Source organism: Oryctolagus cuniculus, chromosome 15 (assembly GCF_051225735.1).
Source record: "Oryctolagus cuniculus isolate XC-2025 breed Fujian yellow rabbit chromosome 15, ASM5122573v1, whole genome shotgun sequence".
NCBI lineage: Eukaryota > Metazoa > Chordata > Mammalia > Lagomorpha > Leporidae > Oryctolagus > Oryctolagus cuniculus.
Genome location: NC_142881.1, coordinates 80,942,310 through 81,014,398, shown reverse-complemented (window position 1 = coordinate 81,014,398; position 72,089 = coordinate 80,942,310). Strand labels below are relative to the sequence as shown.

General features: G+C 45.0%; 1 protein-coding gene across 1 annotated transcript; it reads right to left on the bottom strand.

Annotated features, from left to right (window-relative positions):
- Positions 1-35,739: 35,739 nt before the first annotated feature.
- Positions 35,740-71,597, bottom strand: LOC149122105 (uncharacterized). Its single transcript, XM_089313636.1, has 6 exons — positions 71,528-71,597; positions 65,714-65,996; positions 64,960-65,511; positions 42,839-42,882; positions 41,925-42,158; positions 35,740-40,915 (listed from the first exon to the last, which is right to left on the bottom strand). The coding sequence occupies exons 1-6, from the start codon at positions 71,595-71,597 to the stop codon at positions 40,878-40,880; spliced, it is 1,221 nt and encodes a 406-aa protein (XP_089169762.1). The 3' UTR covers positions 35,740-40,877.
- Positions 71,598-72,089: the final 492 nt, after the last annotated feature.

Here is a 72,089-nt window from a genome sequence, read left to right as displayed (position 1 = left end):
GGATCCTCCTGCGGGGTGGTCCAGCCGGCACTGGATCCCCTTCAGCCATCTGAGGACCCCTGGAAGGCCCAGGTGCCCTGAACCCAGTAGTGGGGGCCGAGTGCACTCCTGTGAGCAGGGTGGGCGCAGAGGCAGGCGCTGGGGCCCCCGCGGCAGAACCCAAGTGCAGCTGAGTGTTGGCTTTGCAGTCCTAGCCTTGGGCCAACAGAAGTCAGCAGGACCCAGAGCAGCGCTGGCCTCTGGGCTCTGTGGGCAGGGGTTCTTGTCCCCTGCTGACAAGGACCTGAGCACCTGGGTCCCCATGCAGAGCAGAGATGGCTTTGTCCCAGCTCTAGAGGCTGGCAGTGGGGGCCCAGGGGCAGGCTGTTCAGACACTGGGAAGTCCCCACTGTGCTTCCAGGTGCTGCCTCCCCTGGGTGCTCTTGAGACAGAAGCAATGACAGCCCAGTTTCACCGGGAAAGGGACAGTGGCCCAGGGGCAGAGGACACAGGGAACCCCTGCCACCTCTTTGGAAACCACATTCCCTGTCCCCGAGGGCCTGGCCAGACCCCATGTCTGCCCCACACCCCCAGCTCTCACCCCCATCATCTTAGGCTCAGTTCCCTTCCTACAATTCAGGAGGGACTCAGATGTGGGTAACTCAGCCAATGCACTGTTAGGGCCCAGGATTTCAGGTGGGGTAGGTGATGGGGTCCTGAGTTGGTGCCAGCAGTCTCCAGAGATGAGAGAGTGAGGTGGGGAGGTCAAGGCCTGTCCAGTCTGTGGGCTTTGGGGGAAGAACCAGAGGTGTCCCTGTCATTCCCATGGTCCAGGCTGCATGCACCATTCCTTCTGCGGCCAGCAGCCTGGAGGTGTCCTGAGCATCACACCGAGTGATGGGGACCCCAAGGGTCAGGTCAGGGCAGGCACCCTGTAGGCCAGATAGTGCCCGTGGAGAAACAAAACCCATCTGTTCTTTTTCCAGAAAAGCCAACCGAAGATGGCAGCCAGACCCTGCAGGTGCCGCCTGGCTCTCAGGAGCGTGCTCCCCCACCAGTGTCCCTCAAGACCATCGTTGAGCGCAAAGTCTGTCACCCTGCTGCTGCAGCTCCCCAGGAGCCAGCGGAGGCTTCAGCTTCTGTCCCCGGGGAGACCGGTCCTCTCGGATCTGCTGTCCAGGCGGAAACCAAGCAACACACCAAGGAGGAGAAGGGCAGTCGTGGCGAGAGCACCACCCAGCGCCACGGCCAGGGCTCCTCCATGGGGGCCTCAGGGTCAGGGGGCGCCGCCCACCTCTCGGGCCCACAGTGCTCCTGGCTGGACGAGCCAGGCCCCCTCCGGCGCTGGACTTCCCTGACCAAACTCAACGTGACCTTCCAAGATGACAACTCCGACTCTGAGGACGAGGAGTACTACAGCGGCCTGGAGAAGCAGGAAGAGGACGAAGAGGAGGAGGAAGAGGAGGAAGACCGGGCTGCTGAGTGTCCTGCGTCTCCCTGGCCAAAGCTGCTGCAGGACCTGAGATTCGTCCTGCCCGAGACAATTTTTGAAGAGGACGAGGAGGGAGGCTGTGAAGAGGGTGCCTCCCCAGAGCCCTCGTCCCCAGCCCTGTCTGTGAAGTCCTCAGAGTCTCTGCGTGGCCTGGGCCTCTCGGCCCCACAGAGCTTGCAGAGCAGGGGAGACCTGTCCCGATGGGCGGGCCTCCCAAATCTCAGCCCGCCTGTCAAAGGCGCTGATTTCTGGCCCCTGGAGCTGGGTGGCCAGCAGGGTCTCAGGGCCCCTCCCCCACCTGCCTCAGAGCCCCTGGATCCCGGGCCCATGCAGGCTGTACCAGCCCTGGGAGCAGGGCTGAAGACACCCTGCCTGCATGGGAGCCCCATGCACTCTGGGGACAGGCTGGAGCCTGCAGGAGCCAGCTCTGCGCTGGGAGACCAGGCGCATGTGCCCAGCCTGGCTCGAGGCCTCCTTGCTGCCCATTCCATGGAGGAGCTGGATGTGTGTGGGCACCTGGATGGGAAGAAGAGCCCACCAGGTGTCCAGCTCAGACGGGCCAGAAGCTTAGCCTGTCTAAGCACAGCGGCCTCCCCGATGGACAAGGCTCCTCTCTGGAGCTCCTCTCCCCCATCCTGAGGCCTCACCCATGCTCATCTCGGCCAAGGAGGCTAGCTTGTCTATGCCCGCCGGCCTCCCTGATGGTCAAGGCTCCTCTCTGGAGCTCCTCTCTCCCTCCCTGAGCTGCCTCACCCTAGCTCAACTCGGCCAAAAGCCTAGCTTCTCTATGCCCGGCACCTCCCGACTGACAAGGCTCCTCTCTCTGGAGCTCCTCTCTCCCTCCCTGAGCTGCCTCACCCTAGCTCAACTCGGCCAGCATCTAGCTTCTCTTTGCCCGGCATCCTCCCTGATTGACAAGGCTCCTCTCTGGAGCTCCTCTCCCCCTACCTGAGCCGACCCTAGCTCAACTCGGCCAGCATCTAGCTTCTCTATGCCTGGTGGCCTCCCGAATTGACAAGGCTCCTCCTCTCTGGAGTTCCTCTCCCCCTTCCCTGAGCAGCCTCACCCTAGCTCATCTCGGCCAGAATCTAGCTTCTCTATGCCCAGCGGCCTCCCCGATTGACAAGCTCCTCTCTGGAGCTCCTCTCCCCCTCCCTGAGCGGCCTCACCCCAAGCCAGCCCACTGCCACAGTTGCTATGGGCACCCTCAGAGCAGGAGATGATGTAGGACATGAACCCAGGCACCTGTGGGCTGCCACATACCCCTCCCGCCTTCGTGAGGGAACCCGGGAACTTCTGCCCCTTGTTGATTGTGCATTAAATTGTTTCAGAATGCATCTGATTTTGTGACCCCTGGAGCCGAGCTGCCACACAGGGTCCCTGAGTCCCTTGCAAGAGGCTGGAGGTGCCACAGCCTCCAGATGCAGTCAGACCCTGCTCAGGGTGCTCCATCACTTCCTGAGATTGACCTGTGCCCAGCGTGGACCAGGGGAGGACCAGAGGAGCAGCAATGGCTGGGTACATGTGGCCTTTGGGACAGTTCAGGAGTGTGGGCCCAGCCAAGGGACCAGGCCCATGATCACCTCTGTGCACTGTCCTGGGTGTGGGGGCACCAGGTTCCCACTCTTCTTCCCTCTTTGCCTTCTATCCTCCCTGCCCCATCTCACAATCGAGCATCTCATGGCCTGAGCCTGCGAGAGGACCCCAGGGCACTTCTGACCACAGACCAGGATGCCAGTGGGTGGAGGCAGCCCCAGAATGTCCAGGTGGTCCTGGTGGCACACCTAGCTGGACAGATGCCCACATGCCCTCTAGCAGCTCAGGCCTCCTGGGCTGCTGTCACAGTGGGTTCAGCTTCTCCAGGTCATGCTGTCACTAGGGGTCATTAGCATGGAGAATGTGTCCCCTGATGTTGGGAGAAGAGACTCCTGGCTCAGAGGCTCCTGGCCTGGAGCCTCCACAGGGAAGGAGTCTGGAACCCTACCTTGGGCAGAGAGAGCATCCCAGTTCTCCAAGGGTCCCTGACACTTGTAGCCTCTTCCTCAATCCACACAACCTCCAAAAGGAGACTGGGCCCTGTTCATCAGAAGCCACCTGGGTCATCCCAATGGGGCAGGTTAGGCCATAGCCATTTTCCCCTGGGTCTGGAAGGCCCAGGATTCTCTAGCTGTTGAGTCTGTACTCCATTCTTGAATGAGCCATGGCTGTGTCAGTGGCAGGACCCCAAGGGCTCAGAATCGCTGGTCCCCACAGGGTGCTTTTTGCAGAATCACGCTGAGGCCAGAAGCTGACAAGATAGAGGGTGACAAGTGGCTACTGTGCTGATGACTCATCTCTCCAGGCTGGGGAGCCACAGCCATGGGCCAGTCCTGAGCCTGCTCCTGTTCTCCAGTGCTCAGGGCTGGTCTTCTTGTTCCTGGGAACCATAAGGCCATATTTTGGACTTTTCACCTGCTGCTTCTGCTCCTTATCTGGGGGAAGATGTGAGCCTGATGATGAGCTTGCAGGCAAGGTTGCTACAGGGCAGGTGAAGTGGATGGGAAGGCCCCTGTCCAGGTCAAGCCTGTGCTGTGCTCCCTGCTCTGCCCTGGCTTCCTGGGTGGACCGCAGTGTACTCAGAGATGTGCAGGCAGTCCACCTGTCCAGGCGCAAGCCCTAAACAGTGTTACTAATGGGAACACACACCTAGAGACTTTCCTGGTGCCTATGGCCTCGAACCATCCTCCCCTGGTCAGCCATGTGCAGGGTGACCTGCAGGCATCCGTCTCCATTGAAAGCCACCTGCCTTTGGTGACAGTCCTTTGCCCTCTCCTGGAATGGAGATTTCACAAACCTGGTGCTCTTTCTTAAGATTTTCTCCTTTGTATCACTTTGCTTTCTTGTCAAAAGTCTGATAACTGTATTCCTGAAGGTCTCTTCCGGGGTTACCATTCTGACTCTCACCAGTCCCACACTGCCATGATTGGCTGTCTCATAAGTTAGTGAAGCAGTGACACGTCAGTCCTCCAGTGTGTTCATCTTCAATTATGGGAGGTGGGATCTTCGGGGTATCTTCATCCCCACATACATTTTAAAATCAGTTTGGTAATTGTAAAACACGTTGATAGGATTTTTTTTAAAGATTTATTTCAAAGAGTTACGCAGAGAGAGAGAGAAAGAGGTCTTCCATCTGCTGGTTCACTCCCCAATTTGCCACAACAGCTGGAACTGTGCTGAAGCCAGGAGCCCCAACCTTCATCTGATTCTCCCATACAGATGGTAGGGGCCCAAGCACTTGGGCCACCATCTACTGCTTTCCCACGCCAGAGTAGAGAGCTAGATTGGAAGAAGAGCAGCCAGGACTTGAAGCAGTGCCTATATGGAATGCCAGCACCCGCTACGCCACAGCACTGGCCCTGTTGATAGGATTTTGATTAAGACTGCGTTGGTCTATCAAGTGAAGAAACACAGCTATCTGGGCTAGATTGAGTCTTCCAATCCATGACCATAGAATGTGTCTCCAAAGGTTTAATTCTTCCTTGAGACTTTTTTAGGAGCTTTGTGGTGATCCTCATAGAGATTTTGCATATTTTGTTGCAAGTATACCTAGATGTTTCTTTTGTTTTGCTACAGAACCTTTTTTTTTTATTTCCATGCATAGTTTTCTCATTAGATTCATTTTACAAGAGCCCTCATATGTAGTGCAGTTCTTTTCTCATGTGCTGCTCTACACATCTCAGTTCTGACTTGGTCCTGCTCATGCACTTGCTCATCTTTTTCTCGACACACACACACACACACACACACACACACACCCTCTTTCCTTCCTCTAGATTCACCATGGTGCCTCCCTGCATCGTAAGTAAAACAAAACAACCACAAAAGTCAAAAACACACCCTCCTGTCTCCTGAGCAGACTAAAACATCTGTTTCAATACACACGATGCCAAGCAAGATTACAGAAGCTGAAGAATGAATCTTCTGTCTCCAACAGATGCTCAAGAAGCAAGAAGTGGGGTAATGTTTTTAAGAGAAGGAGAGAGACTGAGAGAGACCTTTCATCCACTGGTTCACTCCCCCAGTGGCTACAACGGCCAGAGCTGGCCCAATCCGAAGCCAAGAGCCTGGAGCTTCTTCTAGTCTCCCATGTGGGCGCAGGGGCTCAGGGACTTGGGCCATCTGCTGCTGGCTTCCCTGGTGCATTAACAGGGAGCTGGATCAGAAGTGGAGCAGCTGGTATACAAACCGGCTCCCACATGGGATGCTGGCGCTACAGGTTGCAGCTTAACCCTGTGGACCACAGTTTCAGCCTGGGTAATTAGTTGTTTTAAGCTATGACCACCAAAGGAGACTGCTGGCCAATCCCACTTAGATGAATAGGAAATAGGAAATACGAAATGTTCACCAAGTGTCCCTATTGGCTACCACACCAGGTGTGTGACCCTGGGAAACTGAATGTTACCTGTCTGGGCTTATAAAATGGGATGATAAACAGATTAATTGTAGGACCTTTATGAGAGTGAAATGGAAAAAGGCACCCATCCCCCCCTATTTTTTTTAAGATGTATCTATATTTGAGAGGCAGAGTTACAAAGAGGCAGAGGCAGATAGAGACAGAGAGAGGTCTTCCATCTGCTGGTTCACTCCCCAGATGGCTTCAATAGCCGGAGCTGTGCCAATCCAAAGCCAGGATCCAGGAGCAGCTTCCTGGTCTCCCACACGGGTACAGGGGCCCAAGGACTTGGGCCATCTTTCTACTGCTTTCCCAGGCCATCGCAGAGAGCTAGATCAGAAATGAAGCATCCAGGATATGAAATGGTACCAATATGGGATGCCCGCACTGCAGGCATCACTGGCCCCAGCCCCCATCTCGTGTACAGGTAGTGCTAGATGTCACAATTTTTGTTTCTGAGCTTAAAAGAATGCTGAGTTTACTGTTACGGGAAAAACGGAATCAACATATGTTTCACAATTTACATTGCAGATCTGCTGCTCTTTTGACAATGTGGTTAATATTTTCAAGTGCAGGAATGTTGGCCCCTCTGGGTTTGTATGGGCATTCGCTTGAGGTGGTGAGGAGGGTTTTCCATTTCCCTAAGACAGCACAAGGGAGCCATGGGCCGCGTTCAACCTAATGCGTCGAGCAATCTGTCCTGTGCTTTACTCTTCTACAAAATGAAATGTGAATGCTTGAAAGATCATTTACATGTGGCCTACTAGTTATTTAAGAAAACAACCATTAAACATATTGAGTTAATTAACAGTGCGCACACGATTAACAATGCTTTTTCAACACTAGACGTTAATGGAGTAGATGTCAAATAAATGTAATCCTGCACTTGAGTTAGAATTTCTTTGTTAATTATATTCATTTACAAATTTAAAACAATAATCGCATTCGTTTGAATTAAAACAAGGGATTTTAAAAGCGGAAATAACCAAGGGGGTCTTGGCCCTAGGGACAGACTATAATGGATTAACCTTATTTTCCATCCCCAACAGAGGCCAGAGTAATTACGGACAAAAAAATGACCCGCTACACTCAGGGCTGTCCACAATGGACTCATCCAACCCTTCCGTAAGCATAACTTGTTTTCAGGCTAACTCGCTTGCTAGCATCCAACAGAATGGAATCATTCTGCAGCTGTGACTCATGTGCCCTTCCCTGGATCTGAGTCCTGCGTTGATCCCATGATACAACACACACTCTAAATGAGACACACTGGACACGTCACGTGAACCCTCTCCGGGTAGCCCTAGGCTATCTGGTCTCAGGTCACAGAACCCATACCCACGGCAACATTTCACCATCTCAGGACTGTTCCAAGATCATTGGAGTCTTTTTCCACGGGTGGTGACCCAGACACCAGTGCAACAGGGGCATCTGAGGTCATATAGACGTCTCTGCAGTGTCTACTGAGCCACAGGCATAGGAAACATCCTCATTAAAAGCAGCCCAGTCCAGGGTAAACTTGGACAGATCAGTTCCAACACTTGGGAGCTGAGTGGTCTTGGGCAAGATTACATGCCTCAATGTTTCTAAACTTGTAAAATGGGAATCGTATGCTATCATCTACTTCATAGAGCTATGTTGAGGGTTGAAAGGAGATAATCCCTTAAATGTTAACTCCTTGCATTCGTTCTGAATGTGTTTCAGCCCTCAGAATGCAGACAGCTGCAGCGGGTTCATTCAATGTGGAAGGGATCAAGGAAGGAAAGAAAGGAAGAGAGGGGGACATTTCAATGCTTTTGTTGACTGTCCCATGGATCTTCACCCAACAGTAAGAGAAGCTCTCGCTAAAGACAAGAAGTCAAAGGGAAGCAAACAGTGCTAGTTACCACTGAAATCTGGGTTTGGCTCCCAGAGTGTTAGCACGGGAAGGGGGCTGTGGCCGGGAGGGCAATTGGTGTTGATCACCTATATCAAACTTGGCCTTGTGTTTGGTGTTTTACTCAGACTTTTTCTCTTTCTCATGGTTGGTGGGTTTCAAGGCTCTGATATGAACCCATGTCTCTGACTCCATCTCTGATACAGAGCTCCAGAGACTGACATCTAGAGTGAGTCTAGTCCCTGTCAAGTCTCCTTTTGCCTTTTGGGTCTGTTTGCTTCCTGAGACATGGACTCTCCATCCTGTTGGCTATCAGCCTCCTCCATGTGTATCCCTATGTCACAAGGCTCCAGGGGGAGGTTGTTTGACTGCTTGTCCTGGGTGAAAAATCAGAAGTGACCTTGAGTAGACCTCCGTGTGCCAGGTGCCCCCAGACTCAAAACAGTGCATTCATTTGCTTTTTGCTTTGTGCTTTTCTGTTCAGACTGTAGCAGCCTTTAGGATCTCTGTCCACACTGGAAATATTTTGGGCTTCAAGCCCAAAATTAAGCATAAATCACCATCCTGACTATCCACAAAAGAAAACAATTTGAGCTTCTAGATCCAAAATGTTTTTTTTAAGAAACCATGAATATAAAAAAAAAAGAGAGAGAGAAGCAAGATTTCCAGAAATTTCATGTCTCCTGACTTTGATCTCCCTCTTGCCCCATCTGCTTAATGCCCCCTTGCCCTTTCTCATCCTCACGGCCTGGGGAGTTAACAGGAATGATTCGACATGATCCAGACAATCACTTTCTCTGACTGTGAACCTCCTCCAAATGTGGTCATGAGGCTTTCCTTCTGGGGTTTCCACCACTCTCCTCACACTGGGCATTAAGTACCTCTCAGAGCCTCTGACCCCCTAGTCCATCTTCCAAGCAGGCCCTCCTCATCTCTATACCCTAATGCCTTCTTAACCATGCCCGGAATAAGATTGGCTCACACAAATAAATGGCTACACACAGCTGGATTAATGAATCTGGTTTATAAGCTGAGGTGCCATGGACTCCACACAGCTCCAGCCATGCAGGCAAGACACCGCTGGAGAAATCCCAGCGTGGCCTCGTTAGGATGAGCACAGATGAGGCTCATTAGTATGTCCCATCCACACTCCAGGAAGGGAATGAGATCTGTTTTGAGCAGCCAGTTAACCCGGCTCCCATCACTGAGTTCATCTGTAGCCACGGGCACAGGGAGGAAGGTCGGCAATTAGCCCGTGATTTGATCAATGCGGGAGCTCATCTTGACAATGCAGACAAAAGGAACCACCTGTTCATCAGCAGCCTTGTCTTTGGCTCTCGTTACAGTTGCTGTCTAAAACTGAAAATTTCCTTTTGTTCTTGTTTTCTGCTCCTCAGCATTAAACCCTGCTGGAGAGCAGTACTTCTCAAACCCCCATGTGTCTAAGAATCAACCAGGGATGTTGTGAAAGTGCACTTCTCATGCAGGAAGCCCGAGGTAGGGCCTGGGATTTGGAGACTGTAGCAGTTCCTAGGTCATGCGCTGTTGCTGCTGGCCCAAAGAAGACACTTAGACTAACAAGGACTGAGAGATGCAGCTCTCAGCCTCAGCTCTGCCCTTGAATCATCTGGAGAGTTCTAATAAGTGCCCATTCCCAGTCCATACCTTAGCCAATTTACATCAAAATCTGGACGAGACCAAGTGTATTTTTGTAAAGATTTATTTATTTATTCCAAAGAGTTACACAGAGAGAGGAGAGGCAGAGAGAGGTCTTCCATCCGATGGTTCACTCTCCAATTGGTCACAATGGCCGGAGTTGAGCCGATCTGAAGCCAGGAGCCAGGAGCTTCTTCTGAACTCCCACGTGGGTGCAGGGTCCCAAGGACTTGTGCCATCTTCCATTGCTTTCCTAAGCCATGGCAGAGAGCCAGATGGGAAGTACAGCAGCCGGGTCATGAACCAGTGCCCATCTGGGATGCTGGCAGCACAGGCGGAGGCTTAACCTACTATGCCACAGCACGGGCTGGCAATGACCTTTTCAGGTTAATTTTTTCACTAGCCATAGTGCCCTTGAGATCTATGCACAGCCTGCTCCCTTTTTATTTCTGCGTAGTATTGCATGGTGTGAGTGTAGCATGGTTTAGCTATTCACCCTCCAAAGGGCATTTGCGCCCTTTCCAATATCACATATAAACTGCTTTGAACATTCCTTAGCTAGCAAGAGTGACCTTGTAGATGTGATTTCAAGGTTAAAGACCTTGGGGCCTACGTAGTGGCAGCACAGTGGGTTAAGCTGCCACCCGTGATGTCAGCATCCCATATTGGAGTGTTAGTTCCAGTCCAGGTTGTCCTGCTTCTGATCCAGCTCCCTGGCAAACTGCCTGGGAGGCAGCACGTGATAGTCCAAGATCTCAGGCCCCTTTCCCCCATGTGGGAGACCTGGATGAAGTTACAGGATCCTGTCTTCAGCCTAACCCCTCCTAGCCCTAGCTGCTGTGGCCGTGTGGGGAGTAAACCAGTGGATAGAAGATCTCTCTCTCTCTCTCTCCCACTTTGCTTATGAAACAAATAAATAAAATTTGCTTTAAAAAATAATTAAAGACCTTGGTAAGGATATTATCCTGGATAATCATTTCTTATCACTTGAGTCCTCAGAAGCAAAGGGTCTTTTCCGGGTATGGTGAGAAAGAGAGAGACAGACAGACAGACAGACACTAGGGATAAAAGAAGGGTTAGAGAGAGATGACATTATTGGCATTGAAGATGGTTGAATGGAGTCATAATCCAAGAAAGACAGGTACTTCTCCTTGTTAGAAAAGTCAAGGAAAAGAATTCTTTTCCTAGAGTCTCCAGAAAGAGCCCTACTGTCATTTCTTGTCAGTCTGTGTGACCATTCACTGTGTTGGCCCTGTGTGACCACTTGACCCATGAACACTAAGACTTCAAGACAACAAGTCTGCAGCATTTGAGTTTCTTAAGTTTGTTTTGGCAGGAATAGAGAACTACTGGAGCATATTTATAAATTAAATATAAACTTAGTATATGACCCAGTAATCACACCCCCATGTTGTGTTTTCCCATCCCGTCATGTCTATAAAATGTCCATCTGTGTCTGTTACATGAGATACTCAACACTTGATGATAAAACAGGACTTGTGTTTTTGTTCAACTGCCAGCTAACGTAGGTGTTTGGAGCATGTTTAAGATAGGTGAGGCTGAGCTAGGCTGTTCTGTAGGGTAAATAGATTAAATGCATTTTCAATATGGAATTTTCAATTTATTATGGGTTTATCCAGAAGTAACATCATAACCCAAAGAGCATCTGTAGTCTAAGTTTGAGTCCTTTGTGAGATCCCAGCTTTGCAGATTATTTCTCAGAGTATATGTAGTTTGTCTTTCTAATCTTTTAACAGGGTCAATTGCAGACAAATGTTTCATTCTAATGAAGCCCATTTTAACACTATTTCCTTTTACAGTCATGCTTTTGGGGTGTAAAAGATGTTTTCTTCTTGCCATGTGTCCTGAAGAATTTCTCCTATGTTTTCCTATAGAAGACTTTTTATTTTATGTTTTCTATTTAAATTTGTGATGCACTTGATTTAATTTAATTTATATATAGGATGTGAGTTTAGGTTAAGATTGTTTTTCTTTTCTTTTTCTTTCTTTTTTTTTTTTTTTTTTTTTTTTTTTTTTTTTTTTTGGCCTATATCTGTCCAATTGTTCCAGCACCATTTGTTAAAAGGATGTCTTTCTGCCCTGAAGTATTGTTTCTCCTTTGTCAAAAATCAGTTAGCCGTGTTTGTGTGGAGCTATTTCTTGGATCTCTACTCTGTTCCCTTCATCTGTGTGTCTCCCTTTGCCAATATTATTCCATGCTGTCTTGATTTACGTAGCTATATAACAAATTCTAAAACCAAGCAGACTGATGCTTCCCATTTTATTCTTCTTTTGAAGGAACCATGTAGGACAGGCATTTGGCCTAGCTGATAAGTAACTGCATGCCCTCATCCCACATAGGAGTGCCTGGGATGGAGTCACGCACACCATAGAAGACAGCAGGTATTGGCTCAAGAGTTTGGTTCACTGCCACTTACGTGAGAACTTTGAACTGAATTCCTGCCTTCTAGCTTTGGCTGGTCACTCCCTGATATTTGGGACATTTCAGGAGTGAACCAGCAAAATGGGAGATCTCAATCTCTCTCTCTCTCTCCCTCTTCCTCTCTTCCTCTCTTTCTCCTCTCCCTCCCCCTCTCCCGCTCTCTTTCTCCAATTTTGTAAACATGGAAAAAGGAGCGATGAGTATGAATTCCAGCCTAATTAGACAGTAAAACATGTCCTAAAACTTCTATGATTAAAATACTGGCAGGCCAATGAAACAATAGGAAATCTGTAAGTAGAAACAATTGCACATGGAAATCAAGTATATGATACAGGAATAATTTCCAAAATACAGAGAAAAGATTAAAATTTAAATTAGCAGCTTTGGTACAGCTGCAGAATGATAAAATTGGATCATTCTTTGTAATGCATATCAGGTTTTCAAATGTATCTCAAATTTTAAATGAAATCATGCACCTACCAGAAGAATACATGGATAAATCCATCATAATCTGCGAGTTGGGAAATCTTACTATGTTACTCAAAATCCAGAAGCAGCAAATAAGGAATAAAGATATACGTTTTTATATTTTTAAAAGATGTGTGATAAGAAACAAATACTACATGTAAGTTAAAGGGCACATTCCATATGGAAAATAAAGAGTCATACTAATAAGGCAAACAAATCTGAATTTTCTTAAAATAGAGATTCAAAAATAGAAAAGAAAAAAGCCACCAACTTTGCAGAAACAGAGGCTAAAGAAACAAACATAATTCACAGGAAAAGAAACGCAAATGACTTGTAATCATATGAAAAGATGCTCAAGCTTGTTTATACAGTGAGGGAAATGTAAATTAAAATTATAATGAGATATTATTTTCAACCACCAAAATGGAAAAAAAAAAATCCTCCTAGTTGCCCAATATAGCCTGGTACGAATCTGTGTGGTGTAGGCACTCTCCTACAGCACCAGCAGAAAGCAAAGGGCTCATTCTCTTTGGAGGGGGACTTTGGCGATACCTAGAAAATTACATAGGCCCATTTACCCTCGGACCCAGCAATTCTACTTCTAGACTCTCTCCTGAAGGTACACACACTACAGTAATTACAATTTTATAACTTAAAGACTTGATCTTGTTATTGAATGGCCAAATAAAAAAGCAATCTACCATAATCTCACAAATTGGCTTTTTAAAAATATTTTAATACCATCTTTCCTCATTATTCCAAATTCAGAATAAAACAAGTATCACTCCTAAGGGTGTATGTAGCTCGTGTACTTCTTAATATCTCTGTCCCACATCAACCCACACAGACAGACATTTTGAGAATTCTTAGACTGCACGTGGGAATCTATCATTGTAGGGCAAGAGAAGGAATGATCTGGGTTATGCACCAGAGAAAAGTACTGTAACCAGTGAGCTGAGGACCATGGGTAGAACTGAGGTTACAGGGTGGCTGAAGAACATCCACACAGCCTTTCTTAAGTGGAGGGAAAAGGAAGTGTGTCCTTCTGTTAAAAGAAAAATGTATTTTTGGTCTCCATTATCAAGCATGGCTCTTATCCAAAATCAACTGAAGACATTTAAATCTTATTTTGCTTGTGTGTTGTCCTAAGCATTAGTTTGGGTCATAAAAAGTTAATGCTAGGATTATGGAACCTACCTCCTTACTATATAGATGACTACAACCTGAACTTGGGCAAGTGAAGCCCTGGGGTGCAGCACTTAAGGAACCGGTGCTCACAGTATTATGAAGGTGCAGGGCCAGCCCCAAGGTGAGTGCCTTCTGTACTTCTGCGCCTTGAGCACTTTATTCATCTTGCCTTAGGGTGAGCTCTAAAATGGATGCCCACAGAGACAAAAGGCTTGCTCAGCTCATAGCTCATATGGTTAACTGGTGACAGCAGAATTAACACAAGTTCTCTAAAGAAGTCTGGAGTCTGCCACCTCCACCCTTGCCCCTGTTCCAAGGAAAAGCCTAAAGACAGAGCGGTCAGCCCCTCAGTCTGTATCAGACCAAGGGCTCCTACTTGGTATTGGCAGAGTGACCAACAAGAGCACACCGAGACTTCACCTGCAGCAAGACTGTCACTCCATTCATGTAGTAGGAAAATGTCCATCAGGTGAATCAAGTAAGCCAAAAGAATATGTGTCATCTACATTGACAGCCAAGACACTTTTTAAAGTGCTAATGAAATTATTATGAACAGTGACTTTGCTAGTGAACAAACCATTCCTCTCACTGATCGAAACACATGGAAAAATCTCCCGGGAAGAAAGTACTTCCATTTTGAATACGGCCTTTGTTATGAAGTTCAAAGAAACAGTCCTGCATTTTCAAGAATATGCTAAAACTCAAGAGTTTTCAAGCAAATAGATGCAACAATCCTTATTTACCCAAGAGAAATGAAAACTCGTGTTCACACACAAAAAAATCTGTATATGAATATTTATAGGGTCTTTATTCTTAATCACAAAAAAGTCTGGAAGTAATGGAACTGTCCTTCAGGGAATGAACGGACAAGCAGATTCTGGCACATTGATATACTGGAATACTACAGAGAAACAAAAAGGATTGAACTACCGATGTTATATGAGACAACTTGGATGAATCTCAAGTGCAACACACAGAGTAGAAGAAAACTGACCCAAAAAGATGACATTGCAGAACAGAAAAAAATTCATAGGAGAGAAGATAGACCAGTGATCACCGGGATTGGAAGTTGAGGAAAGGATTGACCACAAAGAGACTGAGGAAGTTCTTGCATTGATAGAACCGTTTCTTACATCTTGTCTATAGTGTTAGTCGATGGGCTGAATATATTTCTGAAAGGTCACAGAATAACAAGGATACCTTTCATTGTAGAGCACATTTTGATAACTTCTTTAGTATAACTGCTTTCTTTTGTAATTCTGTATATTAAATTTCAGACATCTAAAACAAAATACTTGGAATGCCTACATTTCATCTTGAAGTGTGTGGGTTTGGGTCCTGGCTCCACGTGCAATTCCAGCTTCCTGCCATTTCAGACCCTGGGAGGCAGTAGTGGTGGCTCAAGGACTTGGGTCCCTGACACCCATGTGGGAGATTTGGGTTGGGTTCCTAACTCCTGGCTTCAGTCTAGACCAGCACTGGTTTTTGTGGATATTTGTACAGTGAAACAATAGGTTCTCTGTCTTTTGAACAAATACATTTTTTAAAAAAAATAAAAATTTACTGTGAGAAGAGCTCCATGAAATTCACCAGACTTTCAAAAGGGTCCATGAGGAAAAAAGACAGTAAGAATCTCTGTAAAATGAGGCATTGTCCTTGGCTGCTACCTTTGGTGGTGCTGAGCTCTACCTTCCACTCCTGACAACTTTGCTCAACCTGAGCCATTTCTTAAGAGATTCACAGAGGAGGAACATGACGTGTATGTGTGTGTGTGCATGCATGTTGAGGTGGATTCGTTCTGAGAGGAGAAGTGTGGTGGGGGCAAGAGGCGCAGAATCACCACATAGAACCTGGGAGTTGGGTGAAAGCAGGCCAGAGGAGAGCAGCTTGCACACTCGTTTATTTCACTTGGTACAGCAGCTTATATAGCCGAGGCAGCCAATCCAGTCAAGGGATGGTTTATGCCCTAACCAATCACTGCCTGTTGCCAGGCAGGCTCCTTTTCCAGGTGGGTTTCAAAGCCCTTCCTGAGTAACTGATGCTCGCTTGCCAGTGGCCATCTTGGCATGGCCTTCTCATTACACCACATTTCCCCCATTTTGTTTAATTTTGAGCAACAGGAGGCATGATTCTTGGCCATACTATTGTTGACCCCGTTTTGATGTGGTCTCCGTATGCAGCTGTGCCTGTCTTAGGTTGTCCCCCAGGGGATCTTACCCGTCATTGACTAACCAGCGCTCAAAACAGGAGACCACAGGAGTGCTTGCTCAGATGGGGGTAGGAATGAGGAACAGTGGTAATCAGGAATAGCATGACAGCACACAGGCTATTCGTTGTTTGAATGACTGACCAGAGCTAAGTGGGGTATAAAGCAGTAGTGGATGTGGCTATGGGCAGTCCCTCAGGGTAGGATGATAGGGCAGCAGCTTGACAATCAGTACAGGTGTGTCCACTAATAAAGCGGACTCTCAGTCTTGTTCAGCTGGTTCTGGTTGACTGTCAGTTGCAGGCTCGATGTTTCTGGCTGCTACCCAAATGGGCTGTCCTGCATTCTCTGGAAACCTCAAATAGCTAAAGCTGGGGCATCACAATACCAAATTTCAAGACATACTGCAGGGCAGTTATAATCAAAACAGCCTGATACTAGTACAAAAACAGATACATTGACCAATGGCACAAAACCGAAATACCAGAAATCAATCCAAACATCTACAACCAACTTATATTTGATCAAGAAGCTAACACCAATCCCTGGAGCAAGGACAGTCTCTTCAACAAATGGTGCTGGGAAAACTGGATTTCCACATGCAGAGGTATGAAGCAAGACCCCTACCTTACACAAAAATCCACTCAACATGGATTAAAGATCTAAATCTATGACCTGACACCATCAAATTATTAGAGAACACTGGAGAAACCCTGCAAGACATTGGCATAAGCAAAGAGTTCTTGGAAAAGACCCCAGAGGTACTGGCAGTCAAAGCCAAAATTGACATTTGGGATTGCATCAAATTGAGAAGTTCCTGTATGGCAAAAGAAACAGTCAGGAAAATGAAGAGGCAATTGACAGAGTGGGAAAAATTATTTGCAAACTATACAATTGATAAAGGATAACCAGAATCTACAAAGAGATCAAGAAACTCCACAACAACTAAACAAACAACCCAGTTAAGAGATGGGCCAAGGACCTCAATAGACATTTTTCAAAAGAGGAAATCCAAATGGCCAACAGACACATGAAAAAATGTTCAGGATCACTAGCCCTCAGGGAAATGCAAATCAAAACCACAATGAGGTTTCACCTCCCAGTTAAAATGGCTTTCATAGAGAAATCAACAAACAACAAATGCTGGAGAGGATGTGGGGGAAAAGGTACCCTAATCCACTGTTGGTGGGAATGCAAACTGAAAAAGCCACTATGGAAGACAGTTTGGAGGTACCTCAGAACCCTGAACATAGTCCTACCATATGACCCAGCCATGCTACTCCTTGGAATTTATCCAAGGGAAATGAAATCAGCAAATAAAAGAGTTATCTGCATCTCCATGTTTTTTGCAGCTCAATTCACAACAGCTAAGACACAGAATCAACCTAAATGCCCATCAACAGAATACTGGTTAAAGAAATCATGGAATATGGACTCTATGGAATACTACACATCAGCAAAAAAAGATAAAATCCGGCTGGCGCCGCAGCTCACTAGGCTAACCCTCCACCTTGCGGTGCCAGCACACCAGGTTCTAGTTCCGGTTGGGGTGCCAGATTCTGTCCTGGTTGCCCCTCTTCCAAGCCAGCTCTCTGCTGTGGCCAGGGAGTGCAGTGGAGGATGGCCCAAGTGCTTGGGCCCTGCACCCCATGGGAGACCAGGAGAAGCACCTGGCTCCTGCCTTCGGATCAGCGTGGTGCACCGGCCGCAGCGCGCCAGCTGCGGCGGCCACTGGAGAGTGAACCAATGGCAAAGGAAGACCTTTCTCTCTGTCTCTCTCTCACTGTCCACTCTGCCTGTCCAAAAAAAAAGTTACCTGATTTTTCTATTTTCTGTCTCCTCTTCCCCACTTTACAAGGAAAATCACTTTGAAAGAAAAAGTGCAGGCTGGTGTGGTGCACAGCAGGTTAAGCCACTGCCTGCAACACTAGCATCCCATATATGCCTGGGAAAGCAGCAGAGGACAGCTCAGTGCTTGGTGCCTGGGCTCCTGCCACCCACGTGGGAGACCCAGAAGAAGCTCCTTGCCCCTGGCTTTGGCCTGCCCAGCCCCAGCTGTTGTGCTCATTTAGGGAGTGAATCAGTGGATGGAAGACCTCCCTCTCTGTCTCTTCCTCTCTCTAACTTTGCCTTACAAATAAATAAAAGTAAATCTTTAAAAAAATAAAAAAGAACAAATTGCTTTTATTCTTTTCCATCATCCTATATTTATTCACTTTTTGCTCTTTAAGCCACGTTTTGATTTTACTTTCGTGTTCTTCAGCCCTTCTTGGTCTACAATACCAATCTCCTCTGATCAGCTCCCAGGAACTCACTCTCTGTGAAGGAAGGAAGGGCTGCCTGATTCTAGAGTCTAACCCCAGTTAAGACCTTTAACCAAATGTGTTGTCACTTCATTTTCTGATAATCCTCTGCAGTAAACTGGCTTCACATTCCATGTGCTCCCGGATCTCCCTTAGCACCCCTGAACTTTCTGAAGGATAATCCGATCCCTAGTGAGAAGGACTGGGAAAGCGAATGAAAGTAAACTGAGCACTGTAGCAGAGTGAGAAATCAGACATAGGGACTTCTCGATGATTTCCTGGAGTTAACATCACTGAAAGATGAAACTTCAGAGGTTGGGCTGAACTCAGGTTCTGAAGTAGCTGGCTGAGACTGAGGAGGAATAAACCCAGAGTCAACATTCCCCAGTGTTGGAATAATCCCTGTGAAGTGTGACGTTATATATACAGTGCTCAAGAAGGAGTCCAGAGACTTTCACTCCTAAATATGGTACCCTGGCTTGCTGCCTATTTTAAACTATAGGGACCTAGAGCAGAGCGGATGTCAGGAGAGACTTCCTCTCATGTCTCCTTTTGTGCTAAATTCTGGACCCCCAAAGAAGAATCTAATTACCTCTGGTCCCTCTGCTGAGTTTTCATCAACTGAAACTCATATGGCAGGAAGAAAGAGTGAAGTCTGTCAACCTATCTGGGGCGACTTTTGTCACACTCTCTTGTCTCTACTTGAGCCCATTCTGTATCACAAAAAGAATCTTGTGTTACCCCTTGTCTATCCTGCAGGTCCGGTGGGTGGACTTTGTCCCAGGCGACTGTGTGTGTCTTCAAGCCCTATGAATTCCCTGAAACTCATCTACTAGTCTCCTCTAAGTTGTCTATCTGCTCCATTCTCCTCCTCCCCTGGGGACAAGGGATATACAGGCTTCTGAAATGCTATGGTTTGATGGGACAGGGCTCCCAGGACTCATGCAGACATGTTAGCCCCACGGTCATAAGTTCGTGGTATTAAGGGAGTAAAAGATTGATACCACTAAGGTGTATGAGAGGTGAGCCTGCTGGGGGGTCCTTGGGTCACTGTGAGCATGCTTCAGGTCGTTTTCATGAGAGTGCTGGCTACAAAAGCCAGGTTGGGCCTACCTGCTCCCTCTCTGCTTCCTGGTTCACCTTGTGATGGATTCTTTCTCGGTGTCAACATCTTGAATCCCTGGCCTTGACACATGGCCAACCTGAGACTGTGAGTTGAAATCAGCTGCCTTTCCTTTTAGTAATAAGATGACCAGTATAGAAAACTGAGAGTGGGAGTGGGGTCATCACTGTAACAAAAACCCAAAAACTTGGGGGAAGCTTTGGAATTGGTTTACTGGAAAAAGTTTGGGGGAAGAAAAGGTTTACTGGAAAAGAATTTGAGGGAGGGGCCGGCACTGTGGTGTGGTAGGTAAGGCCACCACCTGTGGTGCCAGCATCCCCTATGGGTGCCAGTTTGTGTCCCGGATGCTCCACTTCCCCATCCAGCTCTCTGCTATGGCCGGGGAAAGCAGCAGAATATGGCCCAAGTCCTTGGGCCCCTGCACTCGCATGGGAGATGTGGAGGAAGCTCCTGGCTCTTGGCTTTGGATCAGCACAGCTCCGGCCATTGTGGCCATTTGGGGAGTAAACCAGTGGATGGAGGACCTCTCTCTCTCTCTCTCTCTCTCTGTCTTTCAAATAAACAAATAAATCTTTAAAAAAATAAAAAGATCTTGGGGGAGCCAGCTAGAGAAAGCCTCAAGTGCCATAAGCTGAGATCAGGGCAATTTTAACAAGGGCCTGGAAGAACAACAAAAGCCGTGCTGATGAGGTTTCAGAAGGAAATGAGGATGCAGCAGGGAACTGCAGTAAGGCCCCTGGTAGCCTCACTGTGCCCAACCCTGATACTGTGTGGGAGGCTAAACTTCAAGATGTGGATCCATTTGCAGAGGCCATTGGAAGGCAGCAAAGGGCTCCGGCTTTGGCATGGGTGCTGCTGACTGTATTCTAGCTCAACATGTGAATTATCCTGAACACATGCTCCACCCAACAGCCCACCCAGTCTTGGAGTGTGAAATTCCAAAACCAGGAGCCAAATTAACCTACTTCCTTCATGAGGAGCTTCTATCGGGTATCTTGCTGTAGTCAAGAAAAGCTGACAAACAGATAAATCATGTCAGGCTAGTAGGTCATCACCATGATGGCCTCCATGCAGGTGACAACTTCTGTATCTGTCTATCTTCAGTTCCTCTCAGTGAACCTTCACGGGGAGGAGAGAATGCTTCCCTTTCACCCCTACCCCTGAGACTCGTCTTTGGCTGGAGCTGGCATTCATTAGTTGTTTCCTAACTATTCCACCAATAAGAACTTGAGTCAATAGTGAGAAAATTCTTAATTTTTTAAAAAATTTACTCACTTGAAAGGCAGAGTTAAAGAAAGAGAGACAGACAGTGAGAGAGAAAAAGAGAGACAGACAGACAGACAGATCTATCCATTGGTTCATTCCCCAAATGGCTGCAATGGTTGAGACTGGGCCAGACCAAAGCCAGGAGTCTGGAATAATATCTGGGTCTCCTATATGGGTGCAGTGGCAGCAGATGGGAAACTGAGCATCCAGGACTTGAACTGGCATCCATTTATGATGCCAGCATTGCAGGCAATGGCTTAATGTATCATACCACAACACCAGCCCCAGAAGTTTCTTAATTTAAACTGCTTATTTCTTTATATAGTTATTTATAAATTTATCTTATTTATATTTAAATATTTGCTAAAGCGTGTGGTAGTTGTGTAGACAAAATCTCCATTACTCATTGCAATCATTCATTTTCAGGAAATACTGAGGGTTCATCATGTGCTCAACACCGATGTGGCTATGAGAGAGGCAGCAGCAGACTAGCTGTGCCCGTACCTGTATTCACAGAATTTACACTCTCCAGCCCTGGGAAGTGAGTGGCTGCACAGGTACAGATGTCCCAAGTGTGTGACCATCAGGAGTGATGCCCACGGCAGACAGCTGCTGGACACCATGGGGCAGGTCCAGAGTTAGGTCAGGGGAAGGTAAACGCTAGGGCATCACCCCTGCTTTCCCAGGGAAAGTGCTCTGCTGCTTTCCTCAAGCTTCATGGTTCACTGGAGCCAGCTCTGGGAAGACAGATAAATTTAAACAGGAAGACTTAACCAGAGACATCAAGTTTTATCTAGGGTGTATATGAGCTCCATATCATTTAAAATGCATAACAAAATTCTGTCTTGCATAGGACTTTGAGTAGGCTACTGACTTGAGCACAGGGGTCGAATGCCTTTCTCTCCATTAGAAGGATTAATGGGTTGTAAACATGCAGAAAATTTTCATCAGCCCTGGGTTGCAATCAAAAGTGAAAAATCAACTTGAGAGATTTACAAGCTACACCTTATTGTCACTGAGGGGAAAATAAAGAGGCATGCCTGCATCTCCACAGGGGCATCACATGGCTGATAAAGCATTAGTTAGAGTGAGTTGAGAACATCTTGGCTGCCTGGGATTTGCAGACTCCAAGAGCACCAACAGGGAAGCAACTGTGAGATGCTGTCCTGAGCCTCGCACCAGAGGGAGAAGGGTAAAGAAAGCCCCCATGCCCAGAAATGAAGCGTAACTGCCATCATGAGGCTGGAGTATGTGCCCCTTACCACCTCAGAGAGAGGCAAGCCTAGGAGGCAGAAGCAGCCAGAGGCAGCTCTCCTGTTCTGTTTCTTTTCTGTGCTATGCACCCCCAGGGCCATGAACTTGGAGAAAGCAGTCTGTACAGGCAGTGAACAGCAGCACCAGCAAGGAGGACCCCCAGCCAGCACACACTCCATAGGGACTACCAGTGATGCAATTCACAGATGGGCAGATTAAGGCATGGATATAAGTAACTACCCAGTAGTCTCTAGGGTCTTCAAAATTTTCATGGAAAGTAAGTTTTAAGGAAAAACTATGCATAAGCTGCAAAATTTATCTGCACCAAAATAAACTCATACTAACTTATTATACTGTGCCTGAGTACAACCTAGTTTGAGGCCCTAGGAAAGATCAAACATCATTTGAATCAGGCACCGAATCAGAGCAGCATGGATTCTGCTAAAATTGAGGCAAGAACAAATGCCAAGTTTATGAAGGTTGGGGAGAATGGTGAAATTAAGACAACGCTCCAGTGGAATTAGCAATTTACAAATGGTAAATTATTTCAAAAAGGGACAAGAGGATGTTGAAGATAAGCCCACAGCAGAAGACTACACACATCAATCTGCGAGGAAGCAATTAAACTTATTCAAGCCCTACTTGACGAAGACACACAACTGACAGCAGAACCAGCAGCCAACACTGCAGACACCTCAACTCATTCAGCTTAAACAGCTCTGGCCCCAAAAAGAAAGTGCAGCAAACTTTCCACTCAACAGGTGCCAGAATGTGGCATCCAACTCGGCTGCAGACAAAAGCAGAACTTTCAGTGGAAACTTTAAATAAGCGACACCAAGATTCCGAAGCATTTCTTTGAAGAGTTATAACAGGAGATGAAACCTGGCTTTACCTGAAGGACTCTGAAGACAAAGCACAGCTAGAGAAGTGGCTACCAAGAGGTGGACGTGGTCCAGTCAAAGCAAAAGGGACCTGTGTGTTCCATATCTAACAGTCCACCTTGCACATGACCACATTTTCTTTTTCTTTTATTTACTTATTTTTTTTTTCACAGGCAGAGTGGACAGTGAGAGAGACAGAGAGAAAGGTCTTCCTTTTGCCGATGGTTCACCTTCCAATGACTGCCGCGGGTGGCACTCTGTGGCCGGCGCACCGCGCTGATCCAAAGGCAGGAGCCAGGTACTTATCCTGGTCTCCCATGGGGAGACTTGGGCCATCCTCCACTGCACTCCCAGGCCACAGCAGAGAGCTGGCCTGGAAGAGGGACAACCGGGACAGAATCCGGCGCCCCGACCGGGACTAGAATCCAATGTGCCGGCGCCGCAAGGTGGAGGATTAGCCTACTGAGCCACAGCACCGGCCGACCACGTTTTCTATTTCCAGTCATCAGCTGATGGACATCTTGGTTGAGTCCATTTCTTTGCTATTGTGAGTTGATCTACAATAAACATGGGAGTGCTTTCATATGCCGACTTCTGGGTGGAACTGGAGATCACTATGCTAAGGGAAATAATGCAGACCCAGAAAGACAAACATCATGTTTCCTCTCATACGTAAAGGTTAATACACATACACACATATGAGAGAAAGAAAAGTGTATGGATATCATATTGTTTGGTCCATGGTTATAAATATTATCTCCATTAAATTACAACCTCTACAATTTAATAATATACCATATTGGGGCCAGAGCTGCGATGCAGCAGTTAAAGCCACCACCTGCAGTGCCAGCATCTCATATGGGTGCTGGTTTGAGTCCCGGCTGCTCCACTTCTGATCCAGCTCTCTGCTATGGAATGGGAAAGCAGTGAAAGATGGCCTAAGTCCTTGGGCCCCTGAAACCACATGGGAGACCCAGAGGAACCTCCTGGCTCCTGGCTTTGGATCAGCACAGCACCAGCCATTGTGGCCATCTGGAGAGTGAACCTGCAGATAGAAGAACTCTCTCTCTCTCTTTCTCTCTCTCTCTCTCTGCCTCTCTATAATTCTGCCTTTCAAGTAAATAAATATTTTTAAAAAAAGAAAAATACACCATTATTTCCTCACTTGTGACAACTGTTATGAATCCTACATCATATAATATTAATATCCTTGTTTTCAAGAAAAATAGTATGCATGTATATGATATCTACATACGAAGTGAACATGGGAAAATGTTGAAAAGATTAAATCTAAGAACATAAATATGATCTTTAAAATACATAGACTGATGTAATGAAAGTGATCTAGATTTGCCCAATTTTTTAGTTATAGCTGATTCTGTTTCATTTGTGTTTGATTACATACAGTACACACCAAAACATTACATTTTTGCATCTCAAGGTGATTATTACAAGACAAAATCTCCATTTACTCTTCCTTATAACCAAGGTGGTGGGGCTGGAATTGTGGTACAGCAGGTAAAGTCACTGCCTTCGACACCGGCATCCCATATGGGCACAATTTCAAGTCCCAGCTGCTCTATTTCTGATACTTCTCCCTGCTAATGTGCCTAGGAAAAGCAGCAGCAGATGGTCCCAGTGCTTGGGCCCCTGCCACCCATGTGGGAGACCCAGATGAAGCTCCTGGCTCCTAGCTTCAGCTTGACCCAGCCCTGGCCATTGTGGTCATCTGGGGAGTGAACCAGAGATGAAAGATCTCTCTCTTTCTTTCATTCTCTTTCTGTAACTCTGACTTTCAAATACATAAATAAATATTAAAAACAAAAACAAAGTGATATATATGTGTATATGTACATACACATATAGACAAGGGCCAGAGTGTGGACAGATGATATGGTGTCTTCAGGCTCACAGTTGATGAAGGGATCCTTCACAGGATATGACAAGTACAGAACATTTACATGCATCATTTATAGAGACAACTGATTACATGTGTGTAATAACATCTCAGGGGATTCATCTGAATGACAGCATGATAAAAACCAGTAACTCTTTGATGTCCAACACAATTGGTGATACAAGATCATTAGCTTCCTTTATTTACACTCACCAAAATTATATAAACATTTAAAACTGGTACAGAATTGCCTATTAAGGCTATATTAGCCACGAAAGGAGAGGTTGTGTCTGTAAAGGCAGTGACTCTCAACTTTTCTATTTATGTGTTCACCTGTTAACTCTAAAAGAGGACACCAGTGAGTTAGTTTACTGAAAAAAAAATCATAGTTTGTGAGACTTTCCTCCTCCTTTCCAAGGTACTGATACAGAACTTCACACATATGATTTCTTGGGCAAAAATGGAAAAGAATACTTGAATACATTATATAACCCAAAGTAATTCTGCACTAATGGAACATTACTTCCTATAGAAAGAAGGCTAAAAAGTGAATATTAAAACATGAGATTTAGAAAAACAAGTGAACTGATCAAAAGCAAAGATCATGGCAACAGTTTTGGAGGTGCTCAAGGCACTGTGCTGTTGACTTTTTGGGGAATAAAGCAAGGTAACATCTGCTTCTTACGAGGCTGTTTCGAGAAAGTCACCCAAAAGCTTAGCAGAAAAATGCCCAGGAAGCTTTACAAGAGAATCTTCCACGACGACAAAGCTCCTACTCATGCCTCTCATCAAAGAAGGTGATTTTGTGAGAGGTTCAATGGAAAATAGCCCTGACTTGGCTCCTTCTGAATTCCTTTTGTTTCCTAATATAAAAAAAATATGGAGCTGGCGCTATGGTGTAGTGGGTAAAGCCACTGCCTGCAGTGCCAGCATCCCACATGGGCGCCAATTGAAATCCCAGCTGCTCCACTTCCAATCCAGCTCTCTGCTGTGGTCCAAATCCTTGGGCCCCTGCACCCACGTGGGAGACCCAGAAGAAGCTCTTGGTTCCTTGCTACAGACTGGGGCAGCTCTGGCTGTTGCAGCCACCTAGGGAGTGAACCAGTGATTGTAAAACCTCTCTCTCTTTCTCTCTCTATCTCCCTCCTTCTCTGTAACTCTGGCTTTCAAGTAAACAAATAAATCTTTTAAAAAAATTTTAAAAGACACAAATTTTTCTTTGTTTAATAATTAAGTAAACTGAAAATAGACCTTTGTAAAAATTAAGAGTGGGAATGTGAGAGGGAGGAGGAAGAAGGGTTGGAACATGGGCAAAAGGAAGATAGGGGGCGAAGTGTCCTAAATGTTCCTAAATCTGTATCTAGGAAAGACACAAAATTTGTATAACTTGAATAATTTTTTAAAAAGATTTATTTATTTATTTGAAAGAGTTACAGATAGAGGGGGAACGACAGAGAGATCGTCCATCTGCTGGTTCACTCCCTAAACAGCCAAGACAGCCAAGGCTGAGCCAGGCTGAAGCCAGGAGCCAGGGGCTTCTTCAGGGTCTCCCACATGCGTGCAGTGGTGCAAGCATTTGGGCCATCCCCTCTGCCTTTCCAGGCACACTAGCAGGGAGCTGGATGGAGGTGAAGCAGCCGGGACTCAAACTGCCCTTATGGGATACTGGCACTGCAGAAGGTGGTTTAAACCCCGGTGCCACAATGCTAGCCTTCTGTGTTTCTTACACCAGTCCAGTCTGCTAGTCCTCAAGGCCCAGATCAGTGCTGGCACACACAGATAATCAATGAATGTAAAGTTCCTTTGACCTCCTGTTATCAGCCCCCAGCCTCTCTCACGACTACAGCATCTCATTTCAGAAGATGTGAAATTCAGAGTTGAGTTTTCCTAACTGAAGGAGCCATGCCACCCCATGCCACCTTCGCCTACTAACCCTGCATCAGGAGTGCATGGTCTGTCTGTTCTCTTCTCCATTTCCTTACTGCCTGGAGCTTCCTGCGCTCTGCAGCCACTTCCCCTGCTAGGAGGAAGCTGGAAGGGACTAATTGCTCTCCCAAACTGCCATTCTGTCTTTGTGGCTCCAGGTCCGGGCCCCAGTAAGTGCCTCAGTGTGTCTGTGTGTATGGCAGCCAATAGCTGGGATTCTTGAGGGCACCTGATGAGTCTTATGAGCCTTTATGACACTCAATACATAATAAATAATAATACACTCATGCTGCCAGAGGATCACTCTATGACTGCAGCTATGATGAACCACTCAGAAGGAAGTAATAACCGTGAGCAAACAGAAACACAAAGAAACAATCTGTTGTGCTACACCTAAAAATAAATCTAGGAACACAGAGAGATTCATCAGGGTTTGAAATATTTTGTTGACAAAGCCGCAGAGATAATAGGTGTGTTTAAACGGGTCCTTTCTGGCACAGCTTCACTCGGTGGTGCCAGCATATTATTTTCCAATCCTCACACGGAGGCAGACAGGGACCGTGCTGGGGCCAAGGAGGAGGCACCTAGTCCCCTTGCCATCGTTTGTGACCTGGAGCCACAACTCGTCCAGGGGAAGCTGACTTCACTCTTTCTGCCGCAGGCCAGCAGTCTGGCTCTTGGAAGCAGACAACAATGGGGCGGGGGAGGCATTTAGCACTATCAGTTCATACACCCTGGCTATAATGCCTCTTTTTAAAATGTATGTATTTGTGGGCCAGCGCCACAGCTCACTTGGTTAATCCTCCACCTGCAGCGCCGGCATCCCATTTGGGCGCCGGGTTCTAGTCCTGGTTGCTCCTCTTCCAGTCCAGCTCTCTGCTGTGGCCCGGGAAGGCAGTGGAGGATGGACCAAGTGCTTGCGCCCCTGCACCTGTATGGGAGGCCGGGAGGCGGGACCTGGCTCTTGGCTTTGGATCGGCGCAGAGCGCCAGCCATGGCAACCATTTGGGGGGTGAACCAACGGAAGGAAGACCATTTTCTCTGTCTCTCTCTCTCTCTCACTGTCTAACTCTGTCAAATAAAAAAATTAAAATATATGCATTTGTTCGAAGAACTGGAGGGGAGGGACAGCATTTCACAGTTTTTGCTCTAGCAAAGGCATGTTGGCTAGGTGTCTGAATGCCATACAACAACAAAACGCATGGAGCCAAAAATTGGGTTCTCTTCAAACTAATGGATCTACTGCACAATTCCATTTTTAGAACAGACTTGATAAAGTTTTAATGATGGAGAACAGACCAGTGGTTGCCAGAGTTAGGGTCAGGGGGAAGGTGTCATTATACAGAGGTTGATTGAAAGAGTTCCTTTGCAGTGACGGAGAGTTTTGTGTCTTGATTGTGGAGGTCTCAATGCTGATTTACACGTGTGGAGAAACCCCACAGCATCACACACCAGCAGCAGCAACAACAAAAACTGATGAAAACCAAACAAGTGCCACAGTTTAACCAATAGTATTGTACCACTGCCAATTTCCTGACTTCGAAAATACGCTCGGGGATATAAGGTGTTGCTGGGAAAAGCTGTGTGAGGCACACATGTAAAATTCCTATGTGATTTTTGCCACTTTTATGGGTTTTAAATTAGCTCAAAATTTTAAAAAGTTTTAAAAATGCAAAACGGAAGTGCACTATTGCTACAAAGGTGAAGATGCTGCTTGGGATGTCCACACCCCTATTCAGAGTGCCTGGGTCTGAGTGCAAGTTCTACTCCAATGCCAGTTCCTAGCTGATGCACATCCTGAAGGGAGTGGGCGGTGGCTCAAAGCAGCTGGGTCCCTGCCACCCATGTGGCTGACCTGGATGGGGTTCCCGGCCCCCAGCTTCAGGCTGGCACAGCCCTGGCTGCTGTGGACATTTGGGGAGTGAAGCAGCAGACGGGAGCTTTTTCTCTGTATGTCTGCCTGTTTCTCTCCTCCCTCTCTCACAAATAAATAAAATAAATGAATTTAAAAATGTATATACTGTATCTGAGAGACCATGAATTGAGCAGAAAGGAAGAAAAGAAACTCCATAAAATTATTCAACAACTCATGGACTCACCTTCAAGCTGGCCATGAAGGGATCTGATTCTGCTGAGTGTACAAGAGATTTAGAACTAAATCAACCAATGAATCATTGCCCAAGTCTCAGACTGACCACAAGGTGGCACACATGCGGGCCAAATCTGAATCACAGTCCAAAGAAAATGAGTTGAAGCTTGTGGTAGAAATGCAGCCTGGTTATCTGCCTTTAAAAACGACCCAGAGTACAAAATATAGTATTCACACTATTCAGGAAACAATCCTGGATTATGCAGCACCGGAGAATCAGGAAACTCTCAACCTGAGTGGGAAGACTATTATTAACAGGCACAGACGCCAAGATAACACAGATGTTAAAATACTTGGGAGAGACAGTGGCACAGCTATTGTGCAAATGGCCCAACAAGCAATAGTAAACACTCTTGAAAAAAATGACAAATCAGAAGGTTAGCAAATAAGAATGTGTAGGAAGAATCAAATAGGAGTTTTGGAACTGAAAAAAAAAATAACAACCAAAATGTAAAATTCATTGGATGAGGCAGAGAATGATAACAGAGAGAAAAGAAAAAAAAAAAAAAGATGGGAGGAAAAAGATGAACAGAGTTTTGGTGATCTGTGTGACCACAATGAAGAATTCAGGCCACTAGAATCCTAGGAACAGAGACTACTGATAAATATAACAGGTTTTTATTTTAAAAGATTTATTTACTTATTTGAGAGGTAGAGTTACAGACAGTGAGATGAAGAGACAGAGAGAAAGGTCTTCCATCCTCTGGTTAACTCCTCAAATGGCCACAACAGCTGGAGCTGTGCTGATCTGAAGCCAGGAGCCAGGAGCTTCTTCCAGGTCTCCCACACAGGTGCAGGGGCTCAAGCACTTGGGCCACCTTCTACTGCTTTCCCAGGCCATAGCAGAGAGCTGGATTGGAAGTGGGGCAGCCAGGACTCAAACTGGCACCCATGTGGGACGCCAACACATCAGGCAGAGACTTAATCAACTGCACCACAGTGCCGGCCCCAAGAGGTTTATAAAATGGATTCAATGGGGGCTGGAGCTGTGGCATAGCAGGTAAAGCTGCCGCCTGCAGTGCCAGCATCCCATATGGGCACTGGTTTGAGACTCGGGTCTCACAGAGAACCCTGCCCTGGAGCAGGAGTATCACAGGGCATCGTGGTCACTGAAAGGCCAGAGTGGCTGAAGCAGAAACTGCAGTGAAATTGTACAAAATGAGACTGGGAATTCAGAGCCACGTACAGAAGGAACTGCCTCTGTTCTAAGAATATTGGCAAGGCAGAAAGAGAGGGAAAGAGGGGAGAGAGAGAGAGAGAGAGAACTGAATTCTGAAAAAAAAAAATTTGGCTGCAGAGTGGCAGCCAGTTTGGCGAGGAGCAAGGGCAGGTGCAGGGGAGGCTGAGGCAGCTATGCCAATGTCCATGGTAGGAGAGGGGGATGAGCTCTTGAGTCAGTGTGCTGGGATGAGAGACAAAGCAACAGGCTGGTAGGTTATTTAGAAGATAAATTCAGCCGTGTGCTGATGTGTTGAACATGGGAGACAACAGATGGAGAGGAGGGTGGAGGTCTGCTCTCAGGAGATTTTGATCTCAGTTCTGGACAGATTGGTTTGCAGGGACTTGCAGGCTTCTAAGAGGAGATACGTATTGCAAGTCTGAACCTCAGAGGAGAGATGAGGTTGCGTACAAATGTGTATGCTGTCTGCCTATCGATGATAACCAAAAGTCATATTGTGTAAGAGAATGTCCAGGAAGAAAAATGTAAGCAAGCTGAGAAATGAAAGCTGTGACTGAATTCTGAGAACGCCAACATCTGCTTGCTGCATAGAAAGAAGGAGTTCAAAAAATAAACAGAGAAGACGTGTCCAGAGAAGTAGAGGAAACACCAGGAAAATGCTGTCGTGTGGAAGCCAAGGGAAGAGTGCTTCGAGAACCAGGAGTGACCATGATAACAAAGATGTTGCTGAGAATTTGAGAAGCAGAGCGAGTGGGCGTTCGATGGGCGGGTCAAGGCACTTCTTCAGGCTCCTGTGTGCCGTATCCGAGTGCCTGGTGCAAGTCTGACGATTCCACATCCCACCCAGCTTCCTGCTCACACCCTGGATGTGGCACATGATGGGTCAAGTACTTGAGCCCCTGCTACCCCCGACAAGGGAAACCCAGAGGGAGTCCCTGGATCCTGGACTTGGCCTGACCCAGCCTCAGCCCTGGCTGTTGTAGAAATTTAGGGGAGTGAATGTATACTAAGCTGATCTTCTGTATATTAAGATAATCGAAAATGAATCTTGATGTGAATGGAAGGGGAGAGGGAGTGGGAAAGGGGAGGGTTGTGGGTGGGAGGGACGGTATGGGGGGGAAGCCATTGTAATCCATAATTCGTACTTTGGAAATTTATATTCATTAAATAAAAGTTAAAAAAAAAAGAAATTTAGGGGAGTGAACCAGCAGATGGAAAATCTACATTTTTTTAACATTTAATAGAAGAAAGAGGGCACAAAGAAATATCTCTCTTCAGTAGAGTTAACAGGATGTGAAATTATGGGAACCAAAACCACACTGGAGTGGTTGAGGGGTGAACGGGGGATGAATAAATGAAAACATTTTGAGAAGTTCAATGAGCGAAGCAGGGAGACACCACAATAGCTAGAAGGAATTTGTGGCTAGGATTTGACTAGTACTTAATGGAAGAGCTTGAACACAATTTAAAAAGCCAGCTGGCACTGCAGCTCAATAGGCTAATCCTCCACCTGCGGTGCCAGCACACCGGGTTCTAGTCCCGGCTGCCCCTCTTCCAGGCCAGCCCTCTGCTATGGTCCGGGAGTGCAGTGGAGGATGGCCCAAGTCCTTGGGCCCTGCATCCGCATGGGAGACCAGGAGAGGCACCTGGCTCCTGGCTTCGGATCAGCATGGTGCGCCGGCTGCAGCGTGCTGGCCGTGGCGGCCACTGGAGGGCGAACCAATGGAGAAGGAAGACCTTTTTCTCTCTCTCACTATCCACTCTGCCTGTCAAAAAATAAAAATAAAAAAATTTAAAAAAATTTAAAAATTTTTAAAAAGCCAATGGGAAAATCTAGTTAACAGGAAGGATGAAGCTGTGGATAAGAAAGAGTACATATAATTAATGTGCTCCAATGCTCCCAGGGAAGCAGAACTGAATAGAATCTATTACTCAATATGAGCTGTGGCTTTAGCTCCTGCGAGAGACGTCTCCCATACTGCAAGGAAATTGAGACACACACACACACACACACACACACAGAGAGAGAGAGAGAGATAACACAGATGCAAGTCACTGGCAGATCTGGGAAGACAAGCAAATTATTACATGGAAGCTATTATTTCAATGTGGTTTATTTCTGTGAAATGGATCCGGAATAAAATGACTTGAGCCAGGACTTCTGCTTCTACATGGCAGAGCAGATGTGCCTTTCTTTCCCTCCCACCCCCAACAACAATTTGGATCCCTGGATATCACATAGGAAAAAAGGAGAAGACTCTGAAAGGTGGAGAGATGGCAGCAGACTGGCTGGACCTCGGGCTGTGAGGAACATGTCGGATGAATCCCCCAGGTTTTCTATTTCTCTCTTATATCCTGGACTTGGAGCTGAAGAAGCACACAACTGGGCAACACCAAGTGGCACTAAGCCCCAGCAGCAGAGTACTATTTTCTGTCTCCAAAGTACTAGGAAACATGCAGTTTTGCAAGACAGAAAACTGGGTAATAACTGTTTCACTACAACAAAAATGACAGAGAAAGGACCATGGCCCACCCTCACCTGCACCAGCAAAAACCAAGAGGCAAGCTTAGACGTCCACCTTTGTGGCACTCGAGTGAGGCTTGTCTCCAACGAGGGCGCTCACAGAGAAGGGAAGGGTGAAAATCAGCCCTCTCCATCCATAACTGCCAGGGCAGCGTCAGAGGCATCGTGGTGGGAAACCAGACTTTTATGACTACACATCGGGGTAATGAGCAACTCCCCCCAATCATGGTGTCTGTGAGGACCCAGGGAGGAGCTGGAACTTCCATGTCCAAGCAGAAGTAACAAAGAATTCACCAATTTTGGATCTCAATGGAGGCTGAGCAGGGAATGTGGACCTCTACCCCTTATGTAGCAGTAACCAGGCAGCATCTACACCTTTTCCTACCAGAGCAGAGAGGTCAACCACACAGAGGATTTCATAATCCAGGGCAAGTTTGTCGCACAGTGGGTTAAGGCACTGCTAGGGATGCAGCCACCCCATATAAGAGGGCAGGCTCGCGTCCTGCCACCTGCATCTCCAGTCCAGCTTACTAATGCAGCCTGGCTCAGGGATCACAGCTCAGGTGCCTGGGCCCTTGTAAAGAGACCAGGGTGGAGTTCCAGTTCCATGACCATGACCTGGCCCAGCCTAATCCTGATTATTGCCACCATCTGGAGAGTGAGCCAGCAGATGGAAGATCTCTTTCAATCTGTGTCTCTCCCTCCCCTCTTCCCTCCCTCTTTTACTCTGCCTCTTAATAAATGAAAAAAAAGGCACAAATGTTAAAAATATTCAGCATCTCCTAGCATAATACCCTAAATGTTCAGATTTCAATTAACATCCTTCATCATAACAAGAACTAGGAAGATTTAAAAAGGTGTCAAGTAAGATGATCAACAGATGTCAACATGGAGATGACATCAATGTCAGAATTAATCTGACAGGTCTTTAAAGCAGCTATCATAAAAGTAATCACCAAATGATTGGGAACATATTTGAAACAAAAGACTGGGGGAAACTCAAAATAGAAAGTCTCAGTAAGGAAACAGAAGACATAAGTAATAATCAAACATAAATTTTGAAAGTGAATAATACAACTCCAAGGAAAAAAAGAGCAAACACAGGATGGGCTCAAAAGCAAACTGAAGAGCACAGAGGAAAGAAGCAGTGGTCTTAAAGACAGAGCAATTAGAATTAGATAATCTGAAGAGTGAAGACAGAAAATAGATTTTAAAAATGAAGAGCCTCAGGTGTCACTGGGACATTACAAAAACATCTGACATGCACAATATCAGAGTCCCAGAAAGAAGAGAAAGAAGACAAGATTTTAGAGAAAAGTACTCATAAAGTAATTAATAGCTTAAAACTTAAAATTCCATGAAAGACATAAAACATACAAGACACTGAGTGAAACAAAAACAGGATAAACCTAAAGAAAGCCATGGAAGACACACTGTACTCACATATCTGAAAACTAAACACCTAGCAAATATCTTGAAAGCAGTGAAAGCAAAGCATCTTACCTATAAAGGAACAATAATTACAATAACAGCAAATTCCTTCACAGAAAATATGGAGGCTGATATTGCACTCCCAAGTTTACAGCAGCCCAATTCACCATAGTAAAAATATGGAATCAACCTAGATGCCCATCAACCGATGACTGGATAAAGAAAATGTTATATATATATACACACAACAAACTATTACTCAGCCATTAAAAAAAAGAAATCCTGACTTTTGCAACAAAATCAGTGAAACTGGATATCATTATGGTAAGTGAAATAAGCCAGACACAGAATGGCAAATACCACATTTTATCTTACTGTGGAAACTACTATCTAGAAAGAGTATAAAAATGAAAATAATATGGATGTCATATTATTTAGTGTATATATAGTTATATGTTTCTCCTCTGAGTTATACCATCTACATGACAAAATACCCTTCATTCTTTTTTATGACCATTGTCATGAATCCCACATTGTGTGACATTAATATCCCTGTATTCAAGAAAAATAATATATATGTGTATGTGTAGAATATCTACATATGAAGCAATAGCAGCAAAAATGATAAAAAATGCTAAATCTGGGGTTGGTGTTGTGGTATAATGGGTTAAGCCACTGTCAGTGATGCCAGCATCCCACATGGGCACCAGTTTTAGTGCCAGCTACTCCACTTCAGGTCCAGAACCCTGCTAATACACCCAGGAAAGGAGCAGCAGATTGGCCCCTCAAGTGGGAGACCTGGATGAAGCACTGGCTCCTGGTTTAGCCTGGCCCAGCAGCCATTTGGGGAGTAAACCAGTGGATAGAAGATATCTCTCTCTCTCTCTGTCTCCCTCTCTCTCTCTGTAACTCTGCTTTTCAAATAAATAAATCTTTAAAACATTGTTACATCTTAAAATAAATTTTTAAAATGCTTTGAAAAGTAAATAATGACATTTTTCAAGTGCTAAAAGAAATGTCATCCCAGAATTCTCTATCCAGTGAAAATATACTTCATCAAAACAGGGGACACGAAAATGGTCTCTGACAAATGAAAACAGAGTATTTGTCACCAGCAGAGCAATCCTAAAAGGATGAATAAAAGAAATTCTCTAAACAGAAAGAACAAGGAAGAATCTTGGAAGATCAGGAAGCAAGGAAAAATACAGTGAGAAAAAATAAGAGTAATCAAATAAGCATTCCTCACTGAGTTTACTAAATTATGCTTCATGGTTGAAGGAAGAATTAAACACATTTCTATGTGATTGTAAAGACGTCTAAAGAAAACAATTAAGGTAATTATACTATAGAAAGGAAAGGTAAAAGTGTAGAAAGGGAAGCAGCTCAACATCTCACTGTAAGTGTTAAGAGGAAAACTCTTGTGGAAAGTGAGAAGTTATGTGTGTATAATGTAGTATCTGGAGCAAACACTAGGCAAGCTGAGCACAGAGATTTATCCAAAGACACCATTGGTTTGGGTGTTTGGCACAGTGGTTAAGATGCCACTTGGAACACCAACATCCCATAACAGAGTACCTGGCTTAGAGTTACATATTTCAAAAGGTTCAATATACCAAGAAGTCGCAACATTTCTGAATGTGTATTTGTGTACACCAAACAACAGAACTGCAAAATATGTGAAGCTGAAATGATAAAGTAAAAGGGAAAATGGAAAAACCTACAATTACAGCTGGTGACTTCAACACCCCACTCCCAACAAACAACAGAACAACTAGAAAAAAAAATATCAGCAAGGATAGAAAAATCAACAACATTATCAGTCAACAGCATCTAATCAATGTTTCTAGAACATTCATCCAACTACAGATTACATTTTTTTATCAAATGCTCACAAAATATTCACAAAGTTACATCAGATTCCAGGCTCTAAAATCATCCCCAACCAATTTAAAAGAGTTAAAGTCATGAGGAGTATATTCTTCTGCCACAATGGAATCAAGCTGGACATCAGTAACAGGAATAAAATGGGGAGAACATCAAAACACTTGGAAAATAAACAACACAGTTGGAAATAATCCATATATGAAAGACAAAGTTTCTAGGGAAATTTTTTTAAAATCTCCAAATTTAAAATCAAAATGTGTGGTACACTGCTATAGCAGTGCTAAGAAGAAAATGTATAGCACTAAATATATACACATATATATAAGAAAAGTAATGTATACATAATTAATACAATAATATAGGCTCCCATCTCAAGACCATGATGGGAGCAGAGCAAAATAAACCCAAAAAAGCAAAAGGAATGCAAAAACCTCCACTCTCAGCAATCTTATTCAATGCAATCTTGGGTTTCAATCCAGCATCAGACAAGAAAATAAAGCATATAGGTTGCAAAGGAAGAAGCAAAACTGTCCCTATGTCCAGATGCCATAATTTTCTACATAGAAAATCTCAGGAAATATACCCCTTGCCTCCAAAAATACTTTTTATACATTTTACCTGAATTTAGTAAGGTTGCAGGATACAAGGTCAATATACACAAAAAACCAACTGATTTTGAAAGTACTATCAATGAGCCCATGAATACAATAATTTAAAATATAGTATCAATAATTTTAAAAATGAGAACCTTTAGTATGTTAAAAATCCACAATATATTCACAAAATAAATCAAGTAACATCTAATTTAGAGAGATATCCTATGTTCATAATATAGTAACTATGTCAATTATCCCCAAATTGAGATACAATCTTAATGTAATTGCTACTAAGTTTATAAGAATCTTAGAGATAAGGGCAAGATTATTCTATAAGGTATATGAAAAGGCAAATAACTAGAATAACTAAAACAACTTTGAAGAAAAAGTGCAATAAATAAGTCTGTCAGGATGGGTGCTGTGGCATAGTACATTATGTCTCTCTGCAGTACCCGCATCCCATATGGGCACTGGTTCAAGTCCCGGCTGCTCCACTTCTGATCCAGCTCACTGCTGATGACCTAGGAAAGCAGTGGAGGGTAGCCCAGGTGCTTGGGTCCCTACACCCACATGGCAGACCCAGAGGAAGCTCCTGGCTTCTGCCTTCTGATCAGCCCAGCTCCACCCGTTGCGGCCATTTGGGGCGTGAACCAGCAGACGAAGGACCTCTCTGTCTGTAACTCTGTCTCCCAAATAAATCTTTAAAAATAAATAAATAAATAAATAAATCTGGTTAAAAGAAATAGCTAAATTAAGAAGACTGTGTGGCATATATAGATGGGTACATGGTTAGACGATGAGAAGAGAACAGGGAACTAAGAAATAAAGCAAAGATGTTCAACTTCATTTGACAAAAGTGAAGAGGAAGTCGACAGCAGAAAGGTAGACTTTTTACACTTGATCTCAGCGAAAAGGCCAAGAAGTGATAAAGGTAAAATTTTTAACAAATAGTCCTGGAGCAACAGGCTACCCAGAGGAAAACAATTAAACTCAACCTAAGTCTCACAGCTTGTTTAAAATGGAGCTCAAAATGAATCACAAACTTAAATATAAAATGACAAAATGTCCAGAAAACTATAAAGCAGTAAAGAATGAGGTAGGGGCCGGCGCTGTGGCTCACTTGGTTAATTCTCTGGCTGCAGTGCTGGCATCCCATATGGGCGCCGGGTTCTAGTCCCAGTTGCTCCTCTTCCAGTCCAGCTCACTGCTGTGGCCCGGGAGGGAAGTGGAGGATGGCCCAAGTGTTTGGGCCCCTGCACCTGTATGGGAGGCCGGGAAGAAGCACCTGGCTCCTGGCTTCGGATCGGCGCAGCGCCGGCTGTGGCGGCCATTTGGGGGGTGAACCAACGGAAGGAAGACCTTTCTCTCTGTCTCCCTCTCTCACTGTCTATAACTCTACCTGTCAAATAAATTTTTTTTTAAGAATTAAAAAAAGAATGAGGTAAATACTTTAAGACATGTATTTACAAACAACACAGATGACAAAGGACTAGTATCTAGAAAATGTAAAAGACTCTCACAACTGAACAGTAAAATAGCAATCCAGTTAGAAAACACACATTCCACCTAAGAAGTATGCAGTCAGCATATATGCCCATGAAAAGATGTTCAATGTCATTACCCTTGAGGGAAATGCAAGTACAAACCACCCTGGGACATCAGTATATACCTATCAAATTGGCTCAAATAAAAATCACTTAAAATATGAAATGCTAGCAAGGATGTGCAGAAACTGGATCAACCCTACCTTGCTAATGAGACTACAAAATGGTACAGCTACATGGGCAACCAGCTTGGTAGTCTCTCAACATTAAATTAATAATAAATTAAATTAAAATGCCAGAGGTTTTTATCCTTGAAAAATTAATTCCTACATTCATATAAAATACTTCATGTCTACAGCAGCTTAATTTTTAATAGGCAAGAACTGGAATCAACCCTGATGGACCTTAGTGGGCAATACCAGACCATCCATCCCAGGGATGTTAATACAAAGGATGGAACTATGGGTACACACAGTGACCTATAGGAACTATGGGTATGCACAGTGACATATAGAAACTATGGATACACAGTGACCTATAGGAACTATGGATACACACAGGGACCTATAGGAACTATGGGTACACACAGGGACCTACAGGAACTATGGGTACGCACAGTGACCCATATGAACTATGGATATGCACAGTGACCTACAGGAACTATGGGTATGCACAGTGACCTATAGGAACTATGGATATGCACAGTGACCTATAGGAACTATGGATACACACACTGACCTACAGGAACTATGAATACACAGTGACCTATAGGAACCATGGGTACACACGGTGACCTACAGGAACTATGTGTACGCACAGTGGCCTATAGGAATCTCCAGAGAACCATGCTGACTGATAAAACCCAGTCCCTGGGGCACCTACTCTGTGTGACTGCACACAAATGACATTCAGGATGTGACTCAGTCATGGAGCTGTGGGACAGACTGGAGCCTGTCAGAGGAAATGGGTGTGGCTCTATGAGGGTGACGTGAAGTCTTGTGAGGTCCAAAACATTCTCTCCCTTGGCTGTGCCCATTGTGGTCTCCTGGCTTTGGAACTGTACTGTAACTCTGCAAGATGCTGGTTCTGCAGGAGACTGGATACAGGGTCCAGGGACCCTCTCTGTACTGTGTCTCACCCCATTACGTGAATTTATAGATACTGCAAAATAAACAGGAAAGTTCGACTTTAGAATTACTGAGTGAGGGAGAAGAGGCATGCTTCCACACATTAAAAGTGTGAAAACTTTCTAGGGACAGTAAAGGAAAAGTCAGCCCACAAGTTCTGGTAGGACCCCTGCTGTCTTGGAGATTGGTGATCAGGAATTTAGAATGCGGCAATCTGCTCTGTTGTGCGAGTTTTCATTACCTGTGCTGCACTGTCTGGGTATAGAAACAGAGAAAACAGGTGGTGGGGTTTGTTCAGGACAGGGGCATGACAACAAGGTACAAGAACAATGAGCAACCAAGGACAATTTTTCTTAAATCTCTCCCTGTTCTCTCCATGCTGCTTGGGCTCAATCCTGTTTACATTTCTTGTACGGGTCAAGTGTGTGCTCAGGGCCACACGGGTCCTTGGACTCTGCCACACTGCACTGTCTGCCCTCAGCGACCGGAAACTAGCCTGGGCTCAGTCCTCCCACCCTGCACTGTTGCAGGTTCTGTGGTTAAGGATGAAGATGAAGGGGGTCACAGCGACCCGAGTTGCAATGTGGACTGAAGCAGGGAACAGAAATTCTCCTAGTCTCTACTATCTGATTTCATGGTGTAGTGAGAACTAAATGATAACACACACACACACACACACACATGAACACAGAGCCAATCATTATTGAGTCAGCCCCCAGTATCTATTGACCCAAAGGGCTTGAATCTGGCCCCACCCCCACTGCCACACATCCCTCCTGGGTGGCCGTTCCCTGATTCAAGTTTTACAACCAGCATCTGTTTATGTGACCACACATAAACACACCATAGGCTCTTGTGAGTTGTTAGGAGCAGGTTCCAGCACTGACACTGGAGCTACCCTGAGCTACAAGTTATGCCCTGCCTTGGCCCTTTCCTAAGAATTCCTTACTAGCTCATGCCCAAGAGGCCACCTGACCATGATCTGTTAGAAAGCTGCCCCCTTTTCTCTCCCAGCGGTGACTCTGGGTAAAGGATGCAGTAGTGTCATCTCTAGACACAAGAGAATGCCAACAATTCTGATGGACAGAGAAACACAACCTCAATTATAGCCAGGGGTCATCTCATTACTTGGATGGCCAACACTGCCCTCTGGGCTCTTTATACCACTTCTGTTTATCTCACAGTTGCTAGGAGCACTGTCTGCAACTTTACTTCTCGTAAGTAAGTTGCCCCAGGTCTTCCCTTTCTACTAAGACCAACATTTCCAAGAACAACAACCAGAAAAACTGCATAAAACAAAAGCATATGGTTGCAGGTTATTTGGGAGCTACTGAAAGATCCAGGAGTTGAGGGCCACAGTCCCATGGAGAATGGTGTGAGGTGCTTCCCACTGGCAGTAGCCACTTTGGTCTGAAGCAAGGAGCTGAGAAGCCAGCCAGAGAATGGACCAGAAGCCAAGGGAAGATCATTACCCAGGCAGAGCTTTCCACATATCAGAACCAGGGGAACAAAAGGTGGAGTTTGGGCCAATGAAAACATCCAGATCTTTTCAATGGTGATGTTTACTTATTTCAGGGAGCTGGGAGAACTCCCATCCATTGGTTTATTCACCAAATGTCCACAGCAGCCAAGGATGAAGCTGGGAACCAGTATCTCCATCCAAGTCTCCCTTGTGAGTAGAAAAAAAAAAAAAACAATTATTTGAGCCATTATCACTGCCTCCCTGGGTCTGCCTTGAAAGGAAGCTGAAGCCAGGAGCCAGAGCCAGCAATCAAAACTAGATACCGTGACATGGGATGTGGGCATTTGAGCCACTAGGCTAACTGCCAGTTTCCAGCATCTAGACCTTGAGGGACCAAAATCCCGGAGAACAGCAGGTCACAGTAAAACACAAGCAGACCAGATGCCAGTTTTCCTACTACAACATTAGGTTAACAGACTAAGAAGTAGAGGGGAAGAAAGAATGGGAAAGAGGAGTGCAGGTTTTGGTCATTTTAGTAAGAGGCCAACTTACGGTTCTGAGAATCAGCCATCAGGAGGCGTTGGTAAGCGTCACTGATTTTCACTTGGGATCCCTGGAGGTCCACAGCCTAGGGGTGGAGACGAAGCCAGACTCTTCTAAGGAAGGAAATGCAGACTCGAGCCAGGGCCACCGCAAAAGATTGAGTTATGACCCTCATGCTATTTGCCTGGTCTATGATAGAGTGAATTATCTCTGGGCAATGAGATTATCATTCTGAGCCTTCATAAGTTTTTAATACAATGTCCAACTTTCAATAAGATGTTACCAGGCATGAACATAAAATAACCTGGCTGGCATCTAGTCCAGCACACTAAGGAGCTTGTAGATCATCAGTTCATATGCATAACAAGTGAAAAAACACTGCACAAACTCAAAACAAAAACAAAAACTTTTCCTAGCCTGGTCGGAGAAAAGAGCTCACAGGGTAAATCACTCCGGACCAAGATTTTAGACAAAGCAGCAGGGGCAGAGAATCCCAACCTCCATCAGGGGCTCTGGAGAGGAGCAGGATGGGAAAAGTCTCCTCACTCTTCATGAGCTTACTTCCCAGAGTTCTACTATGTGGGCCATGAACATATTAATGATTTTGAAGATTTATTTATTTACTTATTTGAAAGTCATGGTTAGAGAGGGAGAGACTGAGAGAAAGGTCTTCCACCTGCTGGTTCACTCCCCAGATGGCCAGAATGTCCAGGCCAGGGGCAAGGGCGAAGCCAGGAGCCTGTCTCTACCCCTGTCTCCTATGTGGGTGTAGTGGCCCAGGTACTGGGGCCATCCTCCGCTGCTTTCCCAGGGGCACTAGCAGGAGCTGGATAGGAAGTGGAGCAGCCGAGACTCGAACCAGAACCCAGATTATATTAAATTTGGTGCAGGCTCTTGTCTCCTTCCAAGACAGAAACACAAAATGCAGACCAGCCCCACGTGCAAATAGGAAGGAGGTTATGTAGCACCCAGGAAACACACACACACATTCAGGCCCAGGATGGGCTGCCCCGCACAGAGAAATGCTCAACAAGAGCGGGCCAAAGAACTGCCCGTGGACAAGAGAAAGAGAAAAAAACGAAAATGGTACCTACGGTTTGGTTGGTCCATGCACACGTCGGAGATAGAGAGCAGGAAAGCACCAAGGTGGACGGCTCTGCACGGGGAAAAGCATGCACAAGCGGTCCCTGGCTCCCGATGTGCAGCGCTCCGCGGAGAAAGAGAGAAAACGGCAGCCTTCATCCGCGCTGGAGGTGCAGCTCCTTCCGGCTGGTGCGCCCTCCGAGTAGCTCCACGAATGTGTTGGGGTGCGAGCACGCATCCTGGACCTGGATGTGACAGGTGCATTCTGGGAAGGCGGATGTCATCACACTGACAGTTAAAGACACAGCCTTCCACTGCAGGAGAGGAAGAGTTCCAGGCCCTAACCCTGACTAGTGACACCGTCTCACCGCCACGTTCTCTGAGACTTAACCCACTGCACCACAGTGCCGGCCCCAATAGGTTTTTAAAATGGATTCAATGAGTGCCGGTGCTGTGGCATAGCAGATAAAGCTGCCTCCTACAGTGCCGGCATCCCATATGGGCACTGGTTTGAGACCCGGTTGTTCCACTTCCGACCAGCTTTCTACTATGACCTGGGAAAGCTGTAGAAGATGGCTCAAGTCCTTGGGCCCCGGCACCCATATGGGGGACCTGGAAGAAGCTCCTGGCTCTTGGCTTCAGATTGGGGCAGCTCTGGCCATTGCAGTCCTCGGGGAGTGAACCAGGGGATGGAAGGATGGAAGACCTCTCTCTCTCTCTCTCTCTCTCTCTCTCTGATCTCTCCTTCTCTCCCTCTGTGTAACTGTGACTTTCAAGTAAAATAAATAAATCTTTTAAAACAAAATTGATTCAATGATTGAACCAAAAATTATAACATTCACCTGATGAATTTTTAATGTGGATTGTTGGGATATGTGGAATATGTAAGAAAACTATGACATAGAAGAGAAAAGAAAGGACCTACCTGATGGTAAAATTTCTCCCTGATACGGCAAAACTGTTACGAGCCTATGAAAAAGAAAGTGTGTGTTATAATTCTGAGGGCAGTCACTAACAATCTATAGAAACAGATAATGTATACATCACAACTGATAAATTAAAATGGAATGAAAAACCATGCAAGTCACCTGACAGCAAGAAAGGAGAAACTGAAATAAAGGAGTTCAATGTCAAAAAACAGATGATGAAATTGGGCTAAATCCAAAACTATCAATGAGTATGTTGAATGCAGCTGGCCTAAACACAGCAAGTGAAGGAGAGAAATTTTCAGAAAGGATTTTATTTTAAATGACCCCTCCTGATGCTGTCCATGACAAACTTACTTCAAATACATCGAAATAGATAAAGTAGTAAAGGGGGTAAATAAATACATCCTGTGCAACATTAATCCAAAAAATCTGAACGACTGTATTAATACTAGAGAAAGTACAATTTGGAGCAGAGAAAATTAGAAGGAGTTAGAAGGGTCATGGCATGTTGCCCAAAGGTGCAATTAAAAAAAAAAAACAATAAAATGATTCTACATGCATATTACATAGCAACATAACTTCACTATGCAAAGTTGACGAAAATCAAAAGAGAAATAGAAATATTTACAATTTTATTTGTAATTGTTGACGCATCAGTTAGTAACAGATAGGACTAGAAGACAATCAGTTAAGGATATTGAAGAATTGCATCAAACTTTCAATCAAATGGGTATAATTGATGTTTTTAGAATGCTGCACCCAAAAATAACAGAAGACCCATTTTTTAAGTCCGTAAGGAAATTCACCAATGTAGCCCATTTCTTCATCATAAAACAGACTTTCAAAGTTTTTTAAAGAAACTAAATGCTATAAAGAATGTTATTAGATGTAAATTTATTTAATTTATAAATTAATACTACAAAGATAGCTGGAAAACTTCCAATCTTGGAGTAAAACAATACACTTCCTTTTTTTTAAAGATTTATTTATTTTATTTGAAAGGCAGAGCTACATAGAGAGAGAAGGAGAGGCAGAGAGAGAGAGAGAGAGAGAGGTCTTCCATCTGCTGGTTCACTCCCCTATTGGCAGCAACAGCCAGAGCTGAGCCAATCTGAAGCCAGGAGCCAGGTCTCCCATGCGGTGCAGGGACCCAAGGACATAGCCCATCTTTACTGTTTTCCCAGGCCAGAAAGCTGGATATGAAAAGGAGCAATCGGGACTCAAAGCGGTGCCCATATAGGATGCTGGCATTGCAGGTGGCAGCCTTACATGCTAGGCCACAGTGCTGGCCCCACGATACACTTCTAAATCCCTAAGTCAAAGAGGAAGCCTCAAGATAAATTAGAAAAGGATATAACTTTAAAAAATTTAAAATGCAGATGTATCAGAGTTATACAGATGCAACTTAAGCAGTATTTGGAGTAAAATTCATAGCAATAAAGGCATTTATTAGAAGAGAAGAAAGATATCTATTCAACAATAATTTTTAGTTTAAAAAAATAACAAAGAACAGCAAAATAAACTAAGCCAAGCATAAGGGAGCAACTAATAAGTCAAAGAGTGAAACAGATTAAAATTGAAAACAAAACAAAAAACTAGTGAACACAAAAACTGCGTCAGCAAAACTGATATATCTTTATTGCAATGATAAAGAAAAAGAGAAGACAAATTATGGAGGTGCCACACACCACATATACATTAGAAGGATAGTAAGTGGGGCCAGTGCTGTGGTGTAGCAGGTAAAGCTGCCTGCAACACTGGCATCCCATATAGGTGATGGTTTGGGTCCCAGCTGCTCCTCTTCTGATCCAGCTCTCTGCTATGGCCTGGGAAAGCAGTGGAAGATGGCCCAAGTGCTTGCACCTCTGCACCCACGTGGGAGACCCACAGGAAGCTCCTGGCTCAAGCCTAGTCCAGCCCTGGCCGTTGTGGCCATCTGGTGAGTAAACCAGCAGATGGAAGATCTCTCTGTAACTCTGACTTGCTAATAAATAAATAAATAAATATTTTTAAGAAAGACAGTGAGCTAAAATTCTGCTGAGTTTTATGTACTTAACACTTTATCTGAAATAATACATTTCCCTGAAAGCTATAAACTATAAGCTTAAACAAGATGAAATGAATTAATGATTCTTATAAATATCAAAGCAATAGAATTTTTAGTTTGGCAAAATCTTCTGAAAGATAGCTCTCTACTCCCTGATGGTTTTAGAGGTGAATTATGCCAAATATTCAAAGAAATGACAACAATTATACACACTGTCTTTCAGAAACTAAAAGAAACACTTTCTAAATCATTTTCTCCCACTCTGTGCAATAACTACACAGGCACAACAGAGAAAGGAATATAGTTAAGAAGTGGCAGACAAGAATACTAACATGACTTTTAACTTCAATGCTTCAATGAAGGTGCTTGCATCTCTATGCAGTAGCTGCTTAAATCAAAGAGGTCAGGCCCACATATATGATTGTAGAATCGTTACCATAAATCAAATCTCCATTACTTTATATGTATGTTACTAAAAGCAAGGATATCATAAGTTATTTCCTGCAATCAATTTTCATGTATGGTTTCCACTCATCAAAACACAACTAAACGAAACCGCTGTCAGGGACACACATATTTACTACTCCCCGAGGTTATCATTTTCTGAAATCTTTGCGTAGCTACATTTGACAACTGAAATGTCATACTTTGAGGACACAGGCATCAGCCTCTCAAATCTAAGTTGTACAAACAAAAGGACAGCCCCAACTGTTTCAGTTTCATTAGGACAAGAAAGGCATCCACATTCACCTTGGAATCATATATTTGGCCAAATGTTCAGTGGAGTCACACTTTTCTTCTTTTATTAAATTTTAAAACCTTAACTGATTCCTTTCTTCCACTTTTTAACCTTTTTTATGGAAGAAATCTTGACAATTATTAGAATGATAGAATACAGCAGTAAAGTACTTGGCACATTACTGAGTTAGTAACTACAGGATGAAAATGTAAGGAACTCATTCCTTACAGGCATGCACTAAGGGGACAAAGAAGAGGGGAACCATCCTTGCAGCGGTTAGCCAAACAGTTAAGAGGCTAGAAAGAGGCCTATGTAGGTCCAATAAGACAATGCCTGGGTTTAATTCTGGGTTTCATCCTGGGATTCCAGCTTCCTACAAACATGGTTCCAGTGAGACAGCTGATGCTGACTCCAGTGGTTATCTCACATCTGCCCACTTGGGAGACCTGAACTGTGCTTCAAAGCCTTGGTTCTCAGATTCAGCCTGGTCATGTTCCAGGAGTTGCAGGAATACAGGGATTGATCCATCTATGGGATCTGTTCTTGTTTGAACTGGTACATGCCTGTTTTCTTCTTTCTCTTTTGAACAGTTTTTAAGACAGAAAAACAACCACTCCCTTCTCTGTTTTAACATCAACTAATGCTTATTTTTAAAAAATCACACACACACACACACAGAGAGAGAGAGAGAGAGAGAGATAAATAAACAGAGAGAGAGAGAGAGAGATAAATAAATAAACATAAGAGACCATACCTGCTGGTGGCCGTGGTCCCTCAGGAGCCCGTGAGGCTGTCTGCTCACTGATGGGAGGGGCGGTGTATTGCTGGAGATGCCACCATACACGGCTATGGGGGCACTGAGAAGGTGGACATGGCTGGGAGCCCACTGTTGACCTCAGCTCCATGCAGCTAGTAGTCCTTATGCTCCTAGTACATAATACCAAATGCACTGTGGCCTCAAAACCTACAACCACTGCCCATCCAGAGGGGTAGGTGGATGAGCTCCCACCCAGCAAGGGCCTGAAACCATCCTGGTCTGAGGGGCTCTAGAGCTCCAAGGAAGGGTGCAGGCTGGCCAGGTAGACAGCTGAGGAGCAGGTGCTACAGGGAGTCTTGGAAGATGGGTAGGCACAGGCATCCCTGCCTTAGTTGCCACCTAAGCTGGGATGGGGTGGGGGGTACAATGAGGAAGGAAGAACAAGTAGAATCTTCTGGACATTCTTGGGCTGTGAGCCCAGTGGCCACCTGAGGCTCTCCCCAAGGGTTCGAGGTTACGAGGAAAGTGAGTCCAACGTGGTGGGCCAGAAGGAATGGGAGGATATACAGAGAGGACAGAGTGGGAGGCAAGTATGTAGGCCCTCAAGTAGGTTGAAGCTAACATAGAGTAGGAGGGATGGTGGTGCAATGGTGGAAACTGGGTGGATGAGGGTCTCGTAGATGACTAGAAGTGTAAGGCTGCAACGGAGAAAACAGAAGCAGAATGAAGGCATACACAGATTACAACATTTTTAATGACAGATTAGAGTACGTGATGCAGTTGGGAACCAAATCCTGGTTTGAAATCCAAATTCCATACATGACCAAGCACCAGTTTCGATTCAATTTCCTGCTAATGCACACACATGGAGGCAGTAGATGTTGACTCAATCATCTGGTTCCCTTCCTCCAACGTGGGAGGCTTGGACTGAGTTCCCGGCTCCTAGCTTTGGCCTGGCCCAGCCCCAGCAGTTGCAGGCAGTCGAGCAGTGAAGCAGCAGAGGAAAGGAACTCTGTTGGGATTGCTTTACCGAGCAGGTCTGACCGAAGTGATCTTCCCAAAAGATCTCCAATGTTTTAGAAATGGGCCTGATATGACCTGGCACTATGGCACGGTCAGTTAAGCCGCAGCCCACAATGCCAGCATCCCACGTGAGCACAGGTTCGAGTCCCAATGCTCCACTTCATTCCATCTCCCTGCTAATCTGCCAGTGAAAGCAGTTGATGAGGCCTAAGTGTTTGGGTCCATGCACCACTTTGGGAGACCCGGATGCAATTCCAGGCTTCTGCCTTTGGCCTGGCCTAACGCTTTCCATTGTGGCCATTTGGGGAGTGAAATAGCAGATGGAAGATCTCCCTGTCAACTCTGCCTTTCAAATAAACAAATCTTTAATAAGATGGACCTACAAGACCTTGTTCCCCGGGACCAAAAGTTTCATGAGAAGCCAGATTCAGTATTTCCCGATACCGATCAGCAAGTAAGTGGTATGTATGCTGAGGAAGTACTTAGTTCTATTTAATCACCTCCTTTCTGAGGATTTCATTAACAAAGACTTATACTACATCCTTCTAATAATACCAATAAAGAGAAGTTTTGTGCCAGCAGCACAAAATCAGTACTTACACATCCTTGAGCCTCCAGCATTCACTTACGTGAATTTGACTGCTATTGAATTAATTTCTTTGACTGCTTCTAATTTGGGTGGAGTACAGTCTTACTATGAAGCAGCACAGACTATAATTATGTAAAACATAAAGTTATAAAGACTGTGTAGCAGTTGAATAGTTAATTTACAAGAGTGGAAAGGCAGTGAAATAGAGTAAACGACTGAAAACCAAAGCAGCTTTTACGAAAACATCTAACGTATGTTGTCAAGTTTGAATCCTCACATGCTATCTATTCCTACAAACACGTTAACTATTCTGTTTTTAAAAACAAAGTATGAAACATCTGATATACCCAGAGTCCATTCTTTATCTCAACTTCCAAACAAATTCTCGGCTTTCCCAAATCTGTGTCACTTCCATGGGCCTTTTACTCACAACTGGGATTGTTGTCACTTCCCAGAGTTCGTGACTGACATGAATAAGAAGCCCCATGACACGAAATTTGGGAAGTAAGAAACTGTCCTTTACAACTGTTTCCATAATGAAAGCAAAGTTTGGTTGCCCCACTGAAGGATCTTATAGAGACCATCACTCTTTTCAGGCTCCTGATTCCATGCACGTCTCCATGAATGGACAACGACAATATAATACTTGGAATGACTCCCGCATCACGAATTGTCTCGAAATTTGAGTTACTAGGTTTTATAAAATACTCATTCTAAATGCTGCGTATCCTCATGAGTAATTTTCCCATCAGCAACACTGAAATGACTGTGAACGTTACTTTCAAAGCCTACACTAAGACCTTGCAGTCACATTTTTCTACCACTTCTTGTGGTAAGTTCCCACATGTGAATCTCTAGAGACAACTGTATCTGAGTAATCTGGTTGTGTTCTATCCAAAGACTGTAATGCTCTTCATTCCACATTGGAAATACTATTCACAAGGCACCCATGGTGACCTGTGTGTACACAATTATCATTTAGATTCCTACCACTCCTCATGAATCTGGCCACCACAATGATTCTGGTCTGCTCATCCTCCTTGATGGTAACTCTCTTTAAAGGCAAAAAAATGTGGGTCAACACGGATACTGGGTGGAACGTATGGGGAGATGGGAGTAAGAACATTCACTGAGAAAGACTGAAAACGACTACAGCATTTAAAAGAACGAGGCAGGAGGAACAGAAATCACACCCTTGGTCTGAAAAACATTCACGACCAGGTGCAGAAAAGTCGATCTTCATCTCCTATAATATTCCCAGCACACCTTAAACATTCTGGAAGTCTACCTTCTTCAGAACTGGAAAACAACAACATCTATCTCCTTTCCATTGTTAAGAATGACTTGCACTTGAATGCTCTTACGAGTTTTTAAAACCTTTCATGGTTCCCTCATAATATGCCAAGAAGAAGGTGGAATACTGATGGTTATGTGAACAGACGATCTACAAGGTAGTACTAGAAAATGAAAACAGTCCTTTGATTTTTATTTCGGTGAGCCTCTTCTGACACTCCATCATTGCAGAAGAATGTAGAGATAACAAGCAAAAAGATAAAAACACACTAACGCTCAACAATCAGAATGCCTTGCTGTCTAAGATCAAGTGAAATGAAGAGAAGGCAGATCTATTAACTACCTGAAATAACCTCAGGACAAACAGAGCTGATGCTTCAGCATAAGATTAGGAAATGGTCCCAAAAGCAATCTCCAAATTCTTCACTTTCACTTATCCAGAAGCCAATCAACGGACCCTGCCTGGCTTCATAAGAACAATAGGTACAGGTTCTAACTTTGAAAGCCTTTACATGGTTTGGCTTCCAAGAAACCAGCATTGATTCAGAAAACTCATTCAACGTTGCATCAGATGGCTAACAGGATGAATCTGGAGTGGTAGCAGAATTCATTGCAAAGAAGTAGAATTTTCTTCAGGCTCACTGAGGAGTACACTTCTAGCATTAAAGAACAGAGATCTAAATATCAGTAAGGACTGATCTGTAATAAATTTATCTAATAGTAAACTTCAAGAAAGTCAGGGATGGGATGATTTTGCAGCATTTTTGCACCGTAATGCATGCACCCAAGGCCAAAGACAAGAAGGATCATCTCCCTACATTCCTAAAACTTAAGACCAACCAATCACTGGTTCATTCCACTTTTAAAGTTATTTAGTGGTCAAAGTGACAAGAAAAACAATATTCCAAATACAATTAATTAGTTTGATTATATTAGCTTCCATGTTCCTTTTACAAAGAGTCTCAAAATGTTCCACCAAAACATGCCTAATGGCAGAATAATCTAACGATGCAATTTGAATGGGCTTATTCATTATTATGGGTGAGAAACTGAACCTGAAATGGCCAAGATGTGTCAAAGAGAACTGGTGTATGGTGAAGTCAGGGCTTGCCCAAGGCAACCTAACCAGACACACCGTTTCACTCTTAATTACCGTTCAACACTATCTGCTCCATATTTTCCATGGCATTCTGTTCAGAAGGTCACTTTGTCAATAACATCGTGAGTTTAACATCCTGTGAGTAGATGAATCCTTTCCTTCCTGGAACATGCATAAATGATCTTAAGGCTTCTAAGGCAGCAAGACAGCTGCCACCTGGGCCTCTCCTAACACTGGCTCTATGGGGATCCAGCTATGGTGTAAGAAATCACTCCTACTGCCCATGTTGTGAGGAAGCAGAAGTGAGCCAAGTGGAGACACCACCTGGAGGAAGAAATGGTTACTTTCTGCCAGCTTTCAACAGCCTCATGATGAAGGAACCATCAGCCCAGCCACCACCAGACTATACACACAAGAACTCCAAGTAAGAACCACCCAGCCATCCCCCAAATACTGGGAAATTAATAAGTACCATTTAAACCACAACGTCTGGGATGACTTGTTACACGAGATCAGAAAATTGGAACAAATTTCTTTCTGCACCTAGGACTGCACTGTTTTTCAATATAGAACCATCTAACTAACTGTGTTTAACGCGAGGCTTGGGGCTAATTTTGTGTTTCAATAAAGCTGACAGATGTTTATGAGCACACACTATGTGCTAGGCACTTCTAACACCCTGCTGAGCAAAACAAAATGTTCTGCCTTCTCAGAGAGCTTATGTTCCAACAAAGATTAAAACAATTAAAAGTACAAGAGTATTTGCTGAAGTTTGTGGAAAATGACATTTACATATTTACTTTGGTGCAATTTTTTTCACATATTGAAATATATTGCATGCTTCTGGTTTCATTCCTGAGCAATTCACCTTTTTGTTAATCAGTTTTGGACTAGGACTTGAGCTTAAACTGAGTCTTTTTCTTAACATGATTCTCTTGGGAGTTGATGTACGGCTGTTGGTGATGACATTTTGATTCAAACTTATATCTTGACTCTCCTGGTTGTTGCCAATCAGGTCATCACTTGGGGCCACTTGCAGGTGCAATTTATTTTTTAAATCCATGCATGTGAACTTCAGAAAGCTCATGGAAAAGCCCCTCATGAAAAACCCTTGCCAACAGACAACATGGAAGGGTTACTCCGTAACACACGGGCATACCTGTTGTCTGCTAATTCTACTTTCTTGCAGGATATAAATTACGGACCTGAGAAACAATCTTCTGATCCCTTGGCTCAATCTTCCTTTTGCACCTTGCATTCTTGAGATCTATTTCCATACTGCTTTCCAAACACCAATTTATCAGCATTCGCTGAGACATTACTAGTGCAAATGTTGTGTGAAAAGGAGATTAATGATCAGTAATACAAAGTAGATTCTGTCTGATACTGGATAAATCTGAGTGGATCTGGAGGTGTGGTTCAGGGGGTTAAGCTGCATTTGGGACACCAGCTTCCCATATGGGACTTAAGGTTTTGAATCCTGGCTCTTTGGCTTCTGATTCAGCTCCCTGCTAATGCACCTGGGAGGGCAGAAGACAACCCCAGTGCCTGGACTCCTGCCATCCATGTGGGAGATCTGGATTGGGTTCTTGGCTCCTAGCTTTGGCCTGGCCATTGTGGTCATCCAGCGAGTGAATCAGTGGATAAAAACCTTGCTCTATTATTCATACACACACACAAACACACACACACACGCACACACGTAATTCAAGAAACCATTCCCGGGGCCCGCGCTGTTTCAAAACTGGTAAAGCCGCCGCCTGCAGTGCTGGCATCCCCCACGGGTGCTGGTTTGAGTCCGGGCTGTCCCACTTCCAATCAAGCTCTATGCTATGACCTGGAAAAGCAGTATAAGATGGCTAAAATCCTTGGGGCCCTGCATCCACACGGGAGACCAGAAGAAACCCTGGATCCCAGCTTTGGACCGGCACAGCTCTGGCCACTGCAGCCCTTTGGGGAATGAACCAGCGTTCTCAATCTCTCTGCCTCTCTGTAATCCTCCCTTTCAAATGAATAAATCTTTTTTTTTTTTAATTTTGTGACAGGCAGAGTAGACAGAGAGAGAGAGAGAGACAGAGAGAAAGGTCTTCCTTTGCCGTTGGTTCACCCTCCAATGGCTGCCGCGGCTGGCGCGCTGTGGCCAGCGCATCGCGCTGATCTGATGGCAGGAGCCAGGTACTTCTCCTGGTCTCCCATGGGGTGTAGGGCCCAAGTACTTTGGGCCATCCTCCACTGCACTCCATGGCCACAGCAGAGAGCTGGCCTGGAAGAGGGGCAACCAGGACGGAATCCGGCGCCCCGACCGGGACTAGAACCCGGTGTGCCAGCGCCACAAGGCGGAGGATTAGCCTAGTGAGCCGCGGCGCCGGCCAAAATGAATAAAATTTTAACAACAACAAGGAAGCCATTCTTCAGGCATGTCCCCACATATAGCTTCAGTCAATGAGTGACAAAAAGTTACAAACACTTATGCAAACACAGAGGCAGGACACATAAAGCTTCGTAAGCAAAAAATGAAACCAAGTACATTAGAAAGTTTACTGTACTTGTAAGAAAAATGCAGATCAAGTAGAAGTCAATATAAAAGCTTTATATTACATATTTATTATATAAAGACTTTGACCAATGGGCAGAGATCTCTGTGCCATCTAAAGATGTGACTATTTTTCAAAACTTTCAGTTTTCACAATTAAATTTCATTTTATCAGAGATAAAAAAGAATATGATAATTGGGAAAAGCCATGAAATTAGATTTAACGAAAGTAGATCTGGGCTTAAATAGGAGACAAATTAAAACCTAAATTACATTTAGGCTTGGGTAACAAAATGACAACTCTGCGTGAGAATCTATGCACTGTGAACAAACTAGCAAAGCTTAAAAATTTACATGCAGGCATGTATAAAACTAGTCCAGATCCAACTAAATGGGACATTTGGAGGGCTAAAATATTAACTAAAGTCATACACACTCTATTTAAAAACCATGTGAAACTTAAATCAATAATCCTAGAGCTTTAAAAAGGGAAATTGCGTGCATGAACACTCGGTAGCCTTTGTCAATTCAGTGTCTCATGATAACAGATTCAGGTACTTGTGTATTCAGCCTTAAACACAAATGCTTTTGATTATCCAAGGGCCAAGAGACAGCAGGAACAGAAACCAGCAGAAAACCTCAGGAGAAGGCAGAAGGTCACAGAGAACCCTACTCCTTTCAACTTACCTCACTCTACATTCCTACTTCCCTAGCCATCCCAAACCAGAATGCATCTCTTCACAATCAACAGGTAGATACTCCCATGAACCCGGAAACTGTCTGCAAACCTGCTCCTCACTTGGGCTAGCACTGAGGCACAGCAGATGAACCGCCGCCTGTGAGGCCAGCATCCCATACGGGCACTGGTTCGAGTCCCAGCTGTTCCACTGCTGATCCAGCCTCCAGCTAATGTGCCCAGCAAGGCAGCAGATGTCTCAATAGTCGAGCTCTCCCACCAACACGGAAGACCTCAATGCAATTCCAGGCTCAAGGTTTTTGCTCTGGCGAGCCCTGGCAATGGCAATCATTTAGGGAGCGAACCAGTGGATGGAAGAACCCCAGGCCCCCGTCACTCTGTCACTATCTGTACTGTGCCTTTATGTCTTTTAAATAAATAAAACCAAAAAACCATTTTTCAAAACCCAACCATTAAGTGCAAAAAATTTTTTTCATCACTTTGCATCCTATCCAAAACACCCCAGAGAAACATATGTTTACTAGTATTAGTCTGCTTTTTGACTATCAGCACCGCCCCCCCCCCCCCAACACACACACCAAACAGACTGCAGAACAGGCCAGAACCTTGCAGAAGCTGCCAAGCGTCAGGTTGTTTCTGACATATTGTCATACAAACATTGAAGTAAAGACTAAACAGAGCAGTGCCTCCTCACACTGGGCACCAAATGCAGGGGAAAGGGTGCAGATCCACAGCAGTCACAATACAAACTCACAGCCAGATCAAACTTAGTCAAAGAAAAGAAACTCCCAGAGTTGGACCAACTGCCAGCGAGCACACAGACTGAACACGTGGCAGACGGCCCAGACCCCAGCAGGAAGGGCCTTTTTAAATCTTAGGTGGGCTAATGGTGGGTGTGGGTGGTAGCAGGTGGAGATGAGCATCTCTATACAGGTTCTTCAAGTTTGGCCTCCTGGCTTCCAAACCTGAGGAGAATGCAGGCGGTGGGGGGTGGAGGGGAGAACAATAGGATGTGAGATGAAACTGGTCTCTTGAAAGAAGGCATGAGTAACCAGGAGTTTTTTTAAAATGGCTGAGACATCTGTCCTTGTTCCATCAATCCTGATTTTGAGTATAGATAAGGAAGCGGGGCGCTGGTTTCTTTCTGGCTACTTCCTGCTGATACGGGGTGTAGACGTGGGGCAGGGTATCTATACGCTGAATCAGATTGATTGGAGAAGGAGAGAGCAAGCAGCCTTGTATTGCTCCTGCGTGACGGCTCGAGATACAGCAGTCACAGCCTCCTGTAAGGGCTTCTGAAACATGTACATGTTGTACATGGTAGGAATAGCAGCTAACGATTACGAGGATAAAAAGACAAACCAGAAACATTGCCCATGGTGGGAACGATGCCAAAATGAGGACAATGGGGGATATAGGAAAGAAAGAGTCCTGTCCAGTTAATGCGAAGACAGGTTTATGCCTGACCACTCCATGTGTAGGGTGTCTAACAAGCAGATTAGAAACACAAGGTGCAAGCCACAGGACACAGTCATTGTTACAGGATCTAAGAAAGGAGGGAGTTTTCCTACTGAGATGCAAATGGAAACTGACAGACGGGGTTCAGTAATAAGCAGGTGTGTTTTAAGGCATGGCCAAGGAATCTGTGAGGTCCAGACCTGCCTGTCTCTTCACATGTAGCCCTGGATGAGACATAGCAAGGGAGATGGGAACCCCCTTGGGGAAGACACCCCGTTGACTTCCATTACCTTGTTGGCCGGGGAGGAGGGCTGGGCTGAATAGGAAGTTAGTATTGAAGAGGTGGCATCTGCCTTGATTGGTGCTGACCCGAGGCTGTCCTCCTGATGGCGGTGGTTACTTTGGGAGCTGGGCAGAGGGAAACGCTTTTTAGCCTGGGGCCAACAGGGTCTGCGGTTCTGACCCAGGAGTCCTTCAACCCCGAGGGCAGTTCCGTTTTCCAGTGGCCTGGCTCTTGTCACAGCCGACAGGGCTCTTCATGACAGCTACTTGCCCAATGCCCTGACCCCTCATTTCCTAAACAGGTGCCATTCAAGGGTGGACTGGCCTGGCTGGGTCTCCTTGATGGCAGATCATGGTGTAAAGTGGCCATTAACTGGCCTGCCACCTAACTTTACATTGCTATTGCTGCCTCACTCACTCCTCTTTCTCCTGGTCTCTGTTAAAGTAGAACCCAGGAGCAGCCTTTAGGAATGGCAGCCAAGGGGGCGCTCAATCCCGTCGCTAATCTTTGGTGGCCTGAGCTAGCAATCTACGGTCACAGGCATGTTACGACAATATTCTTCCTGTGAGGTAAGATGATGCCAATGAGGAGAGCTATGTTCTTCTATGTAAGATCAAAACCTTGAGTCCACCCTATCGAAACTGTCTAATATAAGGTCTGAAGATCAAACTGTACACCTTGATGGGGAGTCCTGCAGAATAGAATCAGTTTCCCATCTTGAAGAGACTAGAGAAATGAGGGAACAAGTCAGATTTCCAGACTGCTTACTGTCAATAACTTAAAATCCCGTGAAAACTTAGCAAACATTTCAGCTGTCAAATAACTTATGAAAACATTTACCGAAAGGTCCAATGCCTTCAACCAATGTTAAAGAGTACATATAGTTGGAAATACTTCTCAAATGTCTAACACAAGTGTAACCCAATTGAAACAGAGAGCTGTTAATAAATTTTCCCATGTGGACATACAATACATGCACACATATGACACAGTACAGGAGAGTGACAGAACAGTTTGTTACTAGCAGAGAGATTTTTGTCTGCCACTAGACAAGGGAGGGGAAAAGATGGAAGGCGACTAGGCATGGAGCATTCTTTGGAACACAGTTGCTCAGGACTCACCCCTGCTCCTCAGTTTTTTTTTTTTTTTTTTTTTGATAGCTCTGCGAAACATATTATTAGAGATGGCTGGAAAAGAGGTTCTGTCTTTGTGCAAGAGAGAATTTAGATGTGAGAGGAGCAGTGTGAGATGCAGCTCCATTACATTAAGTTTCAGGATTTTCGGGTTCATAGGAGGAGGGAAGCGATGGGTAGAGAAGACTATTTTAATTAGGGCAGAAACGGGGGGACCGTAAAGAGAGCAGGGGCTTAGCTTGTGGGACAGAGGGTGGCATGTGGGAGTGTGGGTGGTGGTGCTGAAGTCAGGCTTCACTGCATCTGAGCAGCAGGCAGAGTCCTTTCTTAAGCTCTTGTTGGGGGAGGTGCTGAGCACCACATGGACCCTGAGAAGGTGGGCACACGTGAGAAAGGCTCCTAGTTGAAGTTTACAGTGCATTGTCTTTGGAGCTTGGCATGTCTCAGGTGCAGAGCTTTCCAGAGCCAATACACATTCTGCTAGCCTTTACACTATCTTTCTACACCCAGGGGGAGGGACTGGCAGAGGAGACTGGAGAGGAGAGGTCAGAAAGAGAGGAAAGAGCAAGTTTTGGCTGCCGGTGACAGGGGTGGGGAAGAGCCAGACAGGGGGAAGGGTGATGACAGGGTCATGGTCCAGAGGCTGCAGCATCCCTGAGAGAACAGTGGAAGGGAAAGTCGAGGGTTCTAGGGGAGATTCCAAGTGTTTCTCTGGTTTTTGGGCTTGGAATGAGAAAAGCTGACCTCAGGGGGGCTTAATGAAGGGGAATCAGGTGGGTTGGCCAGACAGGAATCACCAGATGGACTCTTGGGAGGACCCTGGGGTGGGCAGGGAGGAGGGTCACACTCCCGGGCCAGGATCTCAGAGAGGAGGATATGAGGGAGGGACGGAGAGCTTACAGAGAGTTTGATCTCCCTCAGGAAGAGCAGGATAAAGAGAATTCCGGGGAGAAGAGGCTGGAAGGGTGCTAACTTTCCTTGTTGCCAATGGAGAGGGAAAAGGAGGCACCAGAGAAAGAGGGGGAATGGAGTGAGCAAAGAGTTGTGTTCCTGAAAGGCCAGCTTATCAGGTGTGGGAGAAAGGAGGGGTGGGCAGGCTGACGATTTAAGGGGTGGCTCCAGGCCTTCTTCCTCCATGAGAAATTAGAGTGAGCAACGTTGACCCCAATGGAGGAAAAAGGCTTGGAATAGGGGCTTCTGACCATTTGCCTTTTCTCTGTGTGAAGTTATTAAAATCTTGGAGAATCTTGAGACAAAAAAAAAAAAAAAAAAAACAACACCAAATTCGTGCTGAGGTGGAATAATCGCTTTGGCTTTGTCTCCCCCTTCAGGCCCAGCTTGTGCAAGTCTGCAGAGGCAGGCCAGAGGGGAGCTGAAATTTGGAACCCATGGATTAAGCAAACTACGGTCTGAGGGAAGAGGTTCTTCTAGCAGGGCTTCCCTGGGAAAAAAATCACCTCAACCGAGCACCTAAGTCCTGAGTCCTCTAACAGGAGGCAGCGATAGAAACCAACTAAACACCCAGGCCCTCCGAGGGGGGATGAACTGGTCACGAGCATCGCCCCAGCATGCCTGAGGTGAGAGTGACCTCTCTTACCCATCTGATGGGCTGAGAACTAGGTCCGATGTGGGCATGTAGCGATGAGATCAGGCAAAGGCTCTGGCTGTGAATTCGCTCCAAATGAGAAGTGCAAGCGGGAGTGAGAAAATGTTCTGGAGAGGCGTCTCTCAGGGCCTTCCAGGTCAGAAGGGAAAAAGGAGATTGTAGGAAAGAGAAGGTTAGGGGTGGGTGGAGACACTAAAAAGGGGAAGGATTTGTCCAGATGAAGGGTGGGGGGGGTCACAGCTCTAACCCAGAGAATACGAGATTGGCAGATTGCGACAAGATGCTGGCCCTTCCTCTATTTCTCACACGGGGCACCAAATATAAGCAAAAGGGTGCAGATCAGAGAAAAGACAGAATACGAACTCACAGCCACACAAAGCTTATCCAAAGAAAACAAATCCGCAGAGATGGGTGACCAACAGCTAGCACACAAGCACAATCGCGCGCACACACACACACACACATAACACACACACACACACACACACACACACAATACACAGCAGAGTGCCCAGACCCCAATAGGCTGGACCTTTTTATATCTTAGGTGCACTAGGGGTGGGGGTGGGGCAGTAAACAGAGGTAACCTTCTCCATACAAGTTTTTCAAGTTTTGGCCCCCTGGCTTCCAAACATGGGGAATAATGCAGGGGGTGGGGTGGAGAACACCACATTGAGAGACTCAATTGGTCCCTTGAGAGAAGGTAAGGGTCACAGAAACCTAAAGTGGCTGAGGCGCCTGTCCTTGTTCCATCACTACGTACCTATGTCAAATATACACACACTGAATGTCTTGCTAACAGCAGGCAGAACCGTCTCTGCTGTCAAGCGTTAGTTCTACTGCTGGGCATTAGATGGCTGGGCCCCAGGGTGTTAACTCGACTACTTAATGTATATGCAAATCACACTACTTGTGGGTCTAGGGAGATGATGGTGAGGAAAACTAAGGTAGGAATTCAAGCCAGGTATACCACATATGCGGAAGTGATCCAACCTCACCCAGCATATGGGAGTGGAACCAGATCTTGCAAAATAGGCATTCCAATATTCCAAGATTGGGTGTCAGTGTCCCAAATAATGACAAATGACTGCTCCTTGACACTGCACATCCAGTTGAGTAAGAGTATATCTAATAATTTATGGCATTAATGACCAAGCATTTAACTAACTGCTTTAAAAGTATTATATATACAGGATGTCAGTCAAATCTGTAACACTCCCAAGAAAACATATACAAAAACGCAGGAGTGTGCCCAGTGTCGTCCAAGTACAGGTACTCAAACTTAAACCTAACTAAAAGATTACATCACATATTAGTTAAGGGTAAAGGTAAGTATTACTATTCCCTGAACACTAAAAGTACTCCTGGTCAGTCCTCTCAGACTGACACTGTCAACATCAACCTTCTGCTGAATCCACTATGTAAATACTAAATACAGGTGTATAAAACAAGTTTTATAAAGTGATCTGGAAAGGTTTTATACAACCCTAGTACTTCATGGCATAAAAATTTCCTCCTGGGGAAAAGTAGCAATTGACTCAATGACCGGATTTGATGTAATTTGATTTTTCCTCCATTCCCTGTATTGTCCAAGTCTTCTATAATGAATGTGCACTTACAAAGAATAAAATTAAAACGAGCTGCACCCTATAGCTCAAGGTCCCATCAATCCCGACCTTGCTTTGCATAAATAGAGTAGAGCAGAAATGAGGCACATGAAACTTTTTTTTATAGGACTACAAGGGAGTGGCTGATCTAGATAGTATACTCCAGCACTGTACTGGCCCAGCAGGTGGCCACTACCAATCCTGGGTGACATGCTGGACACACTACACGTGACTAGTCCAAGCTGAAATGGGCTGTAAATGCAAAATATACATTGGATTTTAAACACTTTGGTCCAAAAAAACTAAAGAAATCTCTTAACAGTTTTCAGCATATCAATTAAATGTTGAAATGATAGTACTTTGGGTATATTAGGCTAAAAAAACACTGAGGTTGATTTCACATCATTGTCAAATGAGGCTACCAGAAATGAACTCACAGTTTACACTAATTCGTATATTCAAACAAAGCCAGCAGCATGGCTGTCACCTGGGATCTTGTTCAAAGGCAGAGTTTTGGGCCCCAGCCCTGGAGTGCTAAGCAGAATATGCATGTTAACAAGACCCTCAGTTGATCAACATACACACTGAATACTGAGATGCACAGTTAAAGAAAACTTGTATTTTCCCTAAGCGTGACAATCTCACTTTTCTTCAATTTACCCAATCATTAAAATGCTACAAGGCTTTTGTGACAATTCTAGACAACAAGAACCTAAGGTGCATAAAAAATGCAAAAGCGTATTTCACTACCTGTTTTGGTGGTTTCTATTCCACAGAAGATAACAAATTGAAAAATAACAATCCAGTTCTACTACGAACGCTTGTTTTTAAAAATGCAAATTTGCGCAAAAACAACTGATGCATCATGGACTTTCAAACCAACCTATTAATGCACCAAGAACATATCATAGTGTCTGTGCAAAACTGCCAGTGTCAATAGAAAAAAAGACTGAAAATCAATTAAAATACCATAGAGTGTCTATGGAGCCACAAGATGTTAGGAAAATCTAAAGGTGTCCACTTAATAATTTCACCAAAATAAGGAACTTAAAGAATACTAAAAAAAATACAAGAAACATTTCAATTTAAAATGTAGGACGAATAGAAAAAAACAGCATATGACAAAAGTAGTGTAAACTTAGTGCACAAGAATACTGTGCTGATACAAACAATGAACTCATTTAGAGGAAGACGCTGTTCTGGTCTCCAAAGTCCTTTCCTGTATGCCACTGCACCTGTTGATTCTACAGAGATGCATTACTCAAAACTAAAGCAAGCAGTTGCTTACGTCCCCATGCTTCTGACTGATTATAATTTAATAAAATTCTGACTGATTATAATTTAATAAAAGGAAATGCACCCACAGGAAACTGAAAAAGAATTGATTCTCTCTGCTCCACACTCCCACTTAGTTATCTGCCACCCAAGAGAATTTACACAGAGAATCCATACTTATTCACAAGACTATACCAAAAACATCGTTTTGTGTGATTCACCTCCAAAAATGTGAATTTCTGAAGAGCTACTAGTGGAAGTGGGGTACTTAGGCCCTCAAAGTTTTGCTGAATAAACAATAACGAGCCTGTGAGTTCACACAATGAAAGAAAAGCTTTATCTGATTAAATTCAGTGTAGGAAGTGCTGGTTTCCTTTTTTTAAAATGAAATAAAAAATACAGCTAGTTTGAAGAATAGCTTGATGGTAAATCAGATTTTTTAAAATTTTTCAAATGCTGTTTGTATATCCTCTGTGTTTCTCCCCCATTTTTCACTGTCAAGAAGTAAGGTATAGACAAAGGGATCTGTAAGTTACATATAGGCCTTAATACTAAAGGTATACAAATACTAACACACTTTGAAAAAATAACCTCATTTCCAAGAAAATACAGAACAGATCCAACGTGGCTGAATAGGGTATAGCAACAATAATATGTTGCACGTTGCGGCCATCTGGGGAGTGAACCAGGGAAAGGAAGACCTTTCTCGCTGTCTCTCCCTCTCACTGTCTGTAACTCTACCTCTCAAATAAGTAAAATCTTGAAAGAAAATTCATGTGGAATCACAAAAGGCCACAAACAGTTGGAGTGATCTGGAACAAGAAAACCCAACCTGGATGAATCATAATGCTCGATTTCAAAGTATTCTACAAAGTTACAGTAATTAACACAGCTTAGTAATGGCATAAAATCCAACACGTAGCTCAATGGGACAGACGAGAGAGCCCAGAATTTAATCTGCATACAGATAGCCAGCTGACTTCTGACAAAAGTGCTCAGACCACACAGTGGCGTTAAGGATAATATTTTCAAAATGGCGCTGGCAAAACTGAATGCATATACGTAGAAGAACCAAAGTAGATCCATATCTCTCTTCACATACAAAAATCAACTGAAGATACATCAAGGACCCAATTTAAGACCTGACATTATGGACATTATGAGGCTGCTAGAAGAAAACGTGGGGAAACACTCAAAGACGATGGTGTGGGAACAACTTCTTGGATGGGAACCCCCGAAGCACAGGCAGCAAAAGCAAAACTAAGGAAACAGGACTATATCAAACTCAGAAACAAAGCACATGACAATTAGAGTGGAGAGACGTACAGCAGAACGGAAAAAATAGTTGCAGGGGATTAATATCCCAAATACACATGCAACTTAACAAAGTCAACAACAACAAAATCAATCCAGTTCGGAAGTGGAAAAGGACTTCAAGAGACAATTCTCAGAAAGAAGAAATACAAATACAAATGGCAAACAAACATATGAAAAAATGCTCAACATCTCCAGGCTTCAGGGAAACTCAAATCAAAACCACAATGAGGTATCTCCTTACCCCTATTAGAATGGCTGAAATCCAAACAACAGAGGAACAAGTGCTGGCTTGGATGTGGGGAAAGGGGAACACTTAGACACTGCTGGGAGGAATCTCAGGGAATCGAACAGAAAGAAATGTTTGTGTGTATCAGTACTGATGCGAATACAGTTTGTAAAACTTTGTTTTATGCCTTTGTGAAACCGATGGTTAAAAATGTTATCCTACCACAGTTTCAATGATCTACAGCTACTTAAAGATTTACCACAGAGGGATGAAACGCTCATTTCTCCGTTCAATTACTGTTTACACTCGGTGTCTATAGTCTCACTAAACTGGTATAATTTTGTTTTTTACTCGCTAAACTTATCTAGTGAAGTATTCAGCCTTTTTACTGTAATGTAATTTGAAAATTGGCTCAAAATCTAAACCAAAGACAGAAAGAAAAAGAAGAAGGAAACACAGTGGAAAGGAGAAAGGGGGAGGGAGGAAGGCAATATCATGGTGTTCTTACAGCTGTGTCTACAAAACACACTGAGTCTGCTAAACACTAATTAAAAGAAAAAAAGTAAAGACATACAAAGAAAACCGACGCACATCCATTTGTTCCCCACATCACCGCTTACCCATTTGCCAAACAAACTGCAAAAACGCAGTATAGAACTAAGTAAATAAGGTACATTCAATAAGTAAGAATTATTGAAATGTATTAACTATAAACAGGATATGGTAAAAAAAAAGCTACATCACGAAGCTTCACAGAGTACCAAAGTATTTACATAAAATGTGTGTACACATGAGAAAGATGAAGAGTATATGCAGAGAAATAAATATATGAAGGAAATGAAATTAAAACACATTGTAAGTTCTTAATTTCCTTTTAAAACTGTTGCTAAACTGTCATGGTTTTTCGAATTCAGAGAGACAAGGATTTGAAATCTTGGTTACCAAGCCAATTAAGGTCACCTGCATCCCATCCCTGAAGAACCCGGGTTCAGTATCCACCTCCGGCTCCTGACTCTAGCTTCCTGTTAAGGTGGATGGGGAAGGCAGTTGTGATTGCTCAAGAAATCGGGGAGCTGTTTCTGGCTCCTGCGTCTACCTTCCTGTAATGTGGACCTGGAGGGCAGTGGATAGGACTCAGGCATTTGGGTACCCATCACCCTTGCTGGGAACACGGAGTGAGTTCTCCAGTCCTCAACTCAGCCAGGCTCAGGCCCAGCAGTTGTGGGAATTGGGAAGTCAACCAGCAGATGAGAATCCTCTTTATGGCTGTTTCTTGCCGTGTGTGTGTGTGTGTGTGTGTGCGTGTGTGCGTGTGTGCATGTACACGCATGGGTATGAATATCTGCCTCTGAAATAAATCTTAAGAATACATAGAAACCACCCACTTTGGAAGAATTTTAACTTTAGTTGGTTAAGAGGCAAAGAGATGGAGCTCTCCCATTTACTCCCTTACTCCTTACATGCCTGCAGCAGCTAGGACTGGGTCAGGCTAAAGTTAAGAGCCAGGAACTCAGTCTCCCATGGGGCTGACAAGTACCCAGACACTTGCCATCACCTGCTGTCTCCCCAGGACACACCTCAGCAGGAAAGCTGGAACTGGAAACGATCCAGAGTTCCAATCCAGACGCTGGAACACAGGCCACAGACATCCCAAGCAGAAACTGAACTCCCACATCAAACGTGCGCCCCCAAGCATCTGACAAATGACGCCCACAGGCTGTGAGCCTAAAGCCAGGGCAAGGGGCACTCTCCAAGCTAGAGAAAACCCCCTCGCAACTGCCTGCCTAGCTTCCTTCCCCTTCATTTAGTAGATTACGACTGCTGTGACGTGTCCGGACCCAACCTGTTAATCCGTACTGCCCACCTGATGCCCACGCCACGGCCAACTCAAGCCGCCACCGCGCCCTCTCTCTCTTCTGCTGCCCAACGCAGAGCCACAGCCGCCTGCTTCACTGCCGCCCCAGCGTCACTGAGGCCCCGCCGCCTTCGCCGCGGCTGCCCATCACGTCAGCACCGCCGCCCCTACCTGCTGCTTCCTTCCCGGCCGCCCGACGCTGCTGACCCCGGACTCTGCACCAGAGCCGCCCCGCGGTATCTTTCCGCTCCGCCCCGCCCGCCACCGACCTGCGCCATCCAGAGCACCACGTCCCACGGGACGCCCACACGACAGCAGCCGCTTCCTGGCTTCCTGGTTCACTGCCGCTGCAGCCGTTGCCAGCGAACACTGAGGCTTCCGGCCTAGGAAGTCCCAGGCTTCAGTTAGGCCGAGGCACAGCCGCACTTCCCCGCCCAGGACGTCCGACCCGGAGCCGCCACCGCCGCCTCTATCCCCGCCACGCCTCACCGCCGCCTCTATCCCCGCCACCCCTCACCGCCGCTGCCGCCGCCTCCTTCGCCGCACTTCCCAGGGCTACACTCACACCGTCCCCACCTACCTCTGCTTCCTCGCAGACCTCCGACTTCTCAGACCGCCGCCGCCACTTCCTTCCTCACCGCTGCCGCCGATGAACTTAGCTGCCACGCCCACGACGTCGAACGCGACCCCGACGCTACGCACGCTGGCGCCGACGCTGACGCCGACGCTACGCACGCTGACGCCGACGCCGACGCTGACGCCGACGCCGTACAGGACGCTTTGACGCTGACGCTCACTGACACTGCATCTGTGACAGCGTCTGCGTTGTAACGTCGTGTATGGCGTCGGCGTCAGCGTCGGCGCCAGCGTGCGTAGCGTCGGGGTCGCGTTCGACGTCGTGGGCGTGGCAGCTAAGTTCATCGGCGGCAGCGGTGAGGAAGGAAGTGGCGGCGGCGGTCTGAGAAGTCGGAGGTCTGCGAGGAAGCAGAGGTAGGTGGGGACGGTGTGAGTGTAGCCCTGGGAAGTGCGGCGAAGGAGGCGGCGGCAGCGGCGGTGAGGGGTGGCGGGGATAGAGGCGGCGGTGAGGCGTGGCGGGGATAGAGGCGGCGGTGGCGGCTCCGGGTCGGACGTCCTGGGCGGGGAAGTGCGGCTGTGCCTCGGCCTAACTGAAGCCTGGGACTTCCTAGGCCGGAAGCCTCAGTGTTCGCTGGCAACGGCTGCAGCGGCAGTGAACCAGGAAGCCAGGAAGCGGCTGCTGTCGTGTGGGCGTCCCGTGGGACGTGGTGCTCTGGATGGCGCAGGTCGGTGGCGGGCGGGGCGGAGCGGAAAGATACCGCGGGGCGGCTCTGGTGCAGAGTCCGGGGTCAGCAGCGTCGGGCGGCCGGGAAGGAAGCAGCAGGTAGGGGCGGCGGTGCTGACGTGATGGGCAGCCGCGGCGAAGGCGGCGGGGCCTCAGTGACGCTGGGGCGGCAGTGAAGCAGGCGGCTGTGGCTCTGCGTTGGGCAGCAGAAGAGAGAGAGGGCGCGGTGGCGGCTTGAGTTGGCCGTGGCGTGGGCATCAGGTGGGCAGTACGGATTAACAGGTTGGGTCCGGACACGTCACAGCAGTCGTAATCTACTAAATGAAGGGGAAGGAAGCTAGGCAGGCAGTTGCGAGGGGGTTTTCTCTAGCTTGGAGAGTGCCCCTTGCCCTGGCTTTAGGCTCACAGCCTGTGGGCGTCATTTGTCAGATGCTTGGGGGCGCACGTTTGATGTGGGAGTTCAGTTTCTGCTTGGGATGTCTGTGGCCTGTGTTCCAGCGTCTGGATTGGAACTCTGGATCGTTTCCAGTTCCAGCTTTCCTGCTGAGGTGTGTCCTGGGGAGACAGCAGGTGATGGCAAGTGTCTGGGTACTTGTCAGCCCCATGGGAGACTGAGTTCCTGGCTCTTAACTTTAGCCTGACCCAGTCCTAGCTGCTGCAGGCATGTAAGGAGTAAGGGAGTAAATGGGAGAGCTCCATCTCTTTGCCTCTTAACCAACTAAAGTTAAAATTCTTCCAAAGTGGGTGGTTTCTATGTATTCTTAAGATTTATTTCAGAGGCAGATATTCATACCCATGCGTGTACATGCACACACGCACACACGCACACACACACACACACACACACGGCAAGAAACAGCCATAAAGAGGATTCTCATCTGCTGGTTGACTTCCCAATTCCCACAACTGCTGGGCCTGAGCCTGGCTGAGTTGAGGACTGGAGAACTCACTCCGTGTTCCCAGCAAGGGTGATGGGTACCCAAATGCCTGAGTCCTATCCACTGCCCTCCAGGTCCACATTACAGGAAGGTAGACGCAGGAGCCAGAAACAGCTCCCCGATTTCTTGAGCAATCACAACTGCCTTCCCCATCCACCTTAACAGGAAGCTAGAGTCAGGAGCCGGAGGTGGATACTGAACCCGGGTTCTTCAGGGATGGGATGCAGGTGACCTTAATTGGCTTGGTAACCAAGATTTCAAATCCTTGTCTCTCTGAATTCGAAAAACCATGACAGTTTAGCAACAGTTTTAAAAGGAAATTAAGAACTTACAATGTGTTTTAATTTCATTTCCTTCATATATTTATTTCTCTGCATATACTCTTCATCTTTCTCATGTGTACACACATTTTATGTAAATACTTTGGTACTCTGTGAAGCTTCGTGATGTAGCTTTTTTTTTTACCATATCCTGTTTATAGTTAATACATTTCAATAATTCTTACTTATTGAATGTACCTTATTTACTTAGTTCTATACTGCGTTTTTGCAGTTTGTTTGGCAAATGGGTAAGCGGTGATGTGGGGAACAAATGGATGTGCGTCGGTTTTCTTTGTATGTCTTTACTTTTTTTCTTTTAATTAGTGTTTAGCAGACTCAGTGTGTTTTGTAGACACAGCTGTAAGAACACCATGATATTGCCTTCCTCCCTCCCCCTTTCTCCTTTCCACTGTGTTTCCTTCTTCTTTTTCTTTCTGTCTTTGGTTTAGATTTTGAGCCAATTTTCAAATTACATTACAGTAAAAAGGCTGAATACTTCACTAGATAAGTTTAGCGAGTAAAAAACAAAATTATACCAGTTTAGTGAGACTATAGACACCGAGTGTAAACAGTAATTGAACGGAGAAATGAGCGTTTCATCCCTCTGTGGTAAATCTTTAAGTAGCTGTAGATCATTGAAACTGTGGTAGGATAACATTTTTAACCATCGGTTTCACAAAGGCATAAAACAAAGTTTTACAAACTGTATTCGCATCAGTACTGATACACACAAACATTTCTTTCTGTTCGATTCCCTGAGATTCCTCCCAGCAGTGTCTAAATGTTCCCCTTTCCCCACATCCAAGCCAGCACTTGTTCCTCTGTTGTTTGGATTTCAGCCATTCTAATAGGGGTAAGGAGATACCTCATTGTGGTTTTGATTTGAGTTTCCCTGAAGCCTGGAGATGTTGAGCATTTTTTCATATGTTTGTTTGCCATTTGTATTTGTATTTCTTCTTTCTGAGAATTGTCTCTTGAAGTCCTTTTCCACTTCCGAACTGGATTGATTTTGTTGTTGTTGACTTTGTTAAGTTGCATGTGTATTTGGGATATTAATCCCCTGCAACTATTTTTTCCGTTCTGCTGTACGTCTCTCCACTCTAATTGTCATGTGCTTTGTTTCTGAGTTTGATATAGTCCTGTTTCCTTAGTTTTGCTTTTGCTGCCTGTGCTTCGGGGGTTCCCATCCAAGAAGTTGTTCCCACACCATCGTCTTTGAGTGTTTCCCCACGTTTTCTTCTAGCAGCCTCATAATGTCCATAATGTCAGGTCTTAAATTGGGTCCTTGATGTATCTTCAGTTGATTTTTGTATGTGAAGAGAGATATGGATCTACTTTGGTTCTTCTACGTATATGCATTCAGTTTTGCCAGCGCCATTTTGAAAATATTATCCTTAACGCCACTGTGTGGTCTGAGCACTTTTGTCAGAAGTCAGCTGGCTATCTGTATGCAGATTAAATTCTGGGCTCTCTCGTCTGTCCCATTGAGCTACGTGTTGGATTTTATGCCATTACTAAGCTGTGTTAATTACTGTAACTTTGTAGAATACTTTGAAATCGAGCATTATGATTCATCCAGGTTGGGTTTTCTTGTTCCAGATCACTCCAACTGTTTGTGGCCTTTTGTGATTCCACATGAATTTTCTTTCAAGATTTTACTTATTTGAGAGGTAGAGTTACAGACAGTGAGAGGGAGAGACAGCGAGAAAGGTCTTCCTTTCCCTGGTTCACTCCCCAGATGGCCGCAACGTGCAACATATTATTGTTGCTATACCCTATTCAGCCACGTTGGATCTGTTCTGTATTTTCTTGGAAATGAGGTTATTTTTTCAAAGTGTGTTAGTATTTGTATACCTTTAGTATTAAGGCCTATATGTAACTTACAGATCCCTTTGTCTATACCTTACTTCTTGACAGTGAAAAATGGGGGAGAAACACAGAGGATATACAAACAGCATTTGAAAAATTTTAAAAAATCTGATTTACCATCAAGCTATTCTTCAAACTAGCTGTATTTTTTATTTCATTTTAAAAAAAGGAAACCAGCACTTCCTACACTGAATTTAATCAGATAAAGCTTTTCTTTCATTGTGTGAACTCACAGGCTCGTTATTGTTTATTCAGCAAAACTTTGAGGGCCTAAGTACCCCACTTCCACTAGTAGCTCTTCAGAAATTCACATTTTTGGAGGTGAATCACACAAAACGATGTTTTTGGTATAGTCTTGTGAATAAGTATGGATTCTCTGTGTAAATTCTCTTGGGTGGCAGATAACTAAGTGGGAGTGTGGAGCAGAGAGAATCAATTCTTTTTCAGTTTCCTGTGGGTGCATTTCCTTTTATTAAATTATAATCAGTCAGAATTTTATTAAATTATAATCAGTCAGAAGCATGGGGACGTAAGCAACTGCTTGCTTTAGTTTTGAGTAATGCATCTCTGTAGAATCAACAGGTGCAGTGGCATACAGGAAAGGACTTTGGAGACCAGAACAGCGTCTTCCTCTAAATGAGTTCATTGTTTGTATCAGCACAGTATTCTTGTGCACTAAGTTTACACTACTTTTGTCATATGCTGTTTTTTTCTATTCGTCCTACATTTTAAATTGAAATGTTTCTTGTATTTTTTTTAGTATTCTTTAAGTTCCTTATTTTGGTGAAATTATTAAGTGGACACCTTTAGATTTTCCTAACATCTTGTGGCTCCATAGACACTCTATGGTATTTTAATTGATTTTCAGTCTTTTTTTCTATTGACACTGGCAGTTTTGCACAGACACTATGATATGTTCTTGGTGCATTAATAGGTTGGTTTGAAAGTCCATGATGCATCAGTTGTTTTTGCGCAAATTTGCATTTTTAAAAACAAGCGTTCGTAGTAGAACTGGATTGTTATTTTTCAATTTGTTATCTTCTGTGGAATAGAAACCACCAAAACAGGTAGTGAAATACGCTTTTGCATTTTTTATGCACCTTAGGTTCTTGTTGTCTAGAATTGTCACAAAAGCCTTGTAGCATTTTAATGATTGGGTAAATTGAAGAAAAGTGAGATTGTCACGCTTAGGGAAAATACAAGTTTTCTTTAACTGTGCATCTCAGTATTCAGTGTGTATGTTGATCAACTGAGGGTCTTGTTAACATGCATATTCTGCTTAGCACTCCAGGGCTGGGGCCCAAAACTCTGCCTTTGAACAAGATCCCAGGTGACAGCCATGCTGCTGGCTTTGTTTGAATATACGAATTAGTGTAAACTGTGAGTTCATTTCTGGTAGCCTCATTTGACAATGATGTGAAATCAACCTCAGTGTTTTTTTAGCCTAATATACCCAAAGTACTATCATTTCAACATTTAATTGATATGCTGAAAACTGTTAAGAGATTTCTTTAGTTTTTTTGGACCAAAGTGTTTAAAATCCAATGTATATTTTGCATTTACAGCCCATTTCAGCTTGGACTAGTCACGTGTAGTGTGTCCAGCATGTCACCCAGGATTGGTAGTGGCCACCTGCTGGGCCAGTACAGTGCTGGAGTATACTATCTAGATCAGCCACTCCCTTGTAGTCCTATAAAAAAAAGTTTCATGTGCCTCATTTCTGCTCTACTCTATTTATGCAAAGCAAGGTCGGGATTGATGGGACCTTGAGCTATAGGGTGCAGCTCGTTTTAATTTTATTCTTTGTAAGTGCACATTCATTATAGAAGACTTGGACAATACAGGGAATGGAGGAAAAATCAAATTACATCAAATCCGGTCATTGAGTCAATTGCTACTTTTCCCCAGGAGGAAATTTTTATGCCATGAAGTACTAGGGTTGTATAAAACCTTTCCAGATCACTTTATAAAACTTGTTTTATACACCTGTATTTAGTATTTACATAGTGGATTCAGCAGAAGGTTGATGTTGACAGTGTCAGTCTGAGAGGACTGACCAGGAGTACTTTTAGTGTTCAGGGAATAGTAATACTTACCTTTACCCTTAACTAATATGTGATGTAATCTTTTAGTTAGGTTTAAGTTTGAGTACCTGTACTTGGACGACACTGGGCACACTCCTGCGTTTTTGTATATGTTTTCTTGGGAGTGTTACAGATTTGACTGACATCCTGTATATATAATACTTTTAAAGCAGTTAGTTAAATGCTTGGTCATTAATGCCATAAATTATTAGATATACTCTTACTCAACTGGATGTGCAGTGTCAAGGAGCAGTCATTTGTCATTATTTGGGACACTGACACCCAATCTTGGAATATTGGAATGCCTATTTTGCAAGATCTGGTTCCACTCCCATATGCTGGGTGAGGTTGGATCACTTCCGCATATGTGGTATACCTGGCTTGAATTCCTACCTTAGTTTTCCTCACCATCATCTCCCTAGACCCACAAGTAGTGTGATTTGCATATACATTAAGTAGTCGAGTTAACACCCTGGGGCCCAGCCATCTAATGCCCAGCAGTAGAACTAACGCTTGACAGCAGAGACGGTTCTGCCTGCTGTTAGCAAGACATTCAGTGTGTGTATATTTGACATAGGTACGTAGTGATGGAACAAGGACAGGCGCCTCAGCCACTTTAGGTTTCTGTGACCCTTACCTTCTCTCAAGGGACCAATTGAGTCTCTCAATGTGGTGTTCTCCACCCCACCCCCTGCATTATTCCCCATGTTTGGAAGCCAGGGGGCCAAAACTTGAAAAACTTGTATGGAGAAGGTTACCTCTGTTTACTGCCCCACCCCCACCCCTAGTGCACCTAAGATATAAAAAGGTCCAGCCTATTGGGGTCTGGGCACTCTGCTGTGTATTGTGTGTGTGTGTGTGTGTGTGTGTGTGTTATGTGTGTGTGTGTGTGCGCGCGATTGTGCTTGTGTGCTAGCTGTTGGTCACCCATCTCTGCGGATTTGTTTTCTTTGGATAAGCTTTGTGTGGCTGTGAGTTCGTATTCTGTCTTTTCTCTGATCTGCACCCTTTTGCTTATATTTGGTGCCCCGTGTGAGAAATAGAGGAAGGGCCAGCATCTTGTCGCAATCTGCCCATCTCGTATTCTCTGGGTTAGAGCTGTGACCCCCCCCACCCTTCATCTGGACAAATCCTTCCCCTTTTTAGTGTCTCCACCCACCCCTAACCTTCTCTTTCCTACAATCTCCTTTTTCCCTTCT

Bases quoted from the DNA above. Each gene is read 5' to 3' on its own strand.
- LOC149122105 (XM_089313636.1), bottom strand. From the start codon at position 71,597: ATGGGGAATAATGCAGGGGGTGGGGTGGAGAACACCACATTGAGAGAC. The intron at 65,512-65,713 runs GTATCTTTCCGC...TTCCCCGCCCAG, and splicing joins TGCACCAGAGCCGCCCCGCG to GACGTCCGACCCGGAGCCGC. The intron at 42,883-64,959 runs GTAGGTGGGGAC...TCTTTTTCATAG, and splicing joins AGGTCTGCGAGGAAGCAGAG to GCTCGTAACAGTTTTGCCGT.